At 32.1% G+C, this 60,682-nt stretch overlaps 6 protein-coding genes and 1 long non-coding RNA gene across 14 annotated transcripts; 3 read left to right on the top strand and 4 right to left on the bottom strand.

Annotated features, from left to right (window-relative positions):
• Positions 1-1,044: 1,044 nt before the first annotated feature.
• LOC107962789 (protein argonaute 4) lies at positions 1,045-8,439 on the top strand. Its single transcript, XM_016899299.2, has 24 exons — positions 1,045-1,197; positions 1,776-1,823; positions 2,323-2,562; positions 2,670-2,875; positions 2,970-3,194; positions 3,291-3,427; positions 3,514-3,611; positions 3,700-3,797; positions 3,948-4,119; positions 4,212-4,328; positions 4,418-4,525; positions 4,653-4,715; positions 4,796-4,909; positions 5,029-5,194; positions 5,282-5,394; positions 5,477-5,614; positions 5,791-5,921; positions 6,111-6,176; positions 6,978-7,041; positions 7,138-7,249; positions 7,333-7,406; positions 7,649-7,743; positions 7,831-7,862; positions 8,003-8,439. The coding sequence occupies exons 3-24, from the start codon at positions 2,326-2,328 to the stop codon at positions 8,176-8,178; spliced, it is 2,742 nt and encodes a 913-aa protein (XP_016754788.2). The 5' UTR covers positions 1,045-1,197; positions 1,776-1,823; positions 2,323-2,325; the 3' UTR covers positions 8,179-8,439.
• A 35-nt stretch (positions 8,440-8,474) lies between these two features.
• LOC107962790 (UBP1-associated protein 2B) lies at positions 8,475-12,215 on the bottom strand. 8 transcript variants are annotated; one of them, XM_016899308.2, is made up of 2 exons: positions 10,452-12,213; positions 8,475-9,140 (listed from the first exon to the last, which is right to left on the bottom strand). In XM_016899308.2, the coding sequence occupies exon 1, from the start codon at positions 11,898-11,900 to the stop codon at positions 10,452-10,454; it is 1,449 nt and encodes a 482-aa protein (XP_016754797.1). In that variant the 5' UTR covers positions 11,901-12,213; the 3' UTR covers positions 8,475-9,140. The 8 variants fall into 8 exon arrangements, with proteins under 8 accessions (XP_016754797.1, XP_016754790.1, XP_016754795.1 ...); XM_016899301.2 differs by having other exon boundaries at positions 8,475-8,798; positions 10,452-12,014; XM_016899306.2 differs by having other exon boundaries at positions 8,475-8,795; positions 10,452-12,007.
• Positions 12,216-17,365: 5,150 nt separating this feature from the next.
• On the bottom strand, positions 17,366-20,360 carry LOC107962788 (eukaryotic translation initiation factor 3 subunit I). Its single transcript, XM_016899298.2, has 8 exons — positions 20,085-20,360; positions 19,790-20,005; positions 19,428-19,555; positions 18,945-19,064; positions 18,762-18,851; positions 18,241-18,327; positions 18,070-18,149; positions 17,366-17,776 (listed from the first exon to the last, which is right to left on the bottom strand). The coding sequence occupies exons 1-8, from the start codon at positions 20,266-20,268 to the stop codon at positions 17,701-17,703; spliced, it is 981 nt and encodes a 326-aa protein (XP_016754787.1). The 5' UTR covers positions 20,269-20,360; the 3' UTR covers positions 17,366-17,700.
• A 3,116-nt stretch (positions 20,361-23,476) lies between these two features.
• LOC121219942 (SNF1-related protein kinase regulatory subunit beta-1) lies at positions 23,477-26,179 on the top strand. Its single transcript, XM_041098774.1, has 4 exons — positions 23,477-23,933; positions 24,865-25,043; positions 25,176-25,338; positions 25,686-26,179. The coding sequence occupies exons 1-4, from the start codon at positions 23,727-23,729 to the stop codon at positions 26,001-26,003; spliced, it is 867 nt and encodes a 288-aa protein (XP_040954708.1). The 5' UTR covers positions 23,477-23,726; the 3' UTR covers positions 26,004-26,179.
• A 20,031-nt stretch (positions 26,180-46,210) lies between these two features.
• LOC107962785 (uncharacterized) lies at positions 46,211-50,175 on the top strand. Its single transcript, XM_016899296.2, has 8 exons — positions 46,211-46,972; positions 47,404-47,889; positions 48,165-48,327; positions 48,488-48,785; positions 49,031-49,103; positions 49,198-49,288; positions 49,383-49,462; positions 49,665-50,175. Exons 1-8 carry the CDS (start codon positions 46,874-46,876, stop codon positions 49,911-49,913), a joined length of 1,539 nt encoding a protein of 512 aa, XP_016754785.1. The 5' UTR covers positions 46,211-46,873; the 3' UTR covers positions 49,914-50,175.
• A 5,641-nt stretch (positions 50,176-55,816) lies between these two features.
• Positions 55,817-56,536, bottom strand: LOC121219943 (putative defensin-like protein 263). The gene is made up of 2 exons (XM_041098776.1): positions 56,395-56,536; positions 55,817-56,168 (listed from the first exon to the last, which is right to left on the bottom strand). The coding sequence occupies exons 1-2, from the start codon at positions 56,444-56,446 to the stop codon at positions 55,924-55,926; spliced, it is 297 nt and encodes a 98-aa protein (XP_040954710.1). The 5' UTR covers positions 56,447-56,536; the 3' UTR covers positions 55,817-55,923.
• A 3,134-nt stretch (positions 56,537-59,670) lies between these two features.
• Positions 59,671-60,353, bottom strand: LOC121219944 (uncharacterized). Its single transcript, XR_005916994.1, has 2 exons — positions 60,251-60,353; positions 59,671-60,021 (listed from the first exon to the last, which is right to left on the bottom strand). It is a non-coding gene; the product is annotated as an uncharacterized lncRNA (long non-coding RNA).
• Between the last annotated feature and the right edge of the window lie 329 nt (positions 60,354-60,682).

Consider the following 60,682-nt stretch of genomic DNA (forward strand, 5'->3'; position numbering starts at 1 on the left):
GTGTCATACATCCCCAAACTATGAAACTCATTTTAAATAGGTCCCTAATTTCATAACATTCTAATTACATCTCTGAATTATTGGTATCATATCAATTAAGTCCTTCCATTAATGAAATCGTTAATTTAATCATTAAAAGATATATAAAATCTTACATGACGCAATTAAAAACAAAAATATTAAAAGAAAAGTAAAGTGTTGGCACATAATTTTTAAAATTAAAAACTAAAAATAAAGTAAAATCGAAAAATAAGGAGAGTAATGAAAGTTTCTCTAAAAGCTTTGAAAACCTCAAAACCAAAATTTTTACAATATTTTACCTTTTTAAGTTTTTCATTTTAATTTACATTATATAAGATCTAACGTCTCATTCAACAATTAAATTAATAATATTAGTAACAGACCTTATTGGTATGACATCAATAATTTAGAAATTTAATTATAATATTTTAAATTTTGAGGACCAATTTAAAATAGAAATCATAATTTAAGAATATTTGATGCAATTAACTTAATAAATAATTTAAAAATTAAATTTATCTAATTAGTTAACTTGTTCGTAAGAATAACTTGTTATATCTCCTAGACAAAAATATAATAAAAAAACTCACAAGGATATTGTTAATTATATATATATTTTTAATTAAGGTGTTTTTTTTGCTAGAATAATTTTAAATTTCATTGTGTTTTTTAAGGGTGCAAGATGTTATACAATTTCACAATTAAAAAATATTTTTTTTGTAAATTCAATATTTGAAATTAAATAAATATATTTTATCAAATTAAATATGAAATCTTAGTCAAACAAATGTTTATTTTTTTTATAAAAAACAAATCTTTAGTTAAACGAAGATTTAAAATATTTAACACATAAATTACTATAATTTTGTAATTAAAATTATGTAAGAAAAAAAAAACTTATGAAAGAAAACTATTTAAAAATGAGATGGACGGTAGAGATATGTAAAATGTAGAGTAAAAGGTGTAAGGCGCGATGTAGAGGAGAAAAACATTGTACTTAACGGAGAGACCAAAAAGAGTGGCCCTTAAAGTTTTTATATTATTTCACTGTCCTTAATTTTTAGTTTTTCGTGTGAGAGGTAAGTAAAAAGAGGGAGACACAGACGGGAGCCTTGAACTTCACATTTCTCTTTCATGTTTTAGGGTTTCTATCATTGGTTTCTCTGTAAATTTCAGGTAAATTCCTCTCAAAACCTCTTCAGTTTCAGTTTTCTGGGCTTGTATTTTTCTGATTTGGTGGTTTTCTCTGGGTTTTTGAGGTAATTTGAAAAAATTCTGGATTTCTTTTTCAACCTTTTTCCGTGCAATGCCTGCTTCACTTGGTGTGTTTTTCTTCCAGTGGTTTTTTTCTTTCTTTTTAACTACTATCTGAGTACACTAATTCCCTGTTTTTTGTTTCTAGTTTTAAGTCAACGTTCAAGTTCATACGTTTTTAGCTTTTTTCCCCCTCTGACGTAACTATTTTTTGGTCTTTTTTAGCTACTTTAGTAAGCTTTTTCAGAATCCTGTTATTTTTTTTATCTAGGTTTTTTTTTGTTATAAAAAATTTTCTTCTCATTTTTGTGAGCGAGACTATTAAAAAGCTGTAACATTTTGGCTTCATTTGCCACTTAATGTTAACTTTGGTGTGCCTGTATGTGCGTCTTAAGCTCATATTCTTAGATGTGCTTTAGTTTGCACTCTGAAGGGTAATCTTTTTCCTTTTATTTTACCATTTATGCTCATTTACGGAAATTTTCTTGTTGGTGTTCCAGCTGTCTTCAAGAATACGCTTATTTTGCTGCAGATCGTCTAATTTCTAGGTAATATTTGTATTCATTGTAAATATGGCTTTCCGATGCTTGCATGTTGGATTTCTTAGCACATTGTAAGAGAAAAACTTCATTTTTGAACTGCATGATCATAGTGTTTTGTTGTCATGACTTTGCTTCTGTTTTTGGGTGTTTGAATGTCTGACTGTTCACCTGTTCCACTCTGCAAATATAGTAAGATCTTTTAGCCATTATTCAGTTCACTGAATTCCCTGAATGCATGTTTACGTTTCTCTTAAAGTTATTGGCTTGTTATATGTCAAGTGTAATTGCTTCTCTCTCTTTTTTTCCCTTTTTTTTCTCTCTTTTGTTAATAATAATGACCAATGTGTCAACTCAAAAATAGTATACTGTTTTCTGCCTGAAATGATTATATGATACTATTCCTTATCTTTCTTCAAAGCGGTTTTTCTTTTTATTTTAGGTTATCTTGGTACTTCCTAGTGTTTTCTCTTCTTCGTTGCATTACATATTGTTTTCTTTGTTTTAGGACATGGACTCGTTTGAGCAGGATGGAAATGGGGCGGCACCTGACTCTCTGCCTCCACCCCCACCTGTGCCTCCTGATGTGGTGCCTATCAAAGCAGAACCTGAACCTGCAAAGAAGAAGGTTGTGCGAGTCCCAATGGCCAGGCGTGGTCTTGGATCTAAAGGGCAGAAGATAACTCTTCTCACCAATCACTTCAAAGTGAATGTTGGAAGCTCTGATGGACACTTCTTCCATTACTGTGTATGCTATTTGATTCCTTCACTCTATGCTTTTCCATTAATAGTCCTCAGGTTTTTGTTAATGGTAGTTATTGATGCAAGCTTCTTCTTTTGTATTTGGTTCAACAGGTTTCTCTTTATTATGAAGATGGCCGTCCAGTTGATGGCAAGGGTGTTGGAAGAAAAGTGATAGAGAGGGTGCAAGAGACCTATGGCAATGAATTGGCTGGAAAGGACTTTGCTTATGATGGTGAGAAAAGTTTATTTACTGTTGGTGCTCTTCCAAATAACAAGCATGAGTTTACAGTTGTACTTGAGGATGTTACATCTAACAGGTAGACATGCTCGTAAGACTGGTTTTTAGTATAAATTCTCCCATTTATTGTTAATTCAGTTCTAAATGTGGATTGTGGACCTTCTCATTTATAGAAACAACGGGAATGCAAGCCCTGATGTCCATGATGACTCAAATGGGCAAGACAGGAAGAGAATTAAACGGCCTTATCAGTCAAAGACCTTTAAAGTGGAGATCAGCTTTGCTGCAAAGATTCCCATGCAAGCGATTCAAAATGCTCTGCGTGGACAGGAATCAGAAAACTCACAAGAGGCCCTAAGGGTGTTGGATATCGTTTTACGGCAGCATGCTGCAAAACAGTGAGTTAAAAATATCAGCCTGTATGTCATTTTTTTCCACTTAAGGTTTTGGTCCTGGATGTTAAATTTATTCTGACATTAACTTGAATTTTATAGGGGATGTCTACTCGTTCGCCAATCATTCTTTCAAAATAATCCTGATAATTTTACAGACATTGGAGGTGGTGTCCTGGGCTGCAGGGGCTTCCATTCTAGCTTCAGAGCCTCTCAAGGGGGCCTTTCCCTGAATATTGGTTGGAACTTGGATTCTTACCTCTGACTCTTATGCATTTATTACTTTGTGTTTTTCTTTTAATTACTCAATTTATTTCTATTTTAGATGTCTCAACTACCATGATAATTCGTCCTGGTCCTGTTGTGGACTTTTTGCTTGCCAATCAGAATGCTAGAGATCCGTACTCCCTGGACTGGACCAAGGTAACCGATAACCTTCTCTGTCTCCAAGTGAATTTGAGTTACCTTGCATCAATTATTGAACCTTTATTGCTTGGTTCCCCCTGTATAGGCTAAACGAAGCCTTAAGAACCTGAGGATAAAGGTCAGTCCATCCAATCAGGAGTACAAGATCACTGGATTGAGCGAGCAGTTGTGCAAAGATCAGTTGTATGGTTTCCTGATTTCAGACCATTGCTTTTTCTTCAATCTGTTTTAAATCAGCTAGTATTTGTTTTTGTCTGATGGAGTCTTGTCTTATGCTTCAGTTTTAAGTAATTACTTTTTTTTATTTGTTGCATGTTTGTGTCCTTTATGTAGGTTTTCATTGAAGCAGAAAAGCATGAAGAATGATAATGGTGAAGCTGAGAATCTAGAGATTACTGTTTATGATTATTTTGTCAACCATCGCAACATACAGTTGCGCTATTCTGCAGACCTGCCATGCATTAATGTCGGAAAGCCAAAACGGCCGACATATATTCCTTTGGAGGTGAATTCATGGACTGTGATTTTGTTTGTTTATGGAATCTATGTTTTGTAACTAATACTTGTCTATGGTTTGTTGGGCACCTGTTGCAATAGCTCTGTTCCCTGGTGTCTTTGCAACGTTACACCAAAGCGTTAACCACTTTCCAGAGAGCTTCTTTGGTTGAAAAATCAAGACAGAAGCCTCAGGAAAGAATGACAGTCTTATCCAGTGTAGGTCTTTTCTCTAAGCTTTTGACTCACTTCATATTTATTGTGCTGTAAAATACATGTCAATGAGTGTTGTTGCAAATTTTGTGCAGGCTTTACAGAGGAGCAACTATGGTGCTGAGCCAATGCTGCGTTCTTGTGGTATTTCTATCAGCACTAATTTCACCCAAGTCGAAGGTCGTGTTCTGCCAGCGCCAAGGGTAGAGTCATATTTGGCTGGATTAATTCTTTTTTTCATCCATTGATATGTCATGCATTTATGTTGGGTGTTTAGAGTTATCCTAATGATTTTGGTTGGATCTACATTCTAATTTTTCTTTTTGACAGTTAAAAGTGGGGAATGGTGAAGATTTCTTTCCTCGGAACGGGAGATGGAATTTTAATAACAAGGTTTTTACTCCCTTTTGTATTGAAACTTTCTATTTTATATATGTTTATCTATTGTTTCTCAACAGTGTATGCTTTTGTAGAAATTAGTGGAGCCAACTAAGATTGAAAGATGGGCTGTTGTCAACTTCTCTGCACGATGTGATACGAATAGCCTTGTCCGGGATCTGATTAGATGTGGAGACATGAAAGGAATTGTAAGTTTGACCAAGTTTTTTTTTTTTTTAATTTTGTTGTGACGGTTTTGTCACTTGGCATATACAAGGTTATAAATTGAACTTGTGGGCTAAAGTTGTTTTCCTTGTCTCTATTTTAGCGGATAGACCCTCCATTTGATGTGTTCCAAGAGTCCAATCAGAACAGACGTTGCTCTCCTTTGGTTAGAGTCGAGAAAATGTTTGAGGATATCCAATCTAAACTTCCTGGAGCTCCACAGTTTCTTCTTTGTCTTTTACCTGATAGGAAAAATTCTGATCTTTATGGTATTCAAAATCTCACCTGTTCGTGCGTTAACTGTGCTTTTCTTTCTCTTGAAGTCTTCCTTTCTTCTAAAATTTGACTTTTTGAAGGTCCATGGAAGAAGAAGAATCTTTCTGAGTTTGGCATAGTCACTCAGTGCATGGCTCCAACTAGGGTCAATGATCAGTACCTTACAAACCTGCTTCTAAAAATCAATGCAAAGGTATGCTCTCATCAAATTTATTCTCCTTTATTTTTTGAACTTGGGAAGATTAAACACTAACCTGCTAATTACCTCTACGCAGCTTGGAGGACTGAATTCCATGCTAGCAATTGAGCAAACACCTTCAATTCCAGTTGTTTCAAAGGTTCCAACCATCATCCTTGGCATGGATGTGTCTCATGGCTCTCCTGGGCAGTCTGATATTCCATCAATTGCTGCGGTAGGGATGATATTGTTCAATATCTTTGTGTTTCTTGGGTTTCCATCAACTGCTAGCTGCTTGTAATGGCACTTATGGATATGTGATTCTGCATTCTGTACTCTACATAACTATTTCCTCTTGAGGTAGCTTCTTGACCTGTACTTATTTTAGAGTTCCTTTTGTTGAATTTCTAGGTGGTCAGCTCCAGGCAGTGGCCTTTGATTTCCCGCTATAGAGCATCTGTTCGTACACAATCTCCTAAGCTTGAAATGATAGATTCTCTATTCAAAAAAGTGTCTGACAAGGAGGATGAAGGTATCATGAGGTGCGCCAGCAATGAAGTTCCTTTCTTTTCAGATTTAATTTTTACATCTTTTTTCTTTCTTTTTAATTTATATCTTTCTAGTTAAAAAATTATGTGTTGCTCTTGTTGAACATTCATGTCTAGCATCTTAACTTTTGGGTCTAGTAGTGTTTATGGTTGTGTTCCTAATGAATATTTTTTTAATCACAGGGAGGTTCTCTTGGACTTCTATACAAGTTCAGGAAAGAGGAAGCCTGATCAAATTATCATATTCAGGTTTTGCTGTTTCTCATGTTCAATCTCTATAAAATATAACATATTCTAACTCAAATGGAGTAGTACGTTTTCAAGTAACTTGCGAAGACAAAATTTTGGTGTTCCTGTTTCTTAATTCGCATTGCTTCTCTGCTTGCAAACTATTTGTTTGGACTTCTTAGCAATTATATATTTACCTATCTAATCATCTTTTATTTGCTAAACATGTAACAGTTATTTGGGGAATATTGTATATTCAAGCATCTTTTATCTGTATGGTGTTTTTGTGCTGCTTACAGATTATACAAGTTGAATGTCCTTTTTGAACTTCTAATCATAGTAGAATGTTTCTTGCTTCCTGCAATTTGGAATGCTTAGATCTCTATCATTCTTTAGCCTCGTCTACATTCCTAATTTATTTCTCTTGCTATATAGCTTTGATTGTTGTGATATTCCGTCTATCATTTGCACATCTTTGTTGTCTAATTATGTTATGGGAGTATAATACCTGCCATGTAAAAGCATTTTTGCATTTTAGAATTTTGTTTTTTTTCTCATAAATGTTTGTGTTTATGCTGCTTGGTTAATCTATCATATCTGCTATGTAAAAGTGCTTTTTCATTTCAGAATTGTGTATTTTATCATAAAAGCTTATGGTGCTTGGTTAATCTATATATCAAACATATCCTGTTTTTAAGGGTTCTTCGCTGCAAGTTTTTGTTATTAGCTGGTTTGTGATTATTGTGCTGATGTTTCTGTTACATTTTATTGAAATGCTGATGGAATATTGCTTCCTTGCTCATTATTCTTGGTTCAACTCAGGGATGGAGTTAGCGAGTCACAGTTCAATCAAGTATTGAACATTGAACTGGATCAAGTAATTGAGGTATGCAGTAAGATTACATTGCTGGTGATAAATCATTGTCTTAAAGATGACACTGATTGGGATAAATCATCAGTTGTTAACGTTTCTACTTTATAGGCTTGCAAATTTCTTGATGAGAGTTGGAACCCCAAGTTTGTGGTCATTGTGGCACAGAAAAACCATCATACTAAGTTTTTCCAGCAGGGATCTCCTGACAATGTCCCGCCTGGTGAGTCTCAGTCATGATTTGGTGCATGTCATTCGGTACCTTGGTTATAGTTTTCACAATTTATCCTGTTTTCCATTATGCAGGAACCGTTATAGACAACAAAATCTGTCATCCTAAGAACAATGACTTCTATCTTTGTGCCCATGCTGGAATGATTGTAAGTTCTTCGAGAATTTAGTTTTCTTGATTACTGATTCTGTAGTTATGCTTTTTTGTCCCTTTATACGAAGTTGAGTCTCCTTTTAAAATTGAATCAAGGCTCTGATTTCTGTTCTTTTGACTTTTTTCAATAAGCTTGTAGTTGAATAATCAGAGAAATTGCTATTCTGTTCTAAACCTTGATGGCCTCCTGTTCCTTGTAATGTTCATTTCTTTATATAATTTGTGTTTGCTTTTCAGGGAACCACGAGGCCTACTCATTATCATGTTCTCTTAGATCAGATTGGGTTTTCGGCTGATGATCTGCAGGAACTAGTCCACTCTCTGTCGTATGTGTAAGTGTTCAATCATGTATAGTAATTGCTCCGCTAATGTTTTGATCTGTAACCAATGCTGGATTCCTTATAAACTGTCTATTGCAGGTATCAAAGGAGCACCACTGCCATATCTGTAGGTGAGAATTCTGATTTAGCTTTGACCTCTGTTTGTGAAAGCTTCCAGCTAGTTGTTTGATTTCGTAATTCAATTTTCTCTGAAGTGTTTGTTTGAGATGTTTTACGGATTGCTAATATGACAACATGACGTGTGTTGTAGTTGCTCCTATTTGCTATGCACATTTGGCAGCCGCACAGGTGGGTACATTCATGAAGTTTGAAGATGCCTCAGAGACAAACTCGAGCCATGGTGGAGTTACCGCACCTGGAGCCATTTCTGTCCCTCAGCTGCCGAGGTTGAAGGAGAACGTCTGCAATTCCATGTTCTTCTGCTGATCCCCCATGTTTTGTATAGGCTTTTGGTTGTTACCAAAATGACTGAAACGTTTTTAAGTTATATGAAAGTTTAAACAAGTAGGGTTATCATTGATGTGGTGGTGGTTGAAACATCACCCCTTTTGGGTGTTTGGCCCTGCTGTTTGTAGGATCTATGAAGGTATGTTTGACTAGCACTTGTTAAATGGCTTTCGCCTGTGTAGTACCCGTAATCCTGTTTGGTGATAATCAATGCATAGCCTCAGCTATCGTTAACTTAAACCAGTTATAAATCAATGAAAGCAGAGCCGCACAGATAGGTCAACTGTTGTCAAGCACATACCATACCATTATGATGGTTCAACCGAAAATCAAACCCAAACATCAGAGCTAAAAACATTCTAGCTAGAAAAAGGCCTAAATCACCGTACACCATCGCCACTGAAAGAAGCCAAAGATGCTCCAACCAAGCCCCTTTCACAAGAGTCTCCTCCCCACTGGACAAGACAAAGCATGAGCGCATATGGCAGGAGTCATTTTCCATTGAAGGGAAAGATCACAGAACAGAGGAGCAATGAAGAGCCGCATCATTACCAGGTGCTTTGCATTTGCATTGCATGCCACGAACTTTCCAACAACTCCTTGAGAGATGAGGAGAGGGGGTTCAATAGACAGTTACGACATATACTTTTACAAAAACAACAGGTTTATATGCAATGCAAAACAATATCTAGGACCAACATTTCAAATCTGCCCAACCCCAAGTTGTGGCTGACTACACACTTCACACCATGTTTTCCAGTTTTACATCAACAAAACCTTGTTAACCGGTTCCCCAACTCTATTTGTTCCCATTGTAAGGCCCAGGGTTGTAAGACCAATGAGAGCAATATCCAGGAGAAGGGGTAGGTGCTGGAAGTGCTGCTGTTAACCATATGTTACGCATGAAAGCGGCAGTGAGAGACCATATATATTTTTTGCACCTGCAATTCGGAAATTCATCTCCTCCAATATAGCATTATTTAATGACTTCATCAAAATAATGGCCACAGCAATCCACATGGAAGTTAAAAAATTAGGGGAAACCAAACAAAAGCTAAACAACATTCACAAGGTCAACCCATCAACACATTTACAAAACCACAATTCAAGAAAATGTGGAATAACCCCAAAATTGTTGTCACATTTAAACTAAATTAAGAACCTTCTGATTCACATAAGAAACAGTCGCCACAAGATGAGTGTATCAGTCTATTTAGGGGGGGGCAGAAAAGGCATTGTTTGAGTCACACTCAAAAAACATGAAAAGGCATAGTAGCGTCCGCATGAAAATTCTACCTGTTCCCCCAACATTTTTCTTCTACACCTTTTTGAAAACATGTGAAGGGGAAAGAGTACAAAATTAAATATGAAAATACAGGTTTAGGATTTCAGATCTTTATAGCGGGCAAACAGTAACAACTTTTTGTTACAAATTTAAAGACCACGTTTGCATGAGTGCCTGGAACTTCAGAATCACCAGAGTCGAAAATAAAATGATTGATGCATCTATGAGAGCATCTGCACAATGAATAGTAAAGCATAAAAAGACAAGTTTTGAAAACAAAATATTTATGGAAAAAGATGCATGAGAAAATGACCTTTAACAAGTTTCATAACTTTGGCAAAAACAAATAAGATTTTGAGTTAATAAAGTTTAACCAAATAAAACATGATGGACAGCAATGGAAGAATCCAAAATGAAGTTCAATAAACAACATAAAGTAAGATCAAACCAAGAAGATTGTTTCATTATAATTTTAGAAAGGCAACTAAAAAACACCAACAAATAAAAAGAAATGGGGGCATTTATAAAATTTGTTATGAAACCTTTGTATGAAGAAGAAAAAGAAAAGACCAGACTCATCAACATACCAAATCCTATAACCACCCTTTCTCCAACAGTTAAAACAAATAAACTTTGTAGAACTAAGTAACTCGTCCAAATGATTAACTTAAAAGTTGAAGCATACTAAGAACTCTATTCATACATTAACAATTCAATTCTGTTGAGCCTCAACAACAATTAAAAGCAATCTGTTGGTACAGCTCTCACACAAACCTGATCCTAAACACTAGCCACAACCCCTCACACACAAATGTGAGGTCGTGTTTAGCAGTATACAGCACACTTTGCTTAATTAGATTTGAATCCGCATTAGTTAATTCTATCGTGCATGAAAATCATGCAAATGTAACATTAATGAAGTCCATAAATCATGCAAAAGATCATATCTGGTTACCTTAGGCCATACCTAATGTCCCATGTAAGGAGCACCACTACCAGGTTGATTCCTACCAGCACCGCCCTGACCCATCTGTGGGTTCTGATATCCACCCTGCACTCCATAGCCTCCAGCAACCTGATTCCCATACCCTGCAGCAGGTGTCCCTTGGTTCACAGGGGCGCCACTAAGCCCTCCAAGCAGATTACCAAGCCCCAAACCACCCTGGCCAGCAAGCAATGCAGTCAAAGCCTGTCCAAGCGCTGGGTTTAAAGCAGGTGCAGCAGCAGCAGGGTTAAACCCACCAGCAGCAACTCCAGGGTTGAACCCAACTGCAGTAGGTCCAGATGGAGCCATCAAATGACCAGTCTCTGATCCACCAGATGAGTACTTTCCCTTCTTAGCATGATGGAAATGAGACTGAATCTGATGTCCTTGCTGATGCTGATGCTGTTGGTACTGCTGATGATGCCCACCGGAAGTACCTCCTCCGTAACCCCCTTTAGTCGATTTCGGCCCATCAATGGCTTTTTGGCAATGCAAAACATGACCTTCAAAATTTTTATGAGGCTCTTCTAACGCTTTCCTCGCACTCTCAACCGACCTGTATACAAAAAGGGAAAACCCCTTTGGTTTCCCCGTCTGCTTATCGAGCCCCAATGGACCTTCCTCAACTTCCCCATACTGTTTAAAAAACTCAAGCAACTTCTCCGGGTCCAAGTCAGCTGACACATTGCTAACAAAAATCTTCCTTTGAGTATACTCGGAAACAGGAGGAGCCGTAGGAGGCGGCGCCGGAACCGGCCCCTGTGAAGCCAACTGGCAAGAAGTAGTTCGATTTCCAATCTTCTTCTGGGGTTGTTTCAAAGCCCGGCGTGCCCCACTACGATGCTTAAATAGAATAAAGGCGTAACCTTTAGATTTCCCAGAAACCCTATCGGTAACAGCTTTGCATTCTTCGATTTCCCCATACTTACAAAATTCGGCGGTGAGGGTTTCCGCAGTGGTATCCCAACTTAGCCCATGAACGAAGATCTTCCGATGGGACGGGTCCGCATCTGCGAACTCCCGAACTGAGGAGATAAATTCCGGGTGCTTATCAACGGCTCTCCTGATAAGGGTAATCAATTGATCTTTCCCGAATGGTTCCAGAAGTTTCTCGAACGGCTCGTCGTCCAAATCCTCTTCTTGACCCGTTTCTTTCGGGGCTCCGTTGGCGTTAGAGGAACCGACTAGGGTTTGATTTTGAGCTTCTTCATCGTCGTCATCGTCGTCTTCTTCTTCAACTTCCTCTTCTACTTCAACTTCTTCTTCCACTTCTACTTCCTCTTCCACTTCCTGTAGTTGCAGTTCCTCTTCTACTTTGCGGTTCGGATCTTCGTCGGGTACATATTCGGGTTGTTGTTGGATTGGTTGAGGATCCGGCGTTGTTTTGGTGGGTTGGGGTTCGGAGGATCGTTGCTTTCGCTTTTTGGCCATGGATGAAATGGATATTTCCCTTAAAGATTAGGGTTTTATTTGGAGGAATGGCTAGGGTTTGGAACGACGGAGCTTGCCTATCTATAAATACATATGTTATCTTAGTTTCTGCTCTTGATGTCATATATCATATCTGTCTTCATTATTTTACAGGTTATTTAATTATTAGATTATTTTCTAATTTTTAATTTTAAAATAATTAAATTGATAATTGATCATTTTAATCAACAATCCTATTCTTAAACATTACCTTCTATCCATACTTTTGCTTAAACAAACTCCTAATTTGTTTTTGTATCTATAGTTATCTTCCTTAAATAAACTCTTATATCTGTATATATTAAATTCGCACCCAATTAAGCCCTTCCCGTTAACCGTTTCCATCATTGATAATGTTAAATGTTAAAATAAATTGATGAACCAATTAGATGATAACATTTGGCAGTTTCTGGTTTAATATAATATTTTCCCTCCAATATATTAAAATTTATAAAAAATATTTTTATAATTAGAAAAAAATTGTCAAAATCATTAAAATTATTTTAAAAAATATGAATTTATAAAAATTATTATAAAATTATAAAAAGTATAAAAAATAATAAAACATTTAAAATTTTATAAACACTCATTAAAATTCTATAAAAATAATTAAAAACCATAAGAATGATAAAAAAATATTAAAATTGATGGAAACTTATAAAAAATCATAAAAACTTAAACGGGAACGAATCAGTTGATTGGACCGAAGTCGATAAGTGTGTTGGTTTGAATGAAACCATTAGACTAGTTGACCTAGGATGGTTGAACTGATTTTTAAAATATATATATATTTTTAATGTTTTATTTAAATGAACATGATAGATTAGTTGAACTAACAAACCGGTGACAAGACTAGTTCTGAAAACCTTTGTTATAATATTTCATCCTGACATATGCTAATAGTTGGATAATGAAATTTTGGTTTGATTAAAAATATTTTAAAAAATAAAAAATCAGTTCAACAGTCTGATTCTCAAGTCAACTAGTCTAATGGCTTTTCTTCGATCAATACCCTTGTTGATTTTAGGCTAACCGGTCCAATTCAAGTTTTTTTATGATATTTTAAACAATTTTTATAAGTTTATATCAATCGTAATATTTTAAATATTTTTTTATAATTTTCTACAATTTTTATGATTTTTTAAGAATTGTAATACATTTTTTAATTTTAATTATTTAAAATAAGTTTTATTAATTGTATGATATTTTTATAATTTATTAGAATTATTATATTTTTATAATATTTATAAGCTTTATAATTTTTTTGAAAATTTTCATAATTTTTTATCACTTATAATATTTTTATGGGAAAAATATGATTAAACCATAAATTTCCACGTGTCACCATATAATTGGCCCGTCAGTTTATTTTAACAATTAACATGGTCAATGATGAAAACCCTTATCGGAGGGGCTCAATTGATCATTTTAATTAATGACAAAACCTTAATTGAGTGCGAATTTAAGGGCAATTTACCTAAAAAAGCCGTTTTTTTTCAAAATTTACCGAAATGGGCCGATTTTTTTATTATTTACCGGAATGGTCTATTTTCCGGGAAATTGCGTCCACGTCAGCGCGATGTCCTGACACGTAGCGCGTTCTCGGGGATGCGATTTTGACGTTGATTTCACGTTTGGTTTTTCTGGCTTTTAGGGTTTAGGGGTCCCGGAATAAATTATTTCGAGTTGACGTTTCTGGTCAAATAGTATAAAATCGCGCCCTCGAGGATGCTAATTGAGAAGAAATTGTGAAATCGTGCCCTCGTGGACGCGATTTCACTACAGTTTGGTCATGTAAGAATTTTTTTTTGACTTTTCTGAGCAAATAGTATAAAATCGCGCCCTCGTGGACGCGATTTTGCTACAGTAGCAAGTTTGGGCTGAGGCTATAAACTAGGCAGAAAATGTTCTTAGAATGCATAAGTCATAACAGAAACATTTTAGAGAGGCTAAGAAAGTAAGAGTTTCAAAATGAGTGAACGTATTAGTGCTGTTATTTACTACGATGGTGAGGTTTGCCACACCGAGAATGGTGTTGTTTTTTTGTCGGAGAATACGGTGCGACTGTCATTTAACCAGAACATAGATTTGACAAAACTTCGTAAAAGAATTAGGCGTAAAATATTCGGAACGACGCCAATGAAAGTTCTGTCAATCATGTATCGATTTTGTTATTGTGTTGATCTGGTGACATATGACTCGTTCGACATAAAAGGTGCTCGTAGCTGGGAGGCAATGGTGCAGACTCATCTTGCTAGCGGAGCAACTTATATTGAGTTATATGTACAATTTACGTCGCCAACTGATGTACTTCCGTCCGGTGTTCGAGATGTATACACGACCCCTGGCCGACACTCAGTTAGCGGGTTACAAAATACGGAACAACCTATGTTCGGTAGCGGTGTCGAATGCACATCCCCCGCAAGGCACTCTGTCGGTGGATGGGACATGTATGTCGGTGGCTCGACGTTTGACGCTGGAAATACGTACTGGGGAACTGCATCAAGTTCTAGTGGATGACAATTTACATCCAATTGGGGACGTTATCAAATGCCAAGAAGAAGGGATGGCGTACTACCTCCGACATCAACCGGTGAGGGGACGTCGTACGCTGCAGATGATTATGGGTTAGAAGATGACTCCGATGTGGATCCACCTCGAGAGCCCGGGCCGGATGGTGCAGAGGTGGGATTATTTCCTGAACCGGAGCCTATTCCAACAGAAGGTGAAGATGGTGAAAGGAGTTCAGATGATGAAGAAAATCCACGATTCAGAGCATACTCACCTCCAGCCTACATGCATAATGTCGATCTGGCAGCAGATGATGCGTTAGAGTTTCTAGATCTACCACACCGGTTGCGCGATCGTACAAGTTCGGGGGTAGATTTCGGTGAACTTGAAGTTGGTAATCAGTTTACCAATAAGGATTGTTTTATTGGTGCTTTGAAACAGCATAGCATCAAAAACGGCGTTAATTACCACGTTGTTAAATCAAAATCTGATAAGTTTGAGGCGAAGTGTGCGGTGCTAGACGGCACATGTTCATGGAAAATCGTCGCCTCGTTAAGGAAAAGGATAGGGTTGTGGGAGATAAAAAAGTGTGCGGTGCAAGACGACACATGTTCATGCCAAGCGTTTGGATTTTGTAAAAACTCTTCAGCGATTACTGCCCGGATTGCCGGATCCTCGTATGGTGTCCATTGAAACTACATGAACATGGTAGAAATATCAGTTATATACATAATACTCAATACTAAATACTATATACCGGTCCCACTAGCGAATGTATGGAAATATCTATTTGCAATAATACTTACTTCTGCTTCCGACCGTTGCTCCAATAGAAGCCGTATATCTTCAAGTTCAGATGGTAATCCACGATAACTTACCGGATGGTTCCACCTAATTAAATAAATTTTTAGCATATTTTTATTCTTACAAAATTTACATAACAATTCCAAAATGTAATATAAAATTTACCTCGTTACGAGTGGGAATGTATGTGGGTGGTTCACTCGAGGACATAGAAATGGAAAGCGAAACCGTGCCCATGATTGCAGTAGTGACAGGCAACCTCCAATGTTTGCTCTCCTCGGTCACGTCGCCCCGCACATCTCCCGATATAATGTTGCCAAGACGGCAGACCCCCAACTAAATTCACCGGCTCCTTTAAAATCAAAGAGTTTTAGTAGCCACTTTAGATGTACACGGCTCTGTGACGTGTCGGACATCAGATAACCTTCAATTATTTGAAGAATGTATGATCGAACATATCAGATTCTTTCAATTTCGGTTGAATTTGCATTCGGATCGGGGAAGGTGGCACGTAACCAGCCCATCTCCACCTTACCTCCATCCATTTTATCCGGAACAGCGCCCAAAAGCTTCTAGCACACCGCCTCCCAATTGCTAGATTGGGCAGACCCGGTGACTGGGTGCCCGTCCACCGGCAATCTCAATTGCAGATGGACATCTTCTAGAGTGATAGTGCACTCACCACATGGAAGATGAAATGTGTGCGTCTCGGGTCTCCACCTCTCGATCAACGCACTGATCAGTTTTGGCTCCAACTTGCATCCCCGGCCTACCGTCGCCACGTGCCAAAAACCCGCTTCCCGCAGGTAGTTCTCTACTAACGGTGATGGAGGACCATGCATATTTCGGATAGTGCATTCCAATACCCGATCTTCAGACTTTTATAACAAATAATAAATTAATAATTTTCTAAAAATACATAATTAAAAATATCTTAAATAATATTTAAAATTTAAATTTAATACTTACTATTTTCATTTGCTCCACCGATATGTGATTCCTATCAAGACGAATCAATGATCCAGCCATTGATGAAAATATAAAAAAATTTAAAATTATTTTAAAAATATATAAAAAATTTTGAAATTAATTTAAAAAAATGAAATTGAGGGGAAATTGAAATTTAATATGGATTTGAGAGATTTTTGGAATGAAATTGAGAGTTTAAGAGAATTTTGGAAGGAAATTAAGAGGATTTTAGAAGAAAATTGAGATAGGATTTGTTTGTGAAAAAAAAGGGGTGGGGGGTTTTATAGTTTTTTTTTTGACCGTTGGGGGGGGCAACGGTCAAAAATTTGACCGTTGGCCACATCAGCAGGTCGCGCTGACGTGGACACGATGTCCTGACATGTACCCTGACATCGCGCTGACGTGGACGCGATTTCCCAAAAAATGGACCATTTCGGTAAATAATCAAAAAATCGGCCCATTTTGGTAAAATTTAAAAAAAACAACCTTTTTAGGTAAATTGCCCCGAATTTAATACAAGAACTTAATTGACTTTTTGCATTTTCTTAAAAACCTTTTTGACACATAAGACAAAATAATATACTTATTCATAAGAAAATTATGACAAAAAATTATGTTATGTAAGAAGTGCTACGAAAGTTTTAGAAAATTTATAAAACATTTTTATAAAAGCTATATATTATAAATTTTATATTTTTTTTACTTAGGGAATAACATAAACTAAGTCATTCTCTAAATTAAAATTATACGAGTTTTTATAATTAAGGCTACAAGTTATTTAGACTATATACTCGAATATTATAAAGTCGATATTAAAAATAAAAATAGAAAATGTAGCATCTGCCAGACACAAACATGATAGACAAGACACACTAACTCTTTAATTTAAGACATTCAAAGTTTCGAAATATGGTTGAAAAAACATTTATTGTTCTACAAAAAATTACAAATGACATAAGAAGCATACGTTAAATATCAAATTACATATGATGTATTTTTATTAATAATCATAGTATTATTTCAAGTTTGGTTATTTGCTTATGTTCTCATACTCTTTTATCTTAATTTCATGTTCTCAAGTTTTTTTGCATGGAGTTCAATTACAATTGAAAATAATATACATATGAATTTAGAAACAGATCTTATTCAATTCGGACTAAATTAATTAATTAAACCGATGTTGGGGCTGGCAGGTATTTTCAACCCCAACACATCATAAAACCTAGAAAGGATAAAATACAAATATAAAGGTGTATAACGCAAGAACATTTGAAACCGGAAATGTGGATAACATTCTAGCTAGAGAAAGAAAATAGATGAAGCTCAAAATTACTCCGTTTCAACGAACAAACAAAAAAGCTGGTTATGTGCACAAATATAGGATCTTATCCCTTTGCAGTCAAATACCACTGAAAATTGAACGCATAAATCATTGCTACAAAACCAACTTTTTCAGTCTTCTTTTCGGCACCAAAATTTAAATTTTGATGTTGAAGTAGTCCGGGTCAAAATGGTGTAATCGCACGTATCCATCCTCCCCGCCACTCGAAAAACTATTCAGTTACAAAACACAGATGGTTAAAATAATCAACAATCCGGAGCAGAACAAAAACTCCGTGGCAGCAAACATGCAAGAGAGAACTACCAGATCATGATGAGATGCAATTGGTCTAGTTGAATATATCATTTCATATAACACAATTGGATTTAGTTAACAATAATAAAGACATCCGTGGAACCATAAATTTCAACTTTCCATAAACAAGGTTCATTTGATACACAGCACACAACATCAAGTTCCATTAGCAAGTTGTAAATAAGCAAAGAAATTTTATTTGCTCCGTACCTCTTCCCATCTGGGTTAAAAGCCAAAGCATTTATAGGCCCAAAATGCCCTTTCACACCTCCAATTTCCTCTTGAAGTATCTACAAAGCAGCCAAACAGTATGATAAAATGGGAAACTGCAGAAAAACAAATCTTCACCATCTGCAGAAACCTTATATAAACAAAAGTTACCTTTTCATAGAATTTAGCTTCAAACTTTCCAGCACGATGATCGGTAGTTGTGACAGCTGATGCATCCTGTCCACCTCCAAGCACCACCTAGAATAACACGAGGCATTCAGAAGAAAGAAACAAGAAAGACTGCAGAGTATTGAATGCTGATAATGAAATCAGTCCCCCCCTCCCCAACCCCCTTTATTTTCTCTCAGCATTGCCAAATAAACCCAGTATCATGCAAATATATGCTAACAGACAATCCAACATTAGCATTGGACCATCTAAACAATTGATTTTGCAAGGCTTGAGGTGAAATACAATATTAGACATCTTTAGGCCTGTGAGTACTGTAAGTTTAAATAAAATGCTTGAAGACCCCGAAGTTATCAATTACCAAATAAAACAGATACTGAACTTCCAGAAACTAGAAAAAGATTTGCCAGATTTCTCTTTAATGCAGCCAATTAAGAAGAAAGATGCTATTAGGGACAAAGAATATTGGAATACAAGTTGCGTAGCTCTTATTGCATACTTACATGGTCAAGAAGGGGAGACATTGCAACAGCATTGACTGGGCGTTCAGTACTGTATGTCTTGATAAGAGTTAATGTTCTTGTGTCCCATAGCTAAACATTTGAAGAAAAGAAAAACAATAAAGAATCATGAAGAGAAAAGTATCAAACGTAGAAGATCTAGGAGGGGTCAATAAGATGCATCACCTTGGCCGATTTATCTAGGGAACCACTAAGGAAGTGTGAACCATCTGCCGCCTTTGTGAGAGATGTTATTGTCTTTTTGTGGCCAGATTCCTTGTCAGACTCTTTAAGCAGTTTTCCAGTCTGCAAGATAGATAGGAAAAATCAATGCAAAAGATCAGACACTTTTCAATGATTCAATGGAAATTACAAATAATGAAAGAAACATAATACTTCTAAAATCAATTGCACAAACAATGTGACAATATTCTCAAAAAAGTCAATTTTTTTGAGTATCCAAGTCTTAACAAACAATGTAAAAGAAAGAAGTCTAGAATCTCAATCCATGCTGTGCTAGATCAACTTAAGCTCAACAAAATTACTTCATTGAAAATAGCATAGAAGAGTTTTGCATCAACATCTCTACTTATTTACACATGCTAACTAATTGTCAAGCACCATGCAAACACGACAATATATGTGCATGTATATAAAACAGCAACTTACCTCAGAATCCCATATACGAATTACAGCATCTTCTCCAGCACTAATGATAGTCCTATTGAGGGGTCCCCAAACAGCTCTATTTATTCTACCTTGAGGACCCTTGATGACAAGCACAGATTCCTCGGTTTCTGCATGAATATGTCACAATGTAATGAATCAGAGTTTAGAAATCAAACACATCAACAGACTTAAATAACAGTTGTCAAACTACAATGCCAGACATTTCAAATTACATTATACATCAACCTTCTACTTCAACAAATTAATATTATCACTTTCCCACTGCCTAATTTTATTCAAACCAAACCAAACTGCCTTAAACCAACAACATAATGAATGATCATGATAATTTTTAAGCTTACGTTCGGTTGAATCTCCGGCAATGCGTTTAACATGAATAGCGGATGTCAATTCCATGAAGGGATCCGTGGTAATGACAGCAAGTTTATCCCCAATGGCAAACTCTACCGACCTCGCCGGTGAACCAAAATTAAACGTATATAATTGAGTTCCCTTCTGAACATTCCATAACTTCACCGTTTGATCAGCACTTCCAGTTATAAGCCTCATCGAATCCCCTAAACATTTAAAATAATCATAACATTTGGGATTTCAATTTAAAAAGCTGCAAATTCGATAAAAAAAAGAGAAAAATACTTGAGACATCGCAAGTCCAAACAGCGCCGTTATGGCCACGGTAAGTGCCGAGACGCTCGCCGTTGTCGGCGAACCAAACGGTGGGAGTGTGATCCTTGGCACACGAAAACAAAAGATCGCCATCTCTGTTGTACTTGAGAAACGTCAATGGCCTTTCATGACCTTTCATCAAAATCGGCCTCATCTTTGTTCTTTTTCTTTTCTTCCCTTCTCACTCGGAATTAGGGTTCCTAGCTTTTGCCGTCTGTGATTCTGTTTATGAATTTTTAAAGGACGTCCCCTTTTCTAGATAATATATATTAGGCCCAAAATTTTTTGTGACGGTCCATTTAACCCAATAAAGTTTTATATTTGGTTGAAAAATAACTCTTATTATTATTTAATTCCTTCGTGCAGGATCACCATTCCTAATATTTGTTTCTCGATATAATGCTTAAAACTAGCATAATCCTGTCTCAACCATTAAATAAGAAGATGATGCGCTTCAGCGAATCCACATTATCTTACATTAACAATAATATTGATGTCATTAAGCTAAGACTCAATTGACCTATGCTTAAAAAATAAACCACCTGTTAATAGTTTATTGTTTAATTCGAGTATTTTACCAATCTAGTCAAACTATTCACTTTTTATTAATTAGATTAAATTTTATATGCATATTATTTTATACGTATAATTTTAATTATTTTTTAAAATTATATAATATTAAAAATTCAAATCATAAAAATATTTTTATCATATTTAATATTATATAATTTTACTTCATATAATTAATGTAAATTAAAATATTGTCCAAAATAATAACTAATCAACATATATCAATTATTTTGATCATTTAAGTAAGTGCTAATTTTTTTAATCATTATTAAGGCATTTGTACAAATAATAAAATATTGATATATTATAAATTAAACTCTTTATTATTCATTTTTTTACCTTTTTTAATAGTCGATAAATTGATGATAATAGTTCGTAAATAATATACAATTAATATAATTATAATATCTATTAGATTTGATTATATATGTTATATAAATAATTATATTTGTTATTTAGAACAAATGTGATGTATTTTTTTATTTTTTACGGGATGGAAACGTAATAATTTAATATTAATATATAAATTTATTTAATAAAAGTCTTATAATAGAATCAAAATTTTAAGTATCATAAATTTTCTCATCAAGTAAATTTATTTATCCAAAAAATTTGAAAAATAGAATAATAAATTTTAACAATAATAAAAAAATTATTTAAAATAACAAATTTGATAATGTAATGAATAACAAAAGTTAAATGATATATATTTAATTCGTTAATCTCCTTAGAACGTTCTATGTGCATTCGTCACAAATTTTAATCTGCGACCCATAATACTAGTGAGAATTTATGAACTTAATGTTATAAACTCGAAAAATTAATAATAGTGCACTAACATTAGAAAATGTTGTAGTAAAAAGTATTTTTATTAAAGCTAATATTATACTTAGCATCCTGCAAATTCACTCAATTTTTAGTTATACTTTTACTAGTATTTTAATAATAAAAAACTATTATTACATAGAGTAACGTTCAACATTCTACAAAATCACAAAATAATTTTGAATTTCATACTATAACCATAATTTGAATTTGTTTTTATTGTAAAGTTTTAATCATCATAATAGTTAATATACTTTAATTAAAATTAAATAGTATCACTTCGTATTGGTAATTTAAATAAAATATATTATTTAATAATTAAAATAAATAAATACATAAAATTACATATCTATATACTAAAGAGGTGAATCTTGCTGATATACGACACGCAACCCATCAAGCTCTTCTACTTTTTTTTTCTATTTTGTAAAAATATTAATTTTTAGTTTCGGTCCTTTTAATATGCTTGAATTGATATTTAATCTTTATACTTTAATTTCTAAAATTATTTGGTCCCTATATTTTTATAAGGGATAATGTAACTTTTAATCCCAAACTTAGCAGATAGGTCCACATTGGTCTTGAACTTTTTTTTATCCACTTTGACCATTGAAGTTAAAAATTGTTATTCATTTAAGCTCATTCTAATAATGGTCGTGAGAAAAAAAAAATGTGATAATGTAACTTTTAGCCCTTGAGCTTAGCAAGTAAGTCCACATTGATCCATGAACTTGACAATTAGATTCACTTTAGTACTAGGTCAATTTTGATCTCTGAATTTAAAAACTCTAAAAGTTTGATGATCCTGAGTTTGAAAAATGTCATATTCAGTGTTTTAACAATTGAATAAGTTAGACCACTAGTTCTCGATTCAATTAGTTCAATCAGTACGACCATTGAACTAACAATATTAAAATTCATAAAAATCTAAAAAAATTACTTTTACTTTTTAGATTTTCACAAAATTTTAATTATTGTTGGTCCAGTGGTCAGACTAGTTGAGTCGAAAGCTGGTGGTTTAAACTGTTACCATCAGTTTGGTGTTTTGAGATTGTACCACATCATCATTTATAAAAAAAATTATTTCACAACTGATGATCTCGCACAATCTCAGAGTGTCACATCATTGAACTTTTAGAATTTTCAAGTTTAGTGATAAAAGTTGACTTGGTTATTAAGTTCAAAATGGACCAAAAAAAATACATTTACCAAAGCGAACCTAATTGTCAAGTTCAATAGTCAATGTTGACCTACTTACCAAGTTCAAGGGCCAAAAGTTACATTAGCTCCTCATTTTTCACAGCCATTAACAAAATGGGCTTAAATGAATAATAATTTTCAAATTCAGCTATCAAAGTAGATAAAAAAAAGTTTAGGGGCCAATGTGGACTTATTTGTCAAGTTCAGAGACCAAAAGTTACATTCTCCCTTTTTATAATGTTGTTAATTAATTCATAGTCAATATATTAACTTTTCAATTAAAGTATCATGTGGTTATATATAATTTAAAAACATATTTTTAAATCTTAAAAATAGAGAGATTAAATTATTGAAAATAAAAACAAGAGGACTTAATATATAAAACGTAAAGATATAGAACCACGGTTATTTAAACTAGACCGAATCATTAAATTAATTGATCTGTGAATCAATGTAGACAAATTGATTCAAGCGAAACACTCAATTGAATCAATCTTTTATTTTTTAAATTTTAATTCTTTTAAAAAATTAGTTTATCAAACCATATAAATTTGTAGTTTGATGGCGTGATGAATTCCATCATAGACCTAATTATGAAAACATTACCTATTTTTTACTTTATAGCTTATCACAAACAAATTATTAACTCACAGGAATTGTGAGTGGATGATACTAGTTGTAAAGTAAAAGCAAAGAGGATTTACTAAATTAAAATAGGAATGGTTTTATATTATTAAATTTGCCCTTTTGATTTTATCAATTGCCGTGGAGTAGTTTGTCAGTAAAAGAATGACAAAAGGTCAAAAAAGGCAAAAAAAGAAGAAGAGAAATTCAGAACAACCGTTTCCCGGCAACTTGCAGTTGTTCACGTTCCTAGTGTCAATCCCCGTAAATAAACCGAAAACCAGTGTCATTTAAACCCCTCACTTTATTCAATTACCAAAACAAATTTCTTTTCACCTAACCGTTGTTTCTTCTGTGGATCTCTCTGGAGGGGGGAAAAGGAAAACTGAAGTTATGGGAAATGCAAATGGAAGAGAAGACGGAGCCAATGGCGGTATCGAAAATCTTTACTTAAGATCCAACGGTGGGGAGCCCATCGTTCCTGGAGCCGGCCCCTCGGCCTCCGCAGTAGTTGTTAGAGTGCCGTCGTCTGATTCAATGGCGAATAGTCCGCCGCAGAGCCCTAGCCGGTCTCGATCCCCTCTTTTGTTCGCGCCTCAGGTTCGTATCTTCGAAATTTCAATGATCTAAATTAGTACAAATCTAAATTACTAATCTAAAAGGGAAAAAAAACGAGAGAGATATTTTGTCTCAAATTTAATTTGAATAAGTACAATCTAAGTTTTGATTGGCAATTTGAGTGACTAACTGAAGATAATTCTGTGTTGATAGATAGGGAAAATTAAAAAAAAAATTGAATTGTTTCATTGAATGAGATGTGGAAGATAATCTTTTGGGTGTCTTCTTTCTGATCATAATTTAGGGCAGTTTTGCAAAATCTGGTGAGTGGAGATGTTGATAATAAGTTTTTTTTTATAGCAATGTAGCCTAGTTGCTTTGTGATAAATTCGTTAGAAGTTTGGAATGTAGTAGTTTTATGGGATTCTTTGGAGAAATGGAATGTAATTGTTCTTTTACACATGTTAATTCTCAAGAGGGAATGCTTAGATGTTTGAATCTTTATTATTCTCTTTTTGAGCTGATGATAGATGAGAGATAAACACAAATGAACATGAGGGGAAGGGGGAAGATTGTTTGATAAGTCTAACCAATGCCAAAGCCCAAAAAGCATACAACTTCTGGAAACATTGTGCGGGAAGCCCCAATATCGTTGGTCTTTAGATTGGTTTGTGTCCACGAAGACTTGCTCTTTTAATATGTATGTGGCTATGATTTCATCTATAGATTCATGTGGATCTCTAGATGCCTAATTTGGAGGTGTGAGTATCTGCATTGCTTGCAAGATCAAGTAATTGGTTTTGTAAGTTGTGTTTTGTCAATTAATTTGTTTTGTTTCATTAATCTTCATCTGGTCAGATAGTAATTAAAGTCTGAGAAGTGCGCTGATGAATTACCTATGAACTAAAGACTTTTGTCTATCAGTTTAGAGGCCTTTCTACTGATAGTTTGGTTGCTTTTGGTGAATTTTCAGGTTCCTGTAGCTCCCTTACCAAGGGGTGATGTCCATTCCTTTTTCAGCCAAATTTGGCAGCATGATTCACCTGGGGCTGTTGATAGTGCAACTGAGAAAGGTATTCCTGTCATCATTACATGGAATTATGGTGGTCATGATGTGGCCGTGGAAGGTTCTTGGGACAACTGGAGATCAAGGTCGGGTTTCAGCCCCTTGCATTATAGACACTGACTTTCATGCTTAAGAAATCCCACTGTTTCTCTTTTTGTTTGAATAGTCAAACCCAAGCTTGGATGGCATATAATTGAGTCTGTTATTTTTGCTTCCAGGAAGAAACTGCTGAGATCTGGTAAGGACCACTCAATTCTTTTGGTCCTTCCATCTGGCATATACCATTACAAGTTTATTGTTGATGGCGAATGGAGATATATGCCTGATCTACCTTTTGTAGCTAATGAAATGGGCCATATTTGTAATCTTCTTGATGTTCATGTATGTATCTTCTTATATGACACTTGCTCAAATTTGAATCATTTAACTTCTTTTGTACTCCATGTAATGGTGCTTTCATAGGCTGGTGTAGAATGATTGACTGCAATGCAAATCTGGCTATTTACAAATTTAGCATCTGCTGTTGCATGAAAGAGAGGTTCACGTATATCATATTGAGCAAACTAGGAAGAATAGGAAAGATGTGCATTACATAGGTTCTCTCATGTTTCTCATAATGATAGAAACTTTTACCCTTTCTTTTTTTGGCCTTAACTAAGATCTCAGTTATACTTGTCACTATTTATGTTGGTTTCATTTGCTTAATTACTTGACACAATTTCTTGCAGGACTATGTACCTGAAAATCTGGATAGTGTAACCGAGTTTTTGGCTCCAGGATCTCCAAATTCCAGTTATGGCCAGGCATTGCCAACGGAGGAAGATTTTGCAAAGGAGCCTGTTATAGTTCCGTCCCAGCTGCATCAAACTGTCCTCGGTACAGATAATCAAGATGGAGCATCATCCTCAAAGCCTCAACATGTTGTACTTAACCACCTTTTCATTGAGAAAGGATGGGCATCGCATTCTGTTGTTGCCCTGGGATTGACCCATAGGTTTGAGTCCAAATACGTGACTGTTGTACTCTATAAGCCACTCAAAAGGTAACATGCACTTTTTCCATGCTTCACTCTGTAAAGAAACGAAGGTAACTTTCACAGTTGTTTGTGAAGGTTGGCTGTTTTATAGATCTGTTTTGATACTTTTTAACATGTTTTGTTGCACTTCAACATTAGTTTACCTTAAGGTGTTTGCATATGGAAAATTTTGCCATCTTTGGAGCACATCAAGGTTAAGCATCTGCCATGCTATCTTTGCCATGTCCAGTTTTCTACAGCCTTGTAAACTGAGTGGTAGTTGATGTGTATGCATAATTAGGTAAACCTTTCTTAGATTGACATTTGATCCGACAGTAAAGAAAGTTTGATCCAGAATCAGACAATAGTGAGCTTCCATTTACTTCTAAACAAGGTTTGAACTTTGAACCTGAGGGTTACCTCTTACCATTACTTTTTTGTTTGTTATACCTAGTTGTTCTTAAGATAGAGGAACATTTTAAATATCATCCATGGCTTATGCGTTTCTTTTTCTTTTTAGTGGGGCTTTCTTTTGAACTTAGTGAATAATGACAGTTGACACCCATGATCGGCAAGTAATTCAAAACAGAAAGAGGGATGCACCATTCCATAATTATCACCACCCACTGTTTGGTATTTAGTTGGTAAGTCGGTTTTTAGTTCAATTGATTCAATAGATCTGAAATTCGAATTTCAATGGTTGCAAAGTAGCAGAAATAATGAGTTCAGCAGTCTAGATTTCAGGCCAACAGTTGCAAAAATATAAGAAACAGATGATTGATTATGTTTCTTTTGGCTCTAATGACCAGTGGAGATTGAGGAAGTTTTGGATTCCTTTTTCATATATATAGGGAGGGCACTAGGACTGTTCAAGGATCAAATTCAGGGCTGGTTGTTGTCAACTGAAAACTTTCACCTCTAGTTCAGTCAGAGCTGTTGTCAACTGACAACTATCACCTAGAGTTCAGTCAGTCGGCTGAAGTTTTTAGGAATTTAGTAATAAATAAATTATCAACAAAAAACATAAAATAATACTAACACCACTAGGTTTCGGAGACATGAAAGGATCCCTATTTGTTGGGGCTTTTTAATTTTGGGTATGATCAATATATCTTTCACAATCGATCCATAGTTCATAAAAATTAATTTTTTCGAGATTTATTATTGTCCCTTTTAATAATATTATCTATAAAATTTGAATTTGAGTGAAATTTGTTATAGTAATACATCTAGGGACGGTAATAGAGTAGGGTGAGGTGGACGTTGCTAAATCCACTGTTGCTTCATAATTGGCAGACTCTACTTTAGCGGTGAGCTAGATTCGGTTTGATTCAAAAAAATTGATAAAAATTGAAAAAAAATTGAATTTCGAGTTAATCGATTTTTTTTGAGTCAACACAAATAAGTATTTCGAGTTTTAAGTGGAGTTGAATTTTACAATTTGAATAACTAAAATAATTTGAATAATGGATTGGTGTAAATATCCCTTTAGTCTCTGTTAATTTTGAAAATGAGCAACTTGATTTCTTTCTCAACAAAAATTACAAAAAAAAATTCAAAATATTTATAAAAAAATTAAAATTTATATTTTAAAAAAAATTTAAAAAATATATAAAGAAAGTTAAAATTTTATTTTTTTACATAATAATTTTGGGATCTAAATAAGTTACTTAATGATTCAAGTTTATCATACTAAAGTATCTCTTTTTTCTTAGTTTACTTTGAATTTTTTTTCAAATATATATGATTTCAAATTTATGTGTTTTAATATGGAATTAGTTATACTATAACAATATTTTAATTTGAAATGTTCAATATTTTTATTAAACTCAAACAATTTTACTCGATTCGGCTCTACTTGAATTTTAGTTAATTAAACTTGATTCGAGAAAATTTAAGTTTAGTTAGGATGATAAAATAAGACTTACCAACTCAATTAACTTGAAAATTTTCACTCAATCAAACTCGATTCGGTCAAACGCTCACCCCTACTCTGCTCCTCCACTTATCCCGCTCCACTATGAATGCACAATCTTGATAATCACTATTACCTTTATGGATGTTGGATACATCCATCCCTATCCCACTTTACTCTACTTCAATTTAATTTTTGCTACTTATCTTTACTATTTTCAATTTTTTTAAAGTCAAGAAATATTAAAACATAGATTTTTTAAAAATATTTAACTATAAAATATATAATTTTTTTATAATGCACTATTATATTTTTACTCTTTTAAAAATTTATATATACAAAAATAAAATTGTAATTTTATATAGTAGAATAGGGCAAGACAAATAATTCTAATATCTGCTTCATACTTACTATTAGTTCAAAATTTATCACTCTCTAAATATATCCAACATTTGTTGGTTGGTGGAGCTCTTTTTAAGTTTTTTCTTCTTCTTTCGGTCTGACCCTCGAAAGCCCATATTGATCCTAGGTATCTGCCTATAGCTATAAGACCATTTAACTCTTCGTTTTAGGCAAGTCGCTGTCACAAAACAAGGGAAAGGGTCCACTTGTTTGTCATCTCAACTCAAAGAGCTTGAAAAAATAATGCAAAAGTAAAACACTAATGGAGATAGTGGACCTGAAACAGGATAATTAAGATGGACTTTATCTCCACAATAAGTTGTATGATCACATGGGATACGTTACCCTTGCTTGTTGAGACTTTGCCCGCCATGGCTGGACTTTCTCCCCTCTCATCTCATGATTCTATTATCCCCGATAGGGATTGTTGCGAACCTTATATAACTTCTGGATGTTGCAGTGGTGAAATAGGTTACACAGTAGTTTCTTGCAAGCTTTTATCATTTATTATAGAGGTGGTAAAATCAGAACTGCTTCATGGATTTAACATTAATCCGTTAAAATTGAGAATTATTTGTTATCTTATAAAAATAAATTATATCATGACATCAACTCAATCAAAAATTTATCGATACAAAAAAAATAAAATAAAACGATATATAGCAATAAGAAGTGATTATTTATAAATACTGATGTTGAATGTAAGAGAGAGGTGAATATGAGAGTCCCACTTTCACCCTCACTCCATTGTCATCCATGTGTTGAATGTACTATGTGTATGCCTTCGACTGACTGCGTTACGTATATAATAATGGTGGGAACTGGGAAGGAAGGAGATGTGTTAATAATTTTGGAATTTTGAATTCTTCTTTTGACTGCTTTTTTTCGCTTGATGGTTCTTATTCTTAATTTATTTTCTCTTCTTTTCAACTCTCAAAGGCTGCCACCTTACCTACACTTCTTTTTTTTTAAATGAAAAATAAAACACTTTCAGTCTACTGTTGTGTTTATCAAAAATGAACACACACACACAAGTGAAACAGTGACAATGGTGATGTGGAATGAAGATGTCATGTGGTGCTGTTAGGTTTATGTTCAAATCGTCACTTGTGGACAAATCTAAATGATTGATCACTCAAATTCACATTCATAGTGGAGCTTCCCTTCCCTTGCCTCTTTATTTTATTGTTTTGGTTTAGTCAACAGCTAGAAATCGGCTACCTGCACTTAGCAGCTGCTGTGAAAAGGAGCCTCTTATCTACACTTCGTCACTTTCCACTTTCTTGCTCCACTCTCCACCCTTTTGGGCTACCTCTTTCCTTTATATTAACCACATTTAAGTTAATTTATTAATGAAGGTGAATAATGATATAAGAGTTTATTATGAAATAAAATAAAAAATAATAGAGAACTGCTAAAACTTTGATTGAGACACTAGATCTTAAATACGGGAGTTATTAATATTTATTTATAAGAATTACGATTAATATTTAATTGTGTTTGAATAAAATTATTAGTCTTTATTAAAAATTCTTCATTTTTTTTAATTTAATTTAATGATAAAATATCGTGTTATTATTTACTAAAGATATATAAAACTTATACATTAACAATACATTAAATATAAATCTTAAAATTTTAGAAATAAGACTAAATTAAAGTTAAAATTTTCCAATCTGATTAAGGGGATCAACGTCTCTTATTGCTCTAGGCTTGGTCCCTATATATATAATTCTATCCACCTTTAGTACATCCCACGTGGCATATTATAAAAGAATTAAAATTAAATTAATCTAATTTTATTTTTAATAATATATAAAATATTAACATTTAAAAGGTTGGGAGTGAAAATTAAAATTATAACTAAGTTGACTGTTAAAATAATAGAATTTATTTTATAAAATAAGGGTATTTTGATTAACACTGATGAACAAATAAAAAAAAAAAGAGTAGAGATAAGATAAATAAAGAAAATGTAAAATAGAAGATAAAAGAGGAAGAGGATTTGAATAAAAAAAGCGGCATTGATAGATTCAAAGGAAGAGAAAGAAAAAAGCAAAAGAAGAAAAGCAGCTTATCTGATCTCCCTCCTCCCTGCTTTTAAATTTGGAGTTTCATGAAAGAAAGTAAAGCAAAAGAAAAAGAAAAGGCAGAGGTCATTACTTACTTTTTACCACAATCTTCACACTACCCTTTTCCTTTCTTTATATATATAAAAAAAAGGGTTTGAGTCAAGTTTAGGGTTCAGTTCTGATTTGAGGTAAGAAAATTATTAAAATAATATGCCAATGTCATAGAAAAAATTACTAAAATGTCATTAAATAATTGGCAAGTGGTGGGAAGGATTCATAAAATAATTTCTCTTTTAGCTGTATTGAATGATATATAAATAGATAGATAGATCCTAGATGAATGATTATTACTGTTGTCCAATCTCAGATTCAGATTTATGTAATATATAGTAGTTTTTATTGCATTTAAATATAATACATTCTTGTATACTTCTCGTATTTAAATCATCTATATTATGTTTATATTAAATTAGAAAAAAAATGAAAATCTAGGTATGAAATATTTTAGTTTATTTATTGTATTCTGTAAAAAAATGCCAAAATAATTTATTCATGACTTGGTTCGAAATTTGATTATTCTATTTTATTTTTTAAGAATTTAGTCTTTTCATTTTTTTTAAATTTTAAATTTAGATCTAAAAATTATACACTAAATTAAATTTATAATTTACAAAATCAACAAATGTTTAAAATTGAAAGGGAGAAGCTAATTCTCAATTTACAAAACTTGGTGGCTCAACTTTCTTCAAACTAAAATTTGGTCTTATTGGCGATGGCATCACCCACTTCACTAGTTTTCGACTCAAATCTTTTCAACATTTTTGTGTGTGTGTTTTCTCTGTAGATTTTAGTTTCAGTTCACCCTGTCTATTTTAAAACCCTTGATAGGTCTAGTTTCAGTCCACTCATCATGTTTACTTGGTGATTTTAGTTTTAATTTTAATTTTTGTTATTTAGCTTTATCTCTAATCATATTATGATATATATGAGATTTGCCAATACAAAGATACTACCAAATCTATTAGGAATTGTTCTCAAAGAATCTCGTTTGGAAAGTGTTCATAAAATTAGACTCTGAAATGTTGAGGAGGATAAACCATTTGAGACTTTTTGTGCATATGATGCAGTGGATCCTTTGAGGCTTTTGACAATAGTTTTTTGATTGATTGGTGTTTATCATCAGGTTGGTCTGATGACGGTGAGGTTAGGATGCAAATATGGCTGTTTAATCAAAGTGATGCATCTTTGAATTCCTCCTGAATCATTTTAGTGTTGTGATTATTGTTTGGTTCTTTTTATCTTACATTTGGGCTTTCTTCTGCAAACAATGTCATTTGTGCATAAACTTATAGTGTTTTTTTTTTTGGGTTTGTTATTGTATACACTATGTGTCATGTCTATGTATTCATCATTTATGGTTCATATTAAGTAGCGTTTGGTGTAATGGAAAATGGTAATTTTCTTGAGAATTTAATCAATTGAAAAGTGATTTCAACGTTTAGTATGTTAAATTTTATTTACTTTCAATCTAACTTTACATTGGGAGCTATTTTCCTATGAATATGGCAATATGATTCTCATGATAAAAAGTGAAAAAATTAAAAAAATATTAAGACAAAATTAACCCTATTTTATATTGTTTTAGGATATTAGTCTTACTAATAATCGTAACAAAAAAAAACTATATATAAAAAAAAAACCATCGCTTTCTTCCTTTGTCCTACTACTTGATTTTCTATATTGCTTCAATGGATTCTTCGCAAATATTATATATACATAATTTCTTAATTTATTTCAAAAAACAAGATTTATATATACATGATTTTATATGTGCATTATTGTATTTAAAAAATATATGTATGACAAATTTGCTTTCAATTAACATTATAAATTATTATTATTTTAAAATATCAATTAAAATTTGTTATTAAATATTAAATCCGAATATTTGTTAAGAATACAATTTATTGTGAAAATTAAATACATGAATATTACCTTTTATTTGATAAAGGTAAATTCGTAAATTTTATCATTGTATTTTTAGGAAAATACTTAATGAATCAAATATGATATGTAATATTCCTGATATTTTAATCAATACATTCCAATGTATACCAAACGTTGCCAAGTAATTGTTAAACTAAATTTTATTTGATAATATGTTTTAATATAACAAATTAAAGTATTTTTGAATAAAAATTAATGTTGAACAAAATTGGGCAAAATTGATAAAATCAAGTTAAAATAGTTTCAATTGAGTTAAAACATTTTCAATCATGTTAAAACCGTTTTTAAACAAGTCATTATTGCTCTAGGTCAAAAAGTATCGATACTTTTTGGCTAAGTATCGGTAACTTTCAAGATATCGATACCCAGTCTAAAATCGATACCAAATTGACATTCTATTTTTAATTTTTACAAAAAGTATCGATACATTTTATCAGGTTTCAATAATTTATCTTTGGTATCATTGTAAACTAATTTCAACAGTCAATGGACCAGACATTAAATGCTAATAGTATCGATACTCGTAGAAAAAATATCAATACATTTTGTTGCAGGTGAATTTAATGATTTTGTATTTTCATCCCCAATGGCTCTATTAACTTTCACAATAACCCCAACGGTTGGAAATGTATTAGAGGGTATAAATGCCATGTTCCAAAGGTCCTACAACAAGGAGAGAGATCATCAAGCTTAAAGATCAATCAACACAACCTTAATACTTAATTCTTTCATAATCTTCTTGTAAACACTTGTGAGCTTTCATTGTATTCATTCAACTCAAGTGTTATTCTTTATATTTGTGCTTAATTGGCAAATACATCAATCTTGTAAGGATTACTTCTTAGTTTGCCATTTGTTATTCTTTTTGAGAGGGTTGAGTCTTAAGGTTTGAGTAGAAACCTTGAGGGAGTTGCAATATTAAGATTTTGGGTAAAAATCTTAAGGGTGGTTGTAAGGTTAAATCTTGTCCTCAAATATTGTCAAATTAGTGAATTTGAGGAAATTCTTAGTTGTGGAAAGCTAAGGTAGTGGAGTAGGCAATTGAAGTCGAACCACTATAAATTGTTGTTTTCATTGTTGCACATTCTTTCGTTGATTCTACAAATTTTCTTAAAGACCAATTCACCCCCCTCTTGGCAATTTTGAGTTGATCTTTTGAAGAATCACATTCCATTGGAATCATAACATGAGAAAGCACTAAATGCCACCTTAGTGATAAGTATTTTTGTTATTCAAAAAAGTAGTTTAAAATGCAAATTCGTTACCATATATAGACAAATATTGAAATTTGTCACTATATTTTATTCTAATTGGTATTTGGTATTATACATTGAGAATATAAGTAAACTTACAACACAAGTTGCATGTGATTGAATTTTTCTACTAAACTTTATCGAATATTGCCACCAAATTTGATTTTTTAAGATTAAAAATTTTCACCTTGATATTGATCGTGAGGATTAAAAACAAAATTTAACAAGAAAAATATTATTTTTAAATATTTTATTTCAATAGTTAAAAATAAGTTATTTTTATAAAATATTGAAATTTGATAAATTAACTTGAATTTTTTATTTAATGAAATAAAGAATTGAAAATAAAAAATATACATCAAAAAAGATTTTTTTTTATAAAATAACAATTTCATTTTTTTATACAATATTGAAGGTGGAGGATGGGAGGTCACATGGTTTGAACCCAAGTCAAGGCTATTTTTATACAAATAACCTAAAGAAACAAATTAATTAAAAAATGACCTGGACCAAAAATTAGTTAACGAAATGACCCGTTTTGAACTGTGTAACTCGGTGCCGCCGGTTGGTCAGGCGACACCACCCACTTTTCCGGCGCCATCATTAGCCAATCATCAAGTTAAAAAAAAAATGGTGCCGTCACTTTCTCAGGCGACATCCGTATTTCAAAATACCCATGAAAAATACAGGTATTCACGGTGGAAAAAAAGGGGAAAAACATTTAATGGGTGTCCCCAATATGTCAGGCGACACCGGTGAATTTTTTTTTAAATTCATGCCAGTAAAAAAAATTTTGGTGTCGTCGCAGTGTCAGGTGGCATCGGTGGCGGAAATATTTTTTTTGGGTGCCACCAGTGTGTCAGTGACACTTTTTTGTTGGGTGCCGTCGGTCTGTTTGGTGGCACTGATGAATTTTAAAAAAAAATTAATTGGTGCCGCCACACTGTTAGGAAACACCACCCACTATATATACCCCATCCTTGATGCAAAATTTTTATATATTCAAGTAGAGGGTTTTTTTGTTGAATTTTTTTTTCTATTGAAGAGAAGAAAAAAAAATGAAGAAAGAGTTGTGGCTAGTAATAGTGAAAAAGAAAAAGATCAATGTTCAATAGAAAGAGAGAAAACAGAAGAAAAATATTTTTTGTGTGTTCGATGTTTGAAATTGGTATTTGTGTTGGTGTGTTAGGGAAAAATTGTGATAGTTTAAGGTATGTTTGAGTTTACAGTGATGTGTTGGCACTCGAAGACTCACACATTTCATTTGCTGTATGGGGAGTGCACCATCATCCTGGAAGACGTTGCATTGCAAATCGGGCTCCCAGTTGACGGCGAGGCTGTAGTCATGAGTTCAACTATAATTAAGGCTCCTACTAATGGTGGTTATGCGGTAATAGGTTCAACTATAACTCGGGCCCCAATTGATGGTGGTTATGCGACCATGGGTTCAAGTTTCATACCATGAGAAGAGGATGCTTTATAAACCCCATACATAAGTTTGAGATCATAATCATAGGGAAAAATTAAGGAGCGACAACGATTATAGTTATTAATGAGTTCTTTAATCACAACAATCCTCAAACTTAAGTATGGGGTTTATAAAACATCTTCTTCCGGTGGCATGAAACATTAACCCGTGACCACATAACCACTACCAACTAAGGGCCTGAGTTATAGTTGAACCCGTGACCACATAACCACTGTCAATCGGGGCCCCTAGTTATAGTTGAACTCGTGACCGCATAACCGCCGTCAATTGAGAGCCCGAGTTGCAATTCCATGACTTCCAAGGTGATGATGCACTCCCCACACAATTAATGAAATGTGTGGGTCTCCGAATGCCACTGTATCACCGTGAACTCCAACACACCTGAAAACTATCTCAATTTCTCCCTAACATACCAACACAAATCAATCTTTCTCCCCAAATTTCCAACACCCAACACAAACAAAAATTGGAAAGAAGAGAAAGAGTCATGTTGGAAGTGTTTTGAGCTAAGATGGCAGCAATGAGGTTGAAAGCGCATCTTACAGGGCAAGAGAGCTAATAGAGAATGGTAAAGTGAGAAGAAAAAACAATTGAAAAAAACACTGAGAAAAAAGAAGAAGACAATATAGTAAGCCGGTGATTATTCCAACTATAGTTAATATCATTATCATACAAGTTAAAATGACAGTGAGGATCATCATATTTCGATCTATTATTCATGTAACTACAATTACGATAGCTATAAATTTTTTTTCTATTCACTCAAAAAAGAACCATCATTAGTAAGATGAAAACAAATTTATTTTCACCATTAAAATATATGGAATAAAGGTCCTAATTAGTATCTCTAATTATCAGAACGAATTTTCGGATGTCTTTAACGTCAACTAAATGATTCGTATCATGCATGTTTTCATCCGTGCAATCATGAATTATGCGACACCTATTAAAAATTATATATTTTCTTTCCCAATTTATTTTAACTCGAAAAAATATTATTTTAGGTGAAGTAGTTTAACAGGTATTGACGATGGAAAAAAATCGGTATCAGAAAAAATATGAGAGAGGAAAAATAGAATACTAAAAATAAAAAAGGAACCGACAAAAAAATGAAAATAAAAACGAAACCAAAAAAAAGACCAGGCCCATTGTCGCAACGTGATCGGACGATTACGGGCTCCCCCAATTTTCTCCCCTTTTTCCTCTTCTTTTTTTTTCCTGATTTTTGTTTCTTTCTCTTTTTGGTATCCCCAATATAAATGGGGATGGTCCCCCGTCCCCCTTTGTTCGAAAGTTGAAAGGAAAAAAAAGTTCTGAAGTTTTTGTTAGTTGTTATTGTTTTAAGGGAAAATTAATTTGTGTTGGTATTTTAGGAAGAAAAATTGATAGTACATGGTAAGTTTTTTTTGTTTATTATAATAAATTGAGTATTATATTAATGTTTTCATTTTAAATATTTGTTAATATTTATATAATTAAGATCATATTTATATTTCTAATCATAAATATTATATTTGTGTTTAAGGTGGAGGGATAGATTAAGATAGTTTTAATGTTTTTTTTTTAGTTTGTAATAATAATGATTATAAATATATATATTTTATTACAACATGGCAACACAAAAAAAATTATTACAAAAATTAGCGGTGGCACTTGATAGTCCGACATCATCCATTAAATTTTTTTACCCTGATAGCCACTGGGTCGTCTAAGACATCGACGACACCGATTAAAAAATATATTTTTTTCTTTTTTTCTCCATCATGAATACACAAAAGAAATACGGGTGCCGCCAGATATAGTGACTACACAAAAAATATTCTTTTTTTCAACCTAATGATTGGCAAATGATGATGCTAAAAAAGTGGGTGGTATCGCCTAACCAGCCGACAGTATCGAGTTACACTGTTCAAAACAAGTCATTTCCTTAAATAATTTTTGGTCCAAGTCATTTTGTTAATTAATTTGTTCTTTTAAGTTATTTGTATAAAAAAGCCCATTTCAAGTGAATGGCCGACAAAATAACAATTTTATTAGTTTTTAATATTATGTTAATTAACTTATTATTGTTAAGTATGAAAAAAAAATGTTATTAATTCAATTTTGTCTTGAATTATTTTTTAAATTAAAATTGAATAGTAAATTTTAATAAAAATCAAACAAAATGTAAGTAATAATATTCAATATAAAGCTAAAATATAATGACGAATTTACTTTTTAAAATACATTATTAAATATTAATCAAAGTAAATAATGATTTTAATTTTTTTTAAATGTGTTATATCTTTTCATTACATAGATATGTATAAGCAAGGTAGAGCACGTTAACTTCCTATTTAACTCTACTTGAGATAGTAATTTGGTTAGCCACTCGTCCAAATTTAGGGAGTGATACTAGCACCTTTCCATTATGAAGATAATCTACTTTTAAGTGCAAACACTTTTTAAGTGTGAATATGCTCTCAATATAATAAGGAGCCTTGTTGAGAGGTTTTTTTTGGTTCAAACCCTTAGGTGCCATATAAAGAGGAAGGGTTCAAACCTTAATAAGCACAAGACGCACGACCCAATACAACAAGGTGCTCCTACGTCGTGAATCCCGCCTTCGATTCAGGCTCCCATCAATGTCAAAAGACTAAATCCCTGCTAGTTCCATCTAACATTTTATTTGAATTTTTGTTTCCCCGCTAATTCAATTTCAATAGTTGAAAAAATAATAATAAATTTTTAAGTACTCAAACATGTCTCTTTTTAACAAAATATAGATGATTTGCAATAATGATTCTAGTAGAGAATTAATGAAATTATGCAACAATCAATAAGTTTTTTAGAAGTAAATTTTATCATGTTATATAAGATATGATTACACAATATAAATATAACCTGGCATAAAAAATAACATAAACATAACACAAATACATTATTTATATTTGAATTGGAAGCATGATTTTAACTATTAGCTTACATCTATTTTTTCAAGATCGATAAAGTTGTTTTTAGTATAATAAAGACAATTTAATTCTCTCAACATCTTTATCTATTCATTCATTTTATGTACCAATTTCTTAGTACAAATTATTGAAAGGCTTAAATTTGAAATCCTTTGAACGAAAACAACATATTTTTCAAGCACTACAACAGCATAAGCAAAAGCAATGAAAACATTTAGGTGCGCAATTTGGTGGACAAGCATCCTTGCAATCCGCATTCATGCTGCATTTAGCATTCACCATCGGTACACCATCAAAGGGTAATGGCTCAGACACTAGCAATCAACTACATTTATTGGTTTTTAAGTCACAAAGACCAAGATGATCACAGTTCAATTGACACTCTGAGTCATGAGTACATGCTTTCGAGTTTGATACACTTGCAAATTAAACAATAATGTTTCATCATTTATTTGTTTTATTTAATTTTTTTAATTATATATTGATGCATATATATAATATGAATCTAAGACAAATGAGATTTGAATCTCAACAATTGCAGCCTCTCCTTTTATCTTAAGACCGCAATATCTTTTGTACAAAAAAATCATATGTATATGTATGTAATGATTAAATATCGAAGTAAAGAAATATTATATACACTAACCAAATGCCACGATCAAAATAATGAAAATAGAAGCAACACCAAAAGAAGCCATTGTTTGAAAGATGTTGAGAGATGAAATTTAGAGTCTATTATATTATGAAAATGAGTAGGTGATGCACAATTTATGAGATATATTGGACATTTTATAGCTCAATTTGTGGACCCTTTTGAATCTAATATTAAATGATGCAATAACTAGTTGATGATATACTTGTCAATTATGTAGCACAATAAAATCTCAAATAGGAAAATAATAAATTTAGAATTTAATTTAGGCATAACTTATGGTATAATAAGGATAAAGACAAAAGTAAGACACATAGAGTTACCATATAAAATAAATTTTGTTGGAAGTTTCATTATTATACATAAGGATAAATACTAAAACTATACATGAACTATAATTTAATGTGCAATTGTATACATAAAATTTGATTTTGGGCAATTTTTAACATGAAATTTTGATTTGATCCAATTCTTGTAAATTATTAACATAATTATTTATATAACATTATTTTATATTTATATATTGCATACATAAAATAATTATATTCATCCAATATAAAAATAATTGATGTATTTATTTTTTTAAATGTGTATGATTTAAATCAAAATTAAAGTTTCAAGTATACATTTGAACCACAATTAGAGTTTTACGTATATAATTGCACCAAATATTCAAAGTTCATGTATATAATTACATATTAAATCAAAGTTCATGTATAATTTTGAGATTTTTCCATTATAATAAATATACTACTTTGGTATATATAATATAAGTACAATATATGTTTAACCAACTATAATGTAAAATCAAACTAGAACAAAACACAATAGATGAATAGAAAAGAATTGAACAAAATTTACACATATTATATACACATGGAACAATTGAAGACACATATTTCAATAATTTATCGTGGAACTCGAATCTGAGTACTTAAAGCATCCACCATATTAATATTTTTTTATAATTTACAATAAGTTGAAAATAATTTTCTAAACAAAGACTATACAATTTTTTTAATTGGTGCCGCCACGTTGTCAAGCGACATCGATGGATTTTTTTTTATTGGGTGTTGTCGGTTTGTCTGGTGGCAGAGGTGAATTTTTTTTAAAAAATTTAATTGGTGCCGCCACGCTGTTAGGTAGCACCACTCACTATATATACCCCATCCACGGTGCAAAATATTTATATATTGAAGTAGTGAGTTTTTTGCTGAATTTTATTTTCTGTTGAAGAGAAGAAAAAAAAGGAAGAAAGAGTTATGGTTAGTAGTAGTGGAAAAGAAAAAGATCAGTGTTCAATAAAAATGGAGAAAACATAAAAAAAATTTTGTGTGTTTGGTGTTTGAAATTGATATTTGTGTTGGTGTGTTACGGAGAAATTGTAACAGTTTTAAGATATGTTTTAGTTCACGGTGATACGATGATGCTCAAAGACCCACACATTTCATTTGTTGTGTAGGGAGTGCACCATCACAGTGGAAGACGTTGCATTGCAAATCAGGCTCCCAAGTGACAGTGAGGCTGTGGTCACGAGTTCAATTATAACTCGGACCCCAGTTGACGGTGGTTATGTGACCATGGGTTCAAGTTTCATGCCACTAGAAGAGGATGCTTTATAAACCCTATACATAAGTTTGAGATCATAATGATAGGGAAAAACTAAAGGGCGACAACAATTGTAGTTATTAATGAGTTCTTTAATCACAACAATCCTCAAACTTATGTATGAGGTTTATAAAACATCTTCCGGTGGCATGAAACATGAACCCGTGACCACATAACCATTGCCAGTTGGGGGCCCGAGTTATAGTTGAACCCGTGAATGCATAACCACTATCAATTGGGTCCCTTAGTTATAGTTGAATCTATGGCTGCATAACCACCGTCAACTGGGTGCTCGAGTTGCAATTCCACGACTTCCAGGGTGATGGTGCACTCCCCACACAATTAATGAAATGTGTGCGTCTCCGAACGCTACTATATCACCGTGAACTCCAACATACCTTAAAACTATCCCAATTTCTCCCTAACACACCAACACAAATCAATCTTTCTCCCCAAATTTCCAACACCCAACACAAACAAAATTTGGAAAGAAGAGAAAGAGTCATGTTGGAAGTGTTTTGAGCTGAGGTGGCAACAAGGAGGCTGAAAGCGCATAGTACAGAGTGAGAGAGCTGATAGGGAACAGTAGAGTGAGAAAAAAATTGAAAAAAACACTGAGAAAAAAGAAGAAGACAATATAGTGAGTCGGTGATAGCCACTGTGTCATGTAATTATTCAACTATAGTTAGTATCATTATTATACAAGTTAAAATGACAGTAAGGATCATCATATGTTGATCTATTATTCATGTAACTACAATTATGATAGCTATAAAAAAACTTTCTTGTTCACTCAAAAAAGAATCATCGTTGGTAAGATGAAAAAAATTATTTTCACTATTAAAATATATGAAATAAGGATCCTGACTAGTATCTCTAATTAAAAAGGTGTCATCAAAATGAAGTTTCGGATGTCTTTAACGTCAACTATAATTAGAGATACATGCATGAATCGTCGTTGGTATGATGAAAAAAATCATTTCACAATTAAAATACATGCATGTTTTCATCCGTGCAATCATAAATGTTTTTATCCGTATCATGCGACACCTATTAAAAATTTTATATTTTCTTTCCCAATTTATTTAGCGGGTATTGATGGTGGGAAAAAATCGGTGTCAAACAAAAAATGAGAGAGGAAAAAATGAATACTAAAAATAAAAAAGGAACCGGAAAAAAAATTGAAAATAAAAAAAGGAACAAAAAAAGAGACCAGGCGGCACCGGGCTGATAACCCTGCCACAACGTGATTGGAAAGTTACGGGCTCCCCCATTTTTTCCCCATTTTTCTCTCTTTTTGGTATCCCTTATATGGGGATGGTCCCCTCCTCCCCCTTTGTCCAAAAATTGAAAGGAAAAAAAAGTTTTGGAGTTTTTTTTAATAATTATTGGTTTAAGGGAAAGTTAATTTGTGTTGGTATTTTAGGGAGAAAATTTGATAGTAGGTTATAAGTTATTTTGTTTATTATAAATAATTTGAGTATTATATTAATATTTTCATTTTAAATATTTGTTAATATTTATATAATTAATATTATATTTATTTTTATAATCATAAATATTATATTTGTGTTTAAGGTGTAGGGATAGATTAAGATAGTTTTAATGTTTTTTTTTAGTTTGTAATAATAATGATTATAAATATATATTTTATTATAACGTGGAAGCACAAAAAAATATTTTTTTATTACAAAATTAGCAGTGGCACTCGATAGTCTGACGTCACCCATTAAAATTTTTTTACCCTGACAGCCACTGGTGTCGTCTGAGACACCGACGACACCCATTAAAAAATATATTTTCTCTTTTTTTCTTCATCGTGAATACCCGTATTTTTCACAAATATTTTGAGAAAAATACGGGTATCACCTGACATAGTGACGACACAAAAATGATTCTTTTTTTAACCTAATGATTGGCAAATGACGACGTCGAAAAAGTGGGTGGTATCGCCTGACCAACCGACGGTACCGAGTTACACGGTTAAAAACAAGTCATTTCCTTATATAATTTTTGGTTCAAGTCATTTTGTTAATTAATTTGTTCTTTTAAGTTATTTGTATAAAAAAGCCCATTTCAAGTGAATGGCTAACAAAAGTTTTAACCACTATTACATGCAAACCAAGACAAAATAACAATTTCATTAGTTTTTAATATCATGTTAATTACCTTATTATTGTTAAGTATAAAAAACAAAGTGTTATTAATTCAATTTTGTCTTGAATTATTTTTTTAAAATTAAAATTGAATGGTAAATTTTAATAAAAATCAAACAAAATGTAAATAATAATATTCGGTATAAAGCTAAAATATAATGATGAATTTACTTTTTAAAATATAATATTAAATATTAATCAAAGTAAAGTATAATAATGATTTTCAATTTTTTTTAAAAAAAGTGTTATATCTTTTCGTTACATAGATATGTGTAAGCATGGCAGAAAACGTTGAGTTCGTGTTTGACTCTACTTGAGATAGTAATTTGGTTGGCCACTCTTCCAAATTTGGGGAGTGGTAGTAGCACCATTCTGTTATCAAGATCATCCACTTTTAAGTATGAACACTTCTTGAGTGTGAATATGCTCTCAATACAATAAGGATCCCGTTGAGGGATTTGTTTGGTTCAAACCCTTAGGTTCCATATAAAGGGGAGGGGTTCAAACCTTACTAAGCACGCGACACACAACCTAATCCAACAAGGTGCTCCTACTTTGTGAATCCCGCCTTCAATTTAAGCTCCCATTAGTGTCAAAAGACTAAATTCCTACTAGTTCAATCTAACATTTTATTTGGATTTTTGTTTCCCTGCTAGTTCAATTTCAATAGTTGAAAAAATAATAATAAATTTTTAAGTACTCAAACATGCCTCTTTTAACAAAACATAGATGATTTGCAATAATGGTTCTAGTAGAGAATTAATGAAGTTATGCAACAATCAAGAAGTTTTTTAGAAGTAAATTTTATCATGTTAGATAAGATATGATTACACAATATAAATATAACCTGGCATAAAAAAGAACATAAACATAACACAAATACATTATTTATATTTGAATTGGAAGCATGATTTTAACTATTAGCTTACATCTATTTTTTCAAGATCGATAAAGTCATTTTTAGTATAATAAAGACAATTTAATTCTCTCAACACCTTTATCTATTCATTCATTTTATGTACCAATTTCTTAGTACATATTATTGAAAGGATTAAATTCAAAGTCCTTTGAATGAAAAACAATATATTTTTCAAGCACTACAATAGCATAAGCAAAAGCAATGAAAACATTTAGCTGTGCAATTTGGTGGACAAGCATCCTTGCAATCGTCATCCGTGCTGCATTTAGCATTCGCCATTGGTACACCATCAAAGGGTAATGGCTCAGACACCGGCAAGCAACTACATTTATTGGTTTTTAAGTCACAAAGACCAAGATGATCACAGTTCAATTGACACTCCGAATCATGAGTACATGCTTCCGAGTTTGATACACCTGCAAATTAAACAATAAATTTTTATCATTTTTTTGTTTTATTTAATTTTTTAATTACATATTGATGCATATATATACTATGAATCTAAGACAAATGAGATTTGAATCTCAACAATTGCAGTATCTCCTTTTATCTTAAGATTGCAATATCTTTTGTACAAAAAAATCATATGTATATGTATATAATGATTAAATATAGAAGTAAATAAATATTATATACACTAACCAAATGCCACGATCAAAACAATGAAAAAACAAGCAACACCAAAAGAAGCCATTGTTTGAAAGATGTTGAGAGATGAAATTTAGAGTCGATTATATTATGAAAATGAGTCGGTGATGCACAATTTATGAGATATATTGGACATTTATAGCTGAATTTGTGGACCCTTTTGAACCTAATATTAAATGATGCAATATCTAGTTGATGATATACTTGCCAATTATGTAGCACAATAAAAATCTCAAATAGGAAAATAATAAATTTACAATTTAATTTACACATAACTTATGGTATAACAAGGATAAAGATAAAAGTAAGATAGATAGAGTTACCATATATAATAATTTTTTTTGGAAGTTTCATTATTATAAATAGGGATAAATACCAAAACTATACATGAACTTTGATTTTGTCCAAATTTATACATGAAATTTTGATTTGATCTAATTCTTGTAAATTATTAACATAATTATTGATTGACATTATTTTATATTTATATATTGCATACATAAAATAATTATTTTTTTAAAAAAAATGTGTTATATCCTTTCGTTACATAGATACGTGTAAGCATGGCAGAAAACATTGATTTCCCATTTGACTCTACTTGAGATAGTATTTTGGTCCAAATTTGGGGAGTGGTAGTAGCACCCTTTCGTTATCAATATCACCCACTTTTAAGTGCAAACACTTGTGAACATGCTCTCAATACAATAAGGAGCCTGTTTAGGCGTAATTACCTCATTCTGATTGAGCACATAATAGAATGGGCTCCATGGTCACCCTTTGCACCCATAAATATCCTTTACGCATTTTGTGAGACTGAGTATTTATCCCTCCACATAAACTTGTGGATAAGATGACCTTTCTTATAAATGCACTTACAATGACGAAGAAATAATCGACCTTTTGAAACCCTAAAGTTACTCTAGTTAGCCTATCCTCTTGTTCTTTTTTGACTCTCCACCTCTCTAGGTGAATCGGTCTCCACCAATCCACCACTGTCTCCTCCCTTGTTGTGTCTTGTATTAATAATTGGTGCGGTGAACATAGATAGACAATATATAAGTTCCAAAAAATACAACTCTCACTTCCTTTAATCTCGTCAACTTCGTTAACCCTGCCAACTCCTCTTAGGGGAATGACAAACTTCCTACTAACCCTGAGCTTCCTTCGAGCCAAAATCTTCATCCTAGCACTTAGAGAACAAAGAACCCAACCATTACCCCTCTTGAAGCCTTTATGCAACTCATGGCCACCTTCTATATCCCATTTTGCACTCCTATGGCTGATCCTACTACAGCCATAGTCATGCCACCAACTACTCTAAGCATTCAAATCTCGCCCGACACTTCCATGTCAAATTCCAGATATCAAATCATGTGCCAGATTTTTTTCAATCTAACTACTCTCTAGTCTCAACCCACTATTGGTGGATCCTCAAATTAGGTCTCTCAATTGCAAGTCAATGAGATGTAAGAGAAAATGCGCCTCGTGCAAGAACAACTCTTGGCTCAACAATGCTAGTTTCATGAGTAGTTGGAGTGCCAACGCTTGTTGGATTTGCAAAATCATGTTGAGCAATTGATTGCGAAGCTCTGGGTAGCCAATGATGTTGTTAAGAAGAATAACTTGCTTGACCCCATTCATCTAGAATATTCTGCGAAAATAATTATATTATTTGAAAGTATTTTTATTTTTATAATTTTATATAAAAATAATTAATTTTAAACTTAAAACATAATCTTTAAGAAAAATTTAAAAATTGTTGTTGTAAAAAAAGTTGATATTATTGATTGCAACCAATGTTTTCGGAATTGAATCGATGGTCAAACCATCGGTTCGAGTGGTCCAAAGAAAATAAATTATTAAAAATATAAAAACCGACTCAACTGTAAGTTCAAATTGACTTTTTAATTTTGTTCAACTTGTTTGTACCAATTCATGGGTCAATTGATTTTATGCTTATCATCGAACCGATTGATCAGTCCAATTCGATTCGAACAATATTGATAGCATATTATTAATTTTTAAAAGAAGAAGAAGAAGAGAGGGTTATAAAATTAAGAATCCAACTAACCAATTTAATAGACGCATTTATGGATCTGTCAATAAATTAGGGCGGCATCCATGCTTCCCCATAAATATTGTTTACATCATCCATACTTTATTTTTCTTCTTTTATAGATTTGGTTATATCAAATAACATGCGGTTTATTAGATGATAAATATTCTGATTTAATTCTTCATTCTATAAGGTTTAAAGTTTATAATGCAACTCTTCGTGTTGCTACCTTTCTTATTTATGGAATAGTTTGAGCCAGAAAAAGCTACATCTTTCTCATTCAAAAATTCCTTAATGAGCTATGTAGTTAATACCAAATCAGTTTAAAAATTCAATAATTTCTTCTTTTTTATATATATTTTCTATTAAAATAATTTGTCTTATATATAAACCTCTCAAAAGCCATGAACAGCACGTAACATTGACCCACTGCTTTTAAAAGAAGTAAGAAGAAAAGGAAATGAATAATGGGTTACCAGATTTCCTTTATGTTTTATTGAAATCATGAAGAACAACCATTGGTTTATCGTTTGCAAGCATTCATGGCGGTGAAAGCAGACCAAGTGATTGAAGTGAAAGTTAAAAACTGGTTTTCCACTGCAGTGTCGTGTACCAAAGAGAGAGAGAAAGAAGTGTCAGTAGGCCATGTTTTCCACCATATCTTGCCTTAAATGACAAATATTGTTCATCTCCCACTCTTTTCAACAGAAACCCAACAACCCTTTTTCTTTCTTTAAGATTGTTGATTTGGTGAGATTTCTTCGATTTTGTTGATGAAAAAAAAGATGAAGACTGAAGAAAAAACAGTGACAGAGGAACATGATGTTGGTGATGCTGCAAGACGAGGAACAGTTTCTGTTCCTATTCAACAGGTATTTTCCAGTTTCCTTGTTACTGGAATGCTTAATTTGTATTTTTTCACTGAATATTCAATATTACTTCATAACATTTACAGCTAGAATCCATAGATTGGAAATTTGCATGTTTACTCGATGTAAAGATTATGGTTTTAGGCTGTTTTTAATGGCACTTTGTACTTATGAGGGAAATAAATCACAAATTAATTAGCTTCACTCTGGTGGATTTAAATTTTAAACTGTTAGTGATCTTTTTTATATTTTAAGATAGTTAAATACATCGGTTAAATCACCGGTTTCATTGGAACATTGTCGGTAGGACCCTAGCTACTCATTGTGAAGTTATATGTTTGCCCCATCTTTGCATTAATATGCTGAGAGCAGCTCTCAAGTGTAGTTCATTATTGTATGTTTGGTTGCATAATGATGAATTGTTCTTGTTTCAGGTGGAAGATTCTGCCGGAATAACCGAGGAAACGGCGGATGCTCGTAATTGGAAGCGAACCAACCTCTTTCTCGAGATCCCCTCGAGAAGTTTGGATGATTCTTCTCAAGAGTCTGTCACAGTTAAGATGCCCCAAACACCTAGTTTGACTCCCAGGAAAGTGAATTTTCACTTGACACCGAGTCCTTCCGATGCAAGGATTAATGGATCCTCCTCAGGTCCTTCGTCGTCGAAAGGTAAATCGTTGAGGAGTCTCTTGCCGAAACTAAGCTTCAAGGCTAGAAGTATAAGTTCGGATATTGAAAAGGCTGCAAACTTGGCTCCCGAATCTTCGATTACTTCTCTAAAAGAGAAGCCTTCCATGTCGAGGACATTGTCACTTACCAAGATATTTACTCCCATGATAAACAGAACATCTTCCTTGCCTGTAACTCAAACTGCAAACTCGAACCCGGAATCTGCAAGCGGGGGAAGCCTTGGTGGCTCTGTAAGTTTTGTTATGTTCTTACTTGACATTGTGACTATAATTTTATTGGATTTAGATCGTCTTTTCTATCAACTAGACAGTGAATATTTGTAGTTTATCATGTTGGATTATCGTAGTCAGTTTTCGATTCACGAATAGGGGCATGTTAATTAGCTGCTAGAATTATTGCATGTTTGCAATCTATTGACCTGACCAAGTGATGTCTTAATGTTAAATGAAGAACATTAGAAAGAAGTCATTTTCATACAAGGATTTAAGTGTTGGTTCCTTTGCAGAGTAAGGGAAGCATGCTGAAGATATCTCGCTCGTTTTCAGTTCCCGTAAACGAAAAAGAAGGAAAATTAAGGAGAATGGATTCATTCTTTAGAGTGGTTCCCTCAACTCCGCGAGCAAAGGAAGGAGAAATAAGTTCAAACCCTTCTATCAGGCCCGATTCAGGCATCCATTCTATGCATTCATCTATGTTTATGCTTATGTTCAAAATTTTGCAAAGTGCCTTTCATCTAAATAGATCCGACATGAAGTTCAAAGCATATAAAGGTATTCGGCCTCGAACTTCTGTCAGCAACGTCTTATGAAAATCTCATTTTTTTTTCAGAAAACAGAGACCCTGATGGTGAGGACATACTGGAAGAAGAGGCTGTTTGTAGAATTTGTATGGTTGAACTATGCGAAGGAGGCGAAACATTTAAGATGGAATGCAGCTGCAAAGGCGAGCTTGCGTTGGCTCACAAAGACTGTGCCGTTAAATGGTTTACCATCAAAGGCAACAAGACATGCGATGTGTGCAAGCAAGAGGTTCAGAACCTACCCGTCACCCTTTTACGAATCCAAAGTGTTCGAGCTCGCCATGGTGGAACAAGTAGAGGTTTTCCGGATGAAGCTCGTGGATACAGGTAAATTACAGCTTCTTACCAACTCTCCTGTAGGATTCAGGTGCGAATATCAGATACGGATATGTTTCTGTCACTAGTGTGTTCGGTTTTGTATGTTATACCTTAGGCTTCCTAGGGCAATGACGCCTTAGCTTTTAGTTTATCCTACAAGCATTCCTCATACCTTCTAAACATTAAGTAAAAAACGAATTACCAGACTGCTCTATTGTGTACATTCCGAGCACTTATCCGTTTGATGATTGCAGGGTTTGGCAGGAGGTCCCGGTTCTTGTAATCATCAGCATGCTTGCATATTTTTGTTTTCTCGAGCAGCTTCTGGTAGGATAAGTTGTTTTCCATTCAGAACTTCCCTTCTCTGCTATTGTATATATATATCCTTGATATATACATGGATATCTCCATTTACCTGCAGGTTGGAAAAATGGGTACCGGAGCCATTGCTATATCGCTTCCATTTTCTTGCGTGCTAGGCCTGCTTGCATCGATGACTTCTTCAACTATGGGTAGGCTTGGCGAACATCCTCAAGCTTTTTGATTAATTTAAGAGGAAATTCAAATGTTGATTAGAAAAAATCCTTTTGAATGTTTGGTATTCAGTGAAGCGAAGATTCATCTGGGTTTACGCATCGATTCAATTCGCCTTGGTGGTCTTCTTTGCTCATATGTTTTATTCATTGGTAAGTGATTTCTCTATCTTGCTTAGCACCCGCTGAACTCGATTTTTTGATATACTTGTATGATCCAACACTCACCTCTCCGAGAAATATCAATGCAATGGTCATTAAACTACACAGTTTTGGTACTTTTAAACATTAAATTTTGTGTAAAACATGGTTTGATTAAAATCAATTAACTTTTTAATCGTTCTTGGACATGCAGGTGAAAGTACAAGCAGTACTATCAATTCTCCTTGCAACTTTTTCTGGTTTCGGCGTTGCAATGAGCGGGAGTTCTATCATTGTCGAGATCATGCGTTGGAGAAGAAGATGGCAGGCTTGGTCCGACCAGCAGCACCATAATTCCCAAGTTCCGACACCACCGCCGGTCCAACCTCCACGAGCTGTTAATTCACCTCGGAGAGTTCCGGATGGAAACCAGCAAAGAGCAGAAACTTTCAGTGGGAGTTGAACGGATCTACCTTTCGCCTCTTCGGTAGCACTTATCGAGTTCCCTACCATATCCGCTTCGCTCATTCATTGACATGCGTTGAAATTGAAGCTTTGATTGTTTCTTACATTGGTAAGCCCAACATTGAGGCCCCCACAATACAGTATGTATAATCTAGTTTATCTGCAGGTGAAGCATCGTTTGCTTTTTTTATATACAATGAAATAGTTTGCAATGTGCTTGCAAAAGGGCATATATAATATAATATAGTAAGCTTAATACATATTTGACATTTTTTTTAAATATATGATATTTACGTTAATTTTTCTATTATTATCTAATATGACAAAAGTTATACATTTTAGTACTCGGAGATAATATTATTATCTTTTTGTGCGTTTAATTTTAACAATAATAACCTTTGCGACATCCATGAAAGAAAAAAAAAAGCCGAATGCATGCATAAATCAAGAACCAAATAAATTATAGTCTTTAATCTTTTCCTAAATCTCATATTCAAATATTAATTCTACCTATATTTATAGCATAAATTTAAAGGTTTCTATCAGTATTTTCAAATATTTATTAATCGATACACCAAATTAATATTTTAAATCCTTAAAATTTTAAAATAAATCGAAACCCTAAAAAATGTAACATAAATCCAAAAGATTTGGCATGTATGATAAAAAAAACACCGAATCCAAATGTCAAATCCATAAAATTTGAAAAACGAATAAACCCAAAAATAATAGAGAATCAATTCGTTCTCAATAATTCAACATGACAAGACTCCGATGTCACTTGTTATTATTGTTAAAAAGAAAGAAGAAGTCAAAGCCTGAGGATGAAAGAGCAAATGAAATATATATTGAGCAAAATCCGATTCGATTTGAAAAGCTCGATAAAAACTTCAAATTTTAAATTAAATAGTTTGAGTTATTTGGATTAACTCAAATAAAAAAAATAAAATTTTCGGTTTAACTCGAATATGAATTATACAATTCGAGTTATCCAAAAATCTGAATAAGAAAAGGCAAAACTACGACTTTTTGATAAATGTTAAACTTTTCTAAAATTAACAGTCAAAACCATTAAGTTAAAAGACAAAGAAACTAAATCGTTTTGATAAATGTTTATCTATTAAGTTAAAAGACAAAACCATTAGATTATCTATATAGTTAAATAATCTTGTACTTCGTCTACTAATTAAATAATCGGTCCATGTAAACACAACATTGAGTATAAATAATAGAATTCGTTAACTTGACTCGACTTAACTCGAATTTTTTTTACTCGATTCAACTCGACTCGACGAATGCTCACCCCTAGTTTAATTTGAGTTTTAAAATTGATTTGATGAAATATTAGCAATTAACTTTCACCAAATTAATCAAAACCTGAATTAAATCATATCCATTTAATTGTATTTGATAAATCAAACGTAAAATTAAACAAATTTATAATTAATACTTAATTTATTTTATTAATAAAATTATGAAAAACTCATATTAATTAATTTTTTTTCAAATTAACACGAATTAAACAAGTAAGAAAATATATAACATTTGTGAAATCTATAGATATCAAAATAAATTAAAAATAAGATAGATAAAAATGTGTTTAAATAATATATTAAGCAAATATAATATGAAAAATTGAATCCATATTTTAATTGAGTTTGTTGTTTTTCAAAGTCTGCCAAGATGCAAGTCATAGGTGAATAATTTTTAATTACTGATGAATTAAACTAAAATTGAAAATATAAAATACCCTTGTTAGGTAGATGGAATGAAATTATGGTAATAATGCCTCAAATTGGGAAGAAAAACATGAAACATGTTTTATGTAATGGGTGACTTGCAAATGCTATGCATCCGTTGAACCAAAATGATCTTCATTATTTCCCAATTTAATGCCTCATTTCATTTTTGCTTACTCATTAACTTTTATATTATAAAAAATAATTAGTATAATTTTGAAATTTAAAAGGAGAAATTATGTTTGAAATGTTACGTTTTAGTCACTGAGCCGTTAATTACCGTTAACGGTATAATGGTAAGCTGACGTGACACGTCAAACCATGATTTTAAACGAAAATCTTAGGTTAAATTCTACAATTGGTCCCTATATTTTATTCAATTTGTGCAATTTAATTTTTTTTATGTTCTTTTAATTTTTTTCCTTTTTTTTTCATTCTCTTGTGATTCTCCCCTTGTTTTCCTCCCTTCTTCATTTAATATGTAAAATAATTTAAAAAAGAAAAAAAATCAGAATGCACATATTTGAAAGGTTAAATTATGCTATTTTCATTTTGATCATCTAAAAAAAGTCTTTTCAATTTTAAGGTGTTTTCATTTTACTCTCTCAAACATTAAATTATTAATGGCATATGACTGTATACGCCAATTGATCATTTTCAATTTCGTCACCAACTTTTTTAAGTTTTGATCCAGGTAAAAAAAAATTAAGGATTAAAGTGAAAAAGCGGTAGAAACTAAAATAATGTATTAAAAAAATAATTATAGTGTACTTGTTTACCCCATTGCCAAAAGTTTTAAATTTTTTTCAAAATTGAAACTTTAAATTTCAAAAAATCAAAATCAATTAAATAAATTCTTGAAATTTTTTTTATCTCTTGATAGTGTCAACTGATTTGTTACAATAATACTGAAATTAATTCATTTATTTAATTTAATCTCCTTCTAAAGTTTAAAAGTTCATTTTATGTTTCCAAAGTAAAATCAAATCAAATAACTATTTTTAATAATTGTCTATAAAACCTAAATTTCTTTTGATTATATAATCTTAAATCTTCCATGCTAAAAACAAATAAAAATGGGTTAATTAGGCAAAAATGTCATTTTTGAAAGTTAATGAGAGAATTAGGCCGTTTTTCTCAAATTTAAGAAAATAGGCCAATTTTGAAAAAGAAACAGAAAACAGCTTCGGGAGACATTTTCGTCCAAGATCATTTTATCCATCTGTCAAAACATATAAAACAGTCAATTTTTTCAACAGTTAAAATTTTAAATGGCTAATTATACTTTTACCCCCCCCAATGGCTATTTCATTTTTTATATAAACCCTACTTATTTTCAAATTTAATCTCTCTATTTTTTAAATTTAAAAATCCAGATCTAATTGGTCACACAACTAAATTCTTTTGCTAAATCCGCTAGAGTGGCATTTTGAAATTTCAAAAAAAAAATCACACAGTAACCATGTAATTGAAAATTTCACAAATAATTTTGACGATGTTAACAACTCTTAAAAATAACATCATCATTTTAATTGAAATATAGTTTTTCGGCTAACCAATGACATTGAAAAAGTTGAGGTGCCAAATTATGTCAAAAACTTGAAATATAAAGATTAAATCTTAAATTTGAGTGTAGTATAGGAACCAAAAATTTAAATTTGACCATCATTATATAATTTATAAAAACTTAAAAAATTTATTCAAACTCATCATGCCAAAATAATTTTTTTATTAGTAATATATTTTCTTTTAAAAATCTATGTAAAAAATTTAATCAGAGTAGTCAACAATGTTAACAATTTGGACTAACCATTATAAAAGTAGGAACAAATTATTGTAGAATTCAAGTATAAAGATTAAATCTTAATTTTAAGTATAGTAGAGGGACCAAAAGTGATATTTTTCCATTATTGTATGTATGGCGTAGAAGACGGAAGGGCCAGGCACGTGTCAAGGTAAAGGACCTTCCTTTATAAAAAGATCAAATATTAATTTTAGGGATAGTAGAGGGACCAAAAAAGGTATTTGACCATTTTCTTATGAAAAGCAAGAAGATGAAGGCCAAACACGTGTCAAGGTTTGTAAACATTATTTTTAGAAGTTTATTTTTTTACTTTTTTAATTTAAAAATTTAGTTTCAATTATTACTATGGTTAAAAATTTTCTATAAATTTTATTGATGTGACATTTTGAAATTAAAAAAAATCATTTGTTAATCATGTAACAATAAAATAGTATAGAAAATGTTTATATGGATTTTTTTTCTTAAAAACATTCATTCGAATGCATCATGATAAAATAATTTTTTTTGTTGAAATATTGTTCCTAAGAAAAATTGATGTCAATATTTTTATTGAAATAATTAATAATAAATATTTAAACTAACTAAAGATATTATAAAAGTAAAAGTCTAAAGCTGAAGTTTGATCATTGTCTAATAATGTACAAAATATTTAAAAAACAAAGCAACAACACAAACCTAAAAGAAATAAAAAAAACACTATGTATCTGTCTCTAAGACTGTCTGGAAATTATATATAATAATGTAATATTTTAATCAAAAAATTAATGATATGAACTATTTGTACTAATTAATAACGCTATAAAAATACAATGACCAAATTGCATTAGAAATTAAAGTGTAGAAGTTAAATATCAAATTTAGGTATGATAGAGAGACCAAAATTAAAATTTAATTATTTTTCTAGAACAGTAAAAAAGAAAAGAAAAAAGGTAAGACTAATGCAAACATAAAGGAAATAGAAAATAATGTGCCAGTCTCTAAGACTCTCACGTAATGTTTTAACAAAAAAAAGTTAATGATATTAACTATTTCGACTAATTAATAACATAATAAAAAAATAATGATCAATTTACGTTAAAAATTAAATTATAGAAATTAAATCTTAAGTTTAAACATTTTAGAGGGACCAAAATAGAAATTTAACCCTTTTGGTACAAAGAGAAAAAGAAAGGGAGCACGGTTTGGGTGGGCCATTTGTAAGTAGAAGATTAGAGGGATCAAAACTGAAATTTAAACATTTTGGTAAAACCCAAAAAAAAGAGAGCATGATCTGGCAGCCACGTGTAAGTAAGGTTACCTTCCTTTTGTATATATATTTATATAAAAAGTTAGTCGAAATGGAATTTAAAAGCTTTCAACTTCTCGCCGTCTCTTCTTCTTTCTTCTTAAAAAAATTATATATATCAAATAAGAAAATTTACATATATTAAATATTTGAAATGCATGTAAAAATGATTTGAAATTTGCTGAGCAAGTCTCAGCTTGATTGGCATGTGCGTTGTTGATAATGTAGGAGGACGTGGGTTCGAGTGCGTTGAAGCGCATTATCCTTCTATTTATGAGTTGGGGAGAGGCTATAGATAATTCTAGCTATTGTCTCACATAGAGCAAATATAATCAAAACTTATAATAAAATTGTTCAAAAAATTTTTTGAAATATAAGAAAAAGGAAAGAGGAGGTTGACTTCATCATCCATCCTCAAGTCGAATATGACGCTTATAAAGCAAGAACACCATGTTGGACGGGACTGTGAATCACCTATTAAAGGAATGTGAGCATTGTGTGCTTGGTAAGGTTTAAACCCTTGCCCTTATATTTGCATTAGGGCACATACATTGCCACTTAATCAGGTGACCTATATGATATAGGTTCAGGTTTTCATACTCTACCACAGGCAAATGAGGCACTTCTGCTTTATGAATCCATTGTCTCTTCAAGTAGTCTCAGGCGCTCAAGTTTGCCGTAGAGTTGGGACACAAAACATGAGTTGATCCAAACACAATAGCGACCTGTTGAGGGGTTTGTTTGATTCAAATCCTTAGGTGCCATATAAAGGGGAGGGGTTCAAACCTTACTAAGCATGCGACGCATGACCCAATCCAACAAGGTGCTCCTACTTTGTGAATCCCACCTTCGATTCAGGCTCCCATCAGTGTTAGAAGTCTTTTTAAAGTAAATTTTATCATGCTAGATATGACATGATTACACAATATAAATATAACCTAACATAAAAAAGAACATAAATATAACACAAATACATCATTTATATTTGAATTAGAAGCATGATTTTAACTATTAGCTTACATCTATTTTTTCAAGATCGATAAAGTCGTTTTTAGTATAATAAAGACAATTAATTCTCTCAACACCTTTATCTATTCATTCATTTTATGTACCAATTTTTTAGTACAAATTATTAAAAGGCTTAAATTCGAAGTCCTTTGAATGAAAAACAATATAATTTTCAAGCACTACAATAGCATAAGCAAAAGCAATGAAAACATTTAGCTCTGCAATTTGGTGGACAAGCATCCTTACAATCGTCATCCGTGCTGCATTTAGCATTCGCCATTGGTACACTATCAAAGGGTAATGGCTCAGACACCGGCAAGCAACTACATTTATTGGTTTTTAAGTCACAAAGACCAAGATGATCACAGTTCAATTGACACTCCGAGTCATGAGTACATGCTTCCGAGTTTGATACACCTGCAAATTAAACAATAAATTTTCATCATTTATTTGTTTTATTTAATTTTTTAACTAGATATTGATGCATATATATACTATGAATCTAAGACAAATGAGATTTGAATCTCAACAATTGCAGTATCTCCTTTTATCTTAAGATTGCAATATCTTTTGTACAAAAAAATCATATGTATATGTATATAATGATTAAATATAGAAGTAAATAAATATTATATACACTAACCAAATGCCACGATCAAAACAATGAAAAAACAAGCAACACCAAAAGAAGCCATTGTTTGAAAGATGTTGAGAGATGAAATTTAGAGTAATGAGTCGGTGATGCACAATTTATGAGATATATTGGACATTTATAGCTGAATTTGTAGACCCTTTTGAACCTAATATTAAATGATGCAATATCTAGTTGAGGATATACTTGCCAATTATGTAGCACAATAAAAATCTCAAATAGGAAAATACTAAATTTACAATTTAATTTACACAACTTATGGTATAATAAGGATAAGAACAAAAGTAAGACAGATAGAGTTGCCATATATAATAATTTTTTTTTGGAAGTTTCACTATTATAAATAAAAAAAATACCAAAACTATACATGATTTATGATTTAATGTGTAATTGTATACATGAAATTTGATTTTGTACAATTTTATACATAAAATTTTGATTTGATCCAATTCTTGTAAATTATTAACATAATTATTGATATAACACCACTTTATGTTTATATATTGCATGCATAAAATAATTATATTTATCCAATATAAAAATAATTGATGTATTTATTTTTTTTAAAATGTGTATGATTTAAATCAAAATTAAAGTTTCAAGTGTACATTTGAACCACAATAAGAGTTTCACGTGTATAATTGCACCAAATTAAAGTTAATGGGTATTAATACACATTAAATCAAAGTTCATATTATCCCTTATAATAAATGCAATACTTTCACAAATATACTATAAGTACAAATGTATGTTTAACCAACTATAATGTAAAATCAAACTAGTACAAAGCATAATAGATGAAGAATCGAAAAAAAAGAATTGAACAAAATTTACACATATTATACACACATGATACAATTGAAGACACATATTTCAATAATTTATCGTGGAACTCAAATCTGTGTACTCAAAGCATTTACCATATTAATATTTTCTTATAATTTGCAATAACTTTAAAATAATTTTCTAAACAAAGACAATAATTGTTTTTAAAATTTATGTCAAATTATTAAGTTAGGATTTATAACTTAGTGAATATATCTTATATCCAAAAAATCATTGATGTTTCATTTTTGGGTAAACTTTTAAAATAGTCACTTTTATTTACCTCAAGTTACATTTTAGTTATTTATGTTTTAAATGTTACATTTTAGTCACTTACGTTATCGTAAGTTTAAAACTGAAGTTTGATCATTGTCTAATAATGTACAAATAATAATAATAATAATAATAATAATAATAATAATAATAATAATAATAATAATAACAAAGCAGCGATGCAAACCTAAAAGAAATAGAAAACTACGTATCTGTCTCTAAGACTGTTTTCAAATTATATATAACCATGTAATATTTTACTCGAAAAATTAATTATATGAACTATTTGTACTAATTAATAATGCTATAAAAATACAGTGACCAAATTGCATTAGAAATTAAAGTGTAGAAGTTAAACCTCAAATTTAGGACCAAAATTGAAATTTAATTATTTTCTAAAATTGCAAAAAAGAAAGAAAAAGAAAATGTAAGACTGTCGCAAAATTAAGAGAAATAGAAAACAACGTGTCAATGTGTCAGTCTCTAAGACTGTTAGGGTATTCAAATTTTATATAGTCACGTAATATCTTAACAAAAAAAGTTAATGATATTAACTATTCGACCAATTAATAACATAATAAAATATAATAACCAATTTACATTAAAAATTAAATTATAGAAATTAAATCTTAAATTTAGAAATTTTAAAGGGACCAAAACTGAAATTTAACCATTTTGGTAAAATGCAAAAAAAAAAAAGGAGCACGGTTTGACTGTGCTGCTTGTAAGTAGAAGAGGACCTTAGGTATATTAAAGGGACAAAAACTGAAATTTAACCATTTTGGTAAAACGCAAAAAAAGAGAGCATGATTTGGTTGCCACGTGTAAGTAGGAGTATGTTACTTTTATATATATAGTTATATAAAAAGTTAGTGGAAATGGAATTTAAAGGCATTCAGTTTCTCACCATTTCTTCTTCTTTGTTCTTAAAGAAAATTATATCTATCAAATAAGAAAATTTACATATATTAAATATTTTAAAGGCATGTAACAATTATTTGAAATTTGTTGATTGAGTCTTAACATAATTGGTATGAACATTATTGACAATGTAGGAGGACGTGCGTTCGAGTCCGTTGAAGTACATTATCCTCTTATTTAAGAGTTGTGAAAGGGCTATGGATAGTTGCGGGCATTATGTTACAAAGAGCATTTATAATCAAAACCTATAATAAAATTGTTCAAAAAAATTTTAAAATTTAGGAAAAAGTAAAAAATGAGGTTAACTTCATCATCCATCCTCAAGTCAAAGATGATGCTTATAAAGCAAGAACGCCATGTTGAATCAGACTGTGCATCACCTATTAAAGGAATGTGAACGTTGCACGCTTGGTAAGGTTTAAACCCTTGCCCCTTATATTTGCATCTAAAGGCATATACACTGCCACTTAATCAAGTGGTATTATGGCTCCCCTCTAATGACCTATATGATATAGGTGTAGGGTTTAATACTCTACCATAGGTAAATGACCACTGTTTCCTTTGGTAGGTGATCATGCACCACATATAGTTCGATTTAATGAGGCACTTCCACTCTATGAATTCATTGAATCTTCAAGCAGCCTCAGACATTCAAGTTTTCTATAGAGTTGGGAGACAAAACATTGGGTTGATCCAAAGACAATAACGACCTGTTGAGGGGTTTGTTTGGTTCAAACCCTTAGGTGCCATATAAAGGGGAGGGAGGGGTTCAAACCTTACTAAGCACGCGACGCACGATCCAATCCAACAAGGTGCTCCAACTTTGTGAATCCCACCATCGGTTCAAGCTCCCATCAGTGTCAGAAGACTAAATCCCCGCTAGTTCAATCTAACATTTTATTTGGGTTTTTTTTTCCGCTAGTTCAATTTCAATAGTTGAAAAAATAATAATAAATCTTTAAGTACTCAAACATGTCTCTTTTAACAAAACATAGAAGATTTGCAATAATGGTTCTAGCAGAGAAATAATGAAGTTATGCAACAATCAATAAGTTCTTTAGAAGTAAATGTTATCATGTTAGATATGACATGATTACACAATATAAATATAACTTGACATAAAAAAGAACATAAACATAACGCAAATACATTATTTATATTTGAATTGGAAGCACGATTTTAACTATTAGCTTACATCTATTTTTTCAAGATCAATGAAGTTGTTTTTAGTATATAAAGACAACTGAATTCTCCCAACACCTTTATCTATTCATTCATTTTATGTACCAATTTTTTAATACAAATTATTGAAAGGCTTAAATTTGAAGTCTTTTGAATGAAAACAATATATTTTTCAAGCATTACAATAACATAAGCAAAAGCAATGAAAGCATTTAGGTGTGCAATTTGGTGGACAAGCATCCTTGCAATCGTCATCCGTGCTGCATTTAGCATTCGCCATCGGTACACCATCAAAGGGTAATGGCTCAGTCACTGGCAAGCAACTACATTTATTGGTTTTTAAGTCACAAAGGCCGAGATGATCACAGTTCAATTGACACTCTGAGTCATGAGTACATGCTTCCAAGTTTGATACACCTGCAAATTAAACAATAAATTTTCATCATTTATTTGTTTTATTTAATTTTTTTAATTAAATATTGATGCATATATATATAATATAAATCTAAAACAAATGAGATTTGAATCTCAACAATTACAACCTCTCCTTTTATCTTAAGATCGCAATATCTTTTGTACAAAAAAATCATATATATATGTATGTAATGATTAACTATCGAAGTAAAGAAATATGATATACACTAACCAAATGCCACGACCAAAACGATGAAAAAGAAGCAACACCAAAAGAAGCCATTGTTTGAAAGATGTTGAGAGATTAAATTTAGAGTCGATTATATTATGAAAATGAGTCGGTGATGCACAATTTATGAGATATATTGGACATTTTATAGCTGAATTTGTGGACCTTTTGAACCTAATATTAAATGATGCAATAAATAGTTGAGGATATACTTGCCAATTATGTAGCACAATAAAAATCTCAAATAGGAAAATACTAAATTTACAATTTAATTTACACAACTTATGGTATAATAAGGATAAGAACAAAAGAAAGATAGATAGAGTTACCATATAGAATAAATTTTTTGGAAGTTTTATTATTATAAATAAGGATAAATACCAAAATTATACATGACATATAATTTAATTTGCAATTGTATACAGGAAATTTGAT

This window comes from Gossypium hirsutum, chromosome D08 (genome assembly GCF_007990345.1).
Source record: "Gossypium hirsutum isolate 1008001.06 chromosome D08, Gossypium_hirsutum_v2.1, whole genome shotgun sequence".
NCBI lineage: Eukaryota > Viridiplantae > Streptophyta > Magnoliopsida > Malvales > Malvaceae > Gossypium > Gossypium hirsutum.

Coding starts and splice junctions, on each gene's coding strand:
- LOC107962789 (XM_016899299.2), top strand. CDS start 2,326: ATGGACTCGTTTGAGCAGGATGGAAATGGGGCGGCACCTGACTCTCTG. Junction 3,612..3,699: donor ACTCCCTGGACTGGACCAAG/GTAACCGATAAC, acceptor CCCCCTGTATAG/GCTAAACGAAGCCTTAAGAA. Junction 7,863..8,002: donor CACCACTGCCATATCTGTAG/GTGAGAATTCTG, acceptor CGTGTGTTGTAG/TTGCTCCTATTTGCTATGCA.
- LOC107962790 (XM_016899308.2), bottom strand. CDS start 11,900: ATGGCCAAAAAGCGAAAGCAACGATCCTCCGAACCCCAACCCACCAAA.
- LOC107962788 (XM_016899298.2), bottom strand. CDS start 20,268: ATGAGGCCGATTTTGATGAAAGGTCATGAAAGGCCATTGACGTTTCTC. Junction 19,065..19,427: donor TTCGTATATGGGATTCTGAG/GTAAGTTGCTGT, acceptor TCTATCTTGCAG/ACTGGAAAACTGCTTAAAGA. Junction 18,852..18,944: donor CCCTAGATAAATCGGCCAAG/GTGATGCATCTT, acceptor TCAAATGTTTAG/CTATGGGACACAAGAACATT.
- LOC121219942 (XM_041098774.1), top strand. CDS start 23,727: ATGGGAAATGCAAATGGAAGAGAAGACGGAGCCAATGGCGGTATCGAA. Junction 25,044..25,175: donor TGGGACAACTGGAGATCAAG/GTCGGGTTTCAG, acceptor TTTTGCTTCCAG/GAAGAAACTGCTGAGATCTG. Junction 25,339..25,685: donor GTAATCTTCTTGATGTTCAT/GTATGTATCTTC, acceptor AATTTCTTGCAG/GACTATGTACCTGAAAATCT.
- LOC107962785 (XM_016899296.2), top strand. CDS start 46,874: ATGAAAAAAAAGATGAAGACTGAAGAAAAAACAGTGACAGAGGAACAT. Junction 48,328..48,487: donor TTCTATCAGGCCCGATTCAG/GCATCCATTCTA, acceptor TTTTTTTTTCAG/AAAACAGAGACCCTGATGGT. Junction 49,463..49,664: donor CTCATATGTTTTATTCATTG/GTAAGTGATTTC, acceptor TTGGACATGCAG/GTGAAAGTACAAGCAGTACT.
- LOC121219943 (XM_041098776.1), bottom strand. CDS start 56,446: ATGGCTTCTTTTGGTGTTGCTTGTTTTTTCATTGTTTTGATCGTGGCA. Junction 56,169..56,394: donor TGTTTTGATCGTGGCATTTG/GTTAGTGTATAT, acceptor TTTAATTTGCAG/GTGTATCAAACTCGGAAGCA.